Source organism: Hypanus sabinus, chromosome 21 (assembly GCF_030144855.1).
Source record: "Hypanus sabinus isolate sHypSab1 chromosome 21, sHypSab1.hap1, whole genome shotgun sequence".
Classification (NCBI taxonomy): Eukaryota; Metazoa; Chordata; class Chondrichthyes; order Myliobatiformes; family Dasyatidae; genus Hypanus; species Hypanus sabinus.
In genome coordinates, this window is record NC_082726.1 from 68,698,791 (window position 1) to 68,770,879 (window position 72,089).

At 48.3% G+C, this 72,089-nt stretch overlaps 2 protein-coding genes across 2 annotated transcripts; one reads left to right on the forward strand and one right to left on the reverse strand.

Annotated features, from left to right (window-relative positions):
- Positions 1-32,878: 32,878 nt before the first annotated feature.
- LOC132378868 (alpha-internexin-like) lies at positions 32,879-49,565 on the forward strand. The gene is made up of 3 exons (XM_059946117.1): positions 32,879-33,895; positions 34,171-34,295; positions 42,416-49,565. Exons 1-3 carry the CDS (start codon positions 32,879-32,881, stop codon positions 43,716-43,718), a joined length of 2,445 nt encoding a protein of 814 aa, XP_059802100.1. The 3' UTR covers positions 43,719-49,565.
- A 2,995-nt stretch (positions 49,566-52,560) lies between these two features.
- LOC132379174 (voltage-dependent anion-selective channel protein 2) lies at positions 52,561-68,321 on the reverse strand. Its single transcript, XM_059946833.1, has 8 exons — positions 68,250-68,321; positions 63,708-63,757; positions 59,398-59,550; positions 58,535-58,587; positions 58,220-58,447; positions 57,660-57,810; positions 57,513-57,570; positions 52,561-53,120 (listed from the first exon to the last, which is right to left on the reverse strand). Exons 1-8 carry the CDS (start codon positions 68,314-68,316, stop codon positions 53,029-53,031), a joined length of 852 nt encoding a protein of 283 aa, XP_059802816.1. The 5' UTR covers positions 68,317-68,321; the 3' UTR covers positions 52,561-53,028.
- Positions 68,322-72,089: the final 3,768 nt, after the last annotated feature.

Sequence of the window (72,089 nt, forward strand, 5' to 3'; positions counted from 1 at the left end):
TCTCTGTACTGTGTGACCAACCCCACAGACACTGCCCAGATCCCTGTACTCTGTGACTAACCCCACAGACACAGCCCAGCTCCCTGTACTCTGTGACTAAACCGACAGACACTGCCCAGCTCCCTGTACTCTGTGACCAACCCGACAGACACTGACCAGCTCCTTGTACGCTGTGACCAACTCCGCAGACACTGCCCAGCTCTCTGTACTCTGTGACCAAACCTGCAGACACAGCCCAGCTCCCTGTACACTCTGAGTAACCACACAGACACTGCCCAGCTCCCTGTACTCTGTGACCAACCCCACAGACACTGCCCAGCTCCCTGTACACTGTGACCAACCCCACAGACACTGCCCAGCTCCCTGTACTCTGTGACCAAACCCGACAGACAATGCCCAGCTCCCTGTACTCTGTGACCAACCCAACAGACACTGCCCAGCTCCCTGTACTCTGTGACCAAACCCGCATACACTGCCCAGCTCCCTGTACTCTGTGACCAACCCCACAGGCACTGACCAGCTCCCTGCAATCTGTGACCAACCACACAGACACTGCCCAGCTCTCTGTACTCTGTGACCAACCCCACAGACACTGCCAGGCTCTCTATACTGTGTGACCAACCCCACAGACACTGCCCAGCTCCCTGTACTGTGTGACCATCCCCACAGACACTGCCCAGCTCTCTGTACTGTGTGACCAACCCCACAGACACTGCCCAGATCCCTGTTCTCTGTGACCAACCCCAGACACAGCCCAGCTCCCTGTACTCTGTGACCAATCCGACAGACACTGCCCAGCTCCCTGTACCCTGTGACCAACCCCACAGACACTGCCCAGCTCCCTGTAATCTGTGACAAACCCGACAGACACTGACGAGCTCCCTGTAATCTGTGACCAACCCCACAGACACTGCCCAGCTCCCGGTACTCTGTAACCAACCCGGAACTGCCCAGCTCCCTCTAATCTGTGACCAACCCCACAGACACTGCCCAGCTCCCTGTACTCTGTGACCAACTCCGCAGACACTGCCCAGCTCTCTGTACTCTGTGACCAACCCCGCAGACACTGCCCAGCTCCCTGTACACTGTGACTAACCACACAGACACTGCCCAGCTCCCTGTACCCTGAGACCAACCCCACAGACACTGCCCAGCTCCCTGTACTCTGTGACCAACCCCACAGACACTGCCTAGTTCCCTGTACTCTGTGACCAACCCCACAGACACTGCCCAGCTCCCTGTTCTCTGTGACCAACCCCACAGACACTGCCCAGCTCTCTGTACTGTGTGACCAACCCCACAGACACTGCCCAGATCCCTGTACTCTGTGACCAACCCCACAGACACAGCCCAGCTCCCTGTACTCTGTGACCAACCCGACAGACACTGCCCAGCTCCCTGTAATCTGTGACCAACTCCGCAGACACTGCCCAGCTCTCTGTACTCTGTGACCAACCCCGCAGACACAGCCCAGCTCCCTGTACACTGTGAGTAACCACACAGACACTGCCCAGCACCCTGTACTCTGTGACCAAACCCGACATACACTGCCCAGCTCCCTGTACACTGTGACCAACCCCACAGACACTGCCCAGCTCTCTGTACTCTGTGACCAACCCAACAGACACTGCCCAGCTCCCTGTACTCTGTGACCAAACCCGCATACACTGCCCAGCTCCCTGTACTCTGTGACCAACCCCACAGACACTGACCAGCTCCCTGCAATCTGTGACCAACCACACAGACACTGCCCAGCTCTCTGTACTCTGTGATCAACCCCACAGACACTGCCAGGCTCTCTGTACTGTGTGACCAACCCCACAGGCACTGCCCAGCTCCCTGTACTCTGTAACCATCCACACAGACACTGCCCAGCTCTCTGTACTCTGTGATCAACCCCACAGACACTGCCAGGCTCTCTGTACTGTGTGACCAACCCCACAGACACTGCCCAGATCCCTGTACTCTGTGACCAACCCCAGACACAGTCCAGCTCCCTGTACTCTGTGACCAACCCGACAGACACTGCCCAGCTCCCTGTACTCTGTGACCAACCCGACAGACACTGACCAGCTCCCTGTACTCTGTAACCAACCCGGAACTGCCCAGCTCCCTCTAATCTGTGACCAACCCCACAGACACTGCCCTGCTCCCTGTACTCTGTGACCAACTCCGCAGACACTGCCCAGCTCTCTGTACTCTGTGACCAACCCCGCAGACACTGCCCAGCTCCCTGTACACTGTGACTAACCACACAGACACTGCCCAGCTCCCTGTACCCTGAGACCAACCCCACAGACACTGCCCAGCTCCCTGTACTCTGTGACCAACCCCACAGACACTGCCCAGCTCCCTGTACTCTGTGACCAACCCCACAGACACTGCCCAGCTCCCTGTTCTCTGTGACCAACCCCACAGACACTGCCCAGCTCTCTGTACTGTGTGACCAACCCCACAGACACTGCCCAGATCCCTGTACTCTGTGACCAACCCCACAGACACAGCCCAGCTCCCTGTACTCTGTGACCAACCCGACAGACACTGCCCAGCTCCCTGTACTCTGTGACCAACTCCGCAGACACTGCCCAGCTCTCTGTACTCTGTGACCAACCCCGCAGACACAGCCCAGCTCCCTGTACACTGTGAGTAACCACACAGACACTGCCCAGCACCCTGTACTCTGTGACCAAACCCGACAGACACTGCCCAGCTCCCTGTACACTGTGACCAACCCCACAGACACTGCCCAGCTCTCTGTACTCTGTGACCAACCCAACAGACACTGCCCAGCTCCCTGTACTCTGTGACCAAACCCGCATACACTGCCCAGCTCCCTGTACTCTGTGACCAACCCCACAGACACTGACTAGCTCCCTGCAATCTGTGACCAACCACACAGACACTGCCCAGCTCTCTGTACTCTGTGACCAACCCCACAGACACTGCCAGGCTCTCTGTACTGTGTGACCAACCCCACAGGCACTGCCCAGCTCCCTGTACTCTGTAACCATCCACACAGACACTGCCCAGCTCTCTGTACTGTGTGACCAACCCCACAGACACTGCCCAGATCCCTGTACTCTGTGACCAACCCCAGACACAGCCCAGCTCCCTGTACTCTGTGACCAACCCGACAGACACTGCCCAGCTCCCTGTACTCTGTGACCAACCCGACAGACACTGACCAGCTCCCTGTACTCTGTGACCAACTCCGCAGACACTGCCCAGCTCTCTGTACTCTGTGACCTACCCCGCAGACACTGCCCAGCTCCCTGTACACTGTGACTAACCACACAGACACTGCCCAGCTCCCTGTACACTGTGACCAACCGCACAGACACTGCCCAGCTCCCTGTACTCTGTGACCAACCCCACAGACACTGCCCAGCTCCCTGTACTCTGTGACCAACCCCACAGACACTGCCCAGCTCCCTGTACTGTGTGACCAACCCCACAGACACTGCACAGCTCTCTGTACTGTGTGACCAACCCCACAGACACTGCCCAGCTCCCTGTACTCTGTGACCAACCCCACAGACACTGCCCAGCTCTGTACTCTGTGACCAACCCCACAGACAATGTCCAGCTCCCTGTACTCTGTGACAAACCCGACAGACAATGCCCAACTCCCAGTAATCTGTGACCAACCCGACAGACACTGACCAGCTCACTGTACTCTGTGACCAACCTCACAGACACTGCCCAGCTCCCTGTACTCTGTAACCAACCCGGAACTGCTCAGCTCCCTCTAATCTGTGACCAACCCCACAGACACTTCCAGGCTCCCTGTACTCTGTGACCAACCCCACAGACACTGCCCAGCTCCCTGTACTCTGTAACCAACCCGGAACTGCCCAGCTCCCTCTAATCTGTGACCAACCCCACAGACACTGCCCAGCTCCCTATACTCTGTGACCAACCCCACAGACACTGCCCAGATCCCTGTACACTTTGATCAACCCCACAGACACTGCCCAGCTCTCTGTACTCTGTGACCAACTCCGCAGACACTGCCCAGCTCCCTGTACACTGTGACTAACCACACAGACACTGCCCAGCTCCCTGTACCCTGTGACCAACCCCACAGACACTGCCCAGCTCCCTGTACTCTGTCACCAACCCCACAGTCACTGCCCAGCTCTCTGTACTGTGTGACCAACCCCACAGACACTGCCCAGCACCCTGTACTGTGTGACCAACCCCACAGACACTGCACAGCTCTCTGTACTCTGTGACCAACCCCACAGACACTGCCCAGCTCTCTGTACTGTGTGACCAACCCCACAGACACTGCCCAGCTCCCTCTAATCTGTGACCAACCCCACAGACCCTTCCCAGCTCCCTGTACTCTGTGACCAACCCCACAGACACTGCCCAGCTCCCTGTACTCTGTAACCAACCCGGAACTGCCCAGCTCCCTCTAATCTGTGACCAACCCCACAGACACTGCCCAGCTCCCTATACTCTGTGACCAACCCCACAGACACTGCCCAGATCCCTGTACACTTTGATCAACCCCACAGACACTGCCCAGCTCTCTGTACTCTGTGACCAACTCCGCAGACACTGCCCAGCTCCCTGAACACTGTGACTAACCACACAGACACTGCCCAGCTCCCTGTACCCTGTGACCAACCACACAGACACTGCCCAGCTCCCTGTACTCTGTCACCAACCCCACAGACACTGCCCAGCTCTCTGTACTGTGTGACCAACCCCACAGACACTGCCCAGCACCCTGTACTGTGTGACCAACCCCACAGACACTGCACAGCTCTCTGTACTCTGTGACCAACCCCACAGACACTGCCCAGCTCTCTGTACTGTGTGACCAACCCCACAGACACTGCCCAGCTCCCTGTACTCTGTGACCAACCCCACAGACACTGCCCAGCTCCCTGTACTGTGTGACCAACCCCACAGACACTGCCTAGCTCTCTGTACTGTGTGACCAACCCCACAGACACTGCCCAGCTCCCTGTACTCTGTGACCAACCAAACAGACACTGCCCTGCTCTCTGTACTCTGTGACCAACCCCACAGACACTGCCCAGCTCTCTGTGCTGTGTGACCAACCCCACAGACACTGCCCAGCTCCATGTACTCTGTGACCAACCCCACAGACACTGCCCAGCTCTCTGTACTCTGTGACCAACCCCACAGAAACTGCCCAGATCCCTGTACTCTGTGACCAACCCCACAGACACAGCCTAGCTCCCTGTACTCTGTGACCAAACCCACAAACACTGCCCAGCTCCCTGTAATCTGTGACCAACCCGACAGACACTGACAAGCTCCCTGTAATCTGTGACCAACCCCACAGACACTGGCCAGCTCCCTGTACTCTGTAACCAACCCGGAACTGCCCAGCTCCCTCTAATCTGTGACCAACCCCACAGACACTGCCCAGCTCCCTGTACTCTGTGACCAACCCCACAGACACTGCCCAGATCCCTGTACACTTTGATCAACCCCACAGACACTGCCCAGCTCTCTGTACTCTGTGACCAACTCCGCAGACACTGCCCAGCTCTCTGAACTCTGTGACCAACCCCGCAGACACTGCCCAGCTCCCTGTACACTGTGACTAACCACACAGACACTGCCCAGCTCCCTGTACCCTGTGACCAACCCCACAGACACTGCCCAGCTCCCTGTACTCTGTCACCAACCCCACAGACACTGCCCAGCTCTCTGTACTCTGTGACCAACCCCACAGACACTGCCCAGCTCCCTGTACTCTGTGACCAACCCCACAGACACTGCCCAGCTCCCTGTACTGTGTCACCAACCCCACAGACACTGCCTAGCTCTCTGTACTGTGTGACCAACCCCACAGACACTGCCCAGCTCCCTGTACTCTGTGACCAACCCCACAGACACTGCCCAGCTCCCTGTACACTGTGACCAACCCCACAGACACTGCCCAGCTCCCTGAACTCTGTGACCAACCCCACAGACACAGCCCAGCTCCCTGTACTCTGTGACCAACCCGACAGACACTGCCCAGCTCCCTGTACTCTGTGACCAACCCGACAGACACTGACCAGCTCCCTGTACTCTGTGACCAACTCCGCAGACACTGCCCAGCTCTCTGTACTCTGAGACCAACCCCACAGACACTGGCCAGCTCCCTGTACTCTGTAACCAACCCGGAACTGCCCAGCTCCCTCTAATCTGTGACCAACCCCACAGACACTGCCCAGCTCCCTGTACTCTGTGACCAACCCCACAGACACTGCCCAGATCCCTGTACACTTTGATCAACCCCACAGACACTGCCCAGCTCTCTGTACTCTGTGACCAACTCCGCAGACACTGCCCAGCTCTCTGAACTCTGTGACCAACCCCGCAGACACTGCCCAGCTCCCTGTACACTGTGACTAACCACACAGACACTGCCCAGCTCCCTGTACCCTGTGACCAACCCCACAGACACTGCCCAGCTCCCTGTACTCTGTCACCAACCCCACAGACACTGCCCAGCTCTCTGTACTCTGTGACCAACCCCACAGACACTGCCCAGCTCCCTGTACTCTGTGACCAACCCCACAGACACTGCCCAGCTCCCTGTACTGTGTCACCAACCCCACAGACACTGCCTAGCTCTCTGTACTGTGTGACCAACCCCACAGACACTGCCCAGCTCCCTGTACTCTGTGACCAACCCCACAGACACTGCCCAGCTCCCTGTACACTGTGACCAACCCCACAGACACTGCCCAGCTCCCTGAACTCTGTGACCAACCCCACAGACACAGCCCAGCTCCCTGTACTCTGTGACCAACCCGACAGACACTGCCCAGCTCCCTGTACTCTGTGACCAACCCGACAGACACTGACCAGCTCCCTGTACTCTGTGACCAACTCCGCAGACACTGCCCAGCTCTCTGTACTCTGTGACCAACCCTGCAGACACAGCCCAGCTCCCTGTACACTGTGAGTAACCACACAGACACTGCCCAGCTCCCTGTAATCTGTGACCAACCCCACAGACACTGCCCAGCTCCCTGTACACTGTGACCAACCCCACAGACACTGCCCAGCTCCCTGTACTCTGTGACCAAACCCGACAGACACTGCCCAGCTCCCTGTACTCTGTGACCAAACCCGACAGACACTGCCCAGCTCCCTGTACTCTGTGACCAACCTCACACACACTGCCCAGCTTCCTGTACTCTGTGACAAACCCCACAGACACTGCCCAGCTCTCTGTACTCTGTGACCAACCTCACAGACACTGCCCAGCTCCATGTACTCTGTGACCAACCCCGCAGACACAGCCCAGCTCCCTGTACACTGTGACCAACCCCACAGACACTGCCCAGCTCCCTGTACTCTGTGACCAAACCCGACAGCCACTGCCCAGCTCCCTGTACTCTGTGACCAACCTCACAGACACTGCCCAGCTCCGTGTACTCTGTGACAAACCCCACAGACACAGCCCAGCTCTCTGTACTCTGTGACCAACCCCACAGACACTGCCCAGCTCCCTGTACTCTGTGACCATCCCCACAGACACTGCCCAGCTCTCTGTACTGTGTGACCAACCCCACAGACACTGCCCAGATCCCTGTACTCTGTGACCAACCGCAGACACAGACCAGCTCCCTGTACTCTGTGACCAACCCGACAGACACTGCCCAGCTCCCTGTACTCTGTAACCAACCCGGAACTGCCCAGCTCCCTCTAATCTGTGACCAACCCCACAGACACTGCCCAGCTCCCTATACTCTGTGACCAACCCCACAGACACTGCCCAGATCCCTGTACACTTTGATCAACCCCACAGACACTGCCCAGCTCTCTGTACTCTTTGACCAACTCCGCAGACACTGCCCAGCTCCCTGAACACTGTGACTAACCACACAGACACTGCCCAGCTCCCTGTACCCTGTGACCAACCACACAGACACTGCCCAGCTCCCTGTACTCTGTCACCAACCCCACAGACACTGCCCAGCTCTCTGTACTGTGTGACCAACCCCACAGACACTGCCCAGCACCCTGTACTGTGTGACCAACCCCACAGACACTGCACAGCTCTCTGTACTCTGTGACCAACCCCACAGACACTGCCCAGCTCTCTGTACTGTGTGACCAACCCCACAGACACTGCCCAGCTCCCTGTACTCTGTGACCAACCCCACAGACACTGCCCAGCTCCCTGTACTGTGTGACCAACCCCACAGACACTGCCTAGCTCTCTGTACTGTGTGACCAACCCCACAGACACTGCCCAGCTCCCTGTACTCTGTGACCAACCAAACAGACACTGCCCAGCTCTCTGTACTCTGTGACCAACCCCACAGACACTGCCCAGCTCTCTGTGCTGTGTGACCAACCCCACAGACACTGCCCAGCTCCATGTACTCTGTGACCAACCCCACAGACACTGCCCAGCTCTCTGTACTCTGTGACCAACCCCACAGACACTGCCCAGATCCCTGTACTCTGTGACCAACCCCACAGACACAGCCTAGCTCCCTGTACTCTGTGACCAAACCCACAAACACTGCCCAGCTCCCTGTAATCTGTGACCAACCCGACAGACACTGACAAGCTCCCTGTAATCTGTGACCAACCCCAGAGACACTGGCCAGCTCCCTGTACTCTGTAACCAACCCGGAACTGCCCAGCTCCCTCTAATCTGTGACCAACCCCACAGACACTGCCCAGCTCCCTGTACTCTGTGACCAACCCCACAGACACTGCCCAGATCCCTGTACACTTTGATCAACCCCACAGACACTGCCCAGCTCTCTGTACTCTGTGACCAACTCCGCAGACACTGCCCAGCTCTCTGAACTCTGTGACCAACCCCGCAGACACTGCCCAGCTCCCTGTACACTGTGACTAACCACACAGACACTGCCCAGCTCCCTGTACCCTGTGACCAACCCCACAGACACTGCCCAGCTCCCTGTACTCTGTCACCAACCCCACAGACACTGCCCAGCTCTCTGTACTCTGTGACCAACCCCACAGACACTGCCCAGCTCCCTGTACTCTGTGACCAACCCCACAGACACTGCCCAGCTCCCTGTACTGTGTCACCAACCCCACAGACACTGCCTAGCTCTCTGTACTGTGTGACCAACCCCACAGACACTGCCCAGCTCCCTGTACTCTGTGACCAACCCCACAGACACTGCCCAGCTCCCTGTACACTGTGACCAACCCCACAGACACTGCCCAGCTCCCTGAACTCTGTGACCAACCCCACAGACACAGCCCAGCTCCCTGTACTCTGTGACCAACCCGACAGACACTGCCCAGCTCCCTGTACTCTGTGACCAACCCGACAGACACTGACCAGCTCCCTGTACTCTGTGACCAACTCCGCAGACACTGCCCAGCTCTCTGTACTCTGTGACCAACCCTGCAGACACAGCCCAGCTCCCTGTACACTGTGAGTAACCACACAGACACTGCCCAGCTCCCTGTAATCTGTGACCAACCCCACAGACACTGCCCAGCTCCCTGTACACTGTGACCAACCCCACAGACACTGCCCAGCTCCCTGTACTCTGTGACCAAACCCGACAGACACTGCCCAGCTCCCTGTACTCTGTGACCAAACCCGACAGACACTGCCCAGCTCCCTGTACTCTGTGACCAACCTCACACACACTGCCCAGCTTCCTGTACTCTGTGACAAACCCCACAGACACTGCCCAGCTCTCTGTACTCTGTGACCAACCTCACAGACACTGCCCAGCTCCCTGTACTCTGTGACCAACCCCGCAGACACTGCCCAGCTCCCTGTACACTGTGACCAACCCCACAGACACTGCCCAGCTCCCTGTACTCTGTGACCAAACCCGACAGCCACTGCCCAGCTCCCTGTACTCTGTGACCAACCTCACAGACACTGCCCAGCTCCGTGTACTCTGTGACAAACCCCACAGACACAGCCCAGCTCTCTGTACTCTGTGACCAACCCCACAGACACTGCCCAGCTCCCTGTACTCTGTGACCATCCCCACAGACACTGCCCAGCTCTCTGTACTGTGTGACCAACCCCACAGACACTGCCCAGATCCCTGTACTCTGTGACCAACCGCAGACACAGACCAGCTCCCTGTACTCTGTGACCAACCCGACAGACACTGCCCAGCTCCCTGTACTCTGTGACCAACCCGACAGACACTGACCAGCTCCCTGTACTCTGTGACCAACTCCGCAGACACTGCCCAGCTCTCTGTACTCTGTGACCTACCCCGCAGACACTGCCCAGCTCCCTGTACACTGTGACTAACCACACAGACACTGCCCAGCTCCCTGTACCCTGTGACCAACCCCACAGACACTGCCCAGCTCCCTGTACTCTGTGACCAACCCCACAGACACTGCCCAGCTCCCTGTACTGTGTGACCAACCCCACAGACACTGCACAGCTCTCTGTACTCTGTGACCAACCCCACAGACACTGCCCAGCTCTCTGTACTGTGTGACCAACCCCACAGACACTGCCCAGCTCCCTGTACTCTGTGACCAACCCCACAGACACTGCCCAGCTCTGTACTCTGTGACCAACCCCACAGACAATGTCCAGCTCCCTGTACTCTGTGACCAACCCGACAGACAATTCCCAACTCCCAGTAATCGGTGACCAACCCGACAGACACTGACCAGCTCACTGTACTCTGTGACCAACCTCACAGACACTGCCCAGCTCCCTGTACTCTGTGACCAACCCCGCAGACACTGCCCAGCTCCCTGTACACTGTGACCAACCCGACAGACACTGCCCAGCTCCCTGTACCCTGTGACCAAACCCGACAGCCACTGCCCAGCTCCCTGTACTCTGTGACCAACCTCACAGGCACTGCCCAGCTCCCTGTACTCTGTGACAAACCCCACAGACACAGTCCAGCTCTCTGTACTCTGTGACCAACCCCACAGACACTGCCCAGCTCCCTGTAGTCTATGACCAACCCAACAGACACTGCCCAGCTCCCTGTACTCTGTGACCAAACCCGCATACACTGCCCAGCTCCCTGTACTCTGTGACCAACCCCACAGACACTGCCCAGCTCCCTGTACTCTGTGACCAACCCCACAGACACTGCCCAGCTCACTGTGACCAACCCCGCAAACACTGCCCATCTCCCTGTACTCTGTGACCAACCCCACAGACACTGCCCAGCTCCCTGTACTCTGTGACCAACCCCACAGACACTGCCCAGCTCCCTGTACTCTGAGACCAACCCCACAGATACTGCCTAGCTCCCTGTACTCTGTGACCAACCCCACAGACACTGCCCAGCTCCCTGTACTCTGTGACCAACCCGACAGACACTGCCCAGCTCCCTGTACTCTGTGACCAACCCCACAGACACTGCCCAGCTCCCTGTACTCTGTGACCAAACCGACAGACACTGCCCAGCTCTCTGTATTGTGTGACCAACCCCACAGACACTGCCCAGCTCTCTGTACTCTGTGACCAACTCCGCAAACACTGCCCAGCTCTCTGTACTCTGTGACCAACCCCGCAGACACTGCCCAGCTCCCTGTACACTGTGACCAACCCCACAGACACTGCCCAGCTCCCTGTACTCTGTGACCAAACCCGACAGACACTGCACAGCTCCCTGTACTCTGTGACCAACCCCACAGACACTGCCCAGCTCCCAGTACTCTGTGACAAACCCCACAGACACTGCCCAGCTCCCTGTACTCTGTGACCAACCCCGCAGACACTGCCCAGCTCCTTGTACTCTGTGACCAACCACACAGACACTGCCCAGCTCTCTGTACTCTGTGACTAACCTCACAGACACTGCCAGGCTCTCTGTACTGTGTGACCAACCCCACAGACACTGCCCAGCTCCCTGTACTCTGTGAGCAACCCCACAGACACTGACCAGCTCTCTGTACTGTGTGACCAACCCCACAGACACTGCCCAGCTCTCTGTACTCTGTGACCAACCTCACAGACACTGCCCAGCTCCCTGTACTCTGTGACCAACCCCGCAGACACTGCCCAGCTCCCTGTACACTGTGACCAACCCCACAGACACTGCCCAGCTCCCTGTACTCTGTGACCAAACCCGACAGCCACTGCCCAGCTCCCTGTACTCTGTGACCAACCTCACAGACACTGCCCAGCTCCGTGTACTCTGTGACAAACCCCACAGACACAGCCCAGCTCTCTGTACTCTGTGACCAACCCCACAGACACTGCCCAGCTCCCTGTACTCTGTGACCATCCCCACAGACACTGCCCAGCTCTCTGTACTGTGTGACCAACCCCACAGACACTGCCCAGATCCCTGTACTCTGTGACCAACCGCAGACACAGACCAGCTCCCTGTACTCTGTGACCAACCCGACAGACACTGCCCAGCTCCCTGTACTCTGTGACCAACCCGACAGACACTGACCAGCTCCCTGTACTCTGTGACCAACTCCGCAGACACTGCCCAGCTCTCTGTACTCTGTGACCTACCCCGCAGACACTGCCCAGCTCCCTATACACTGTGACTAACCACACAGACACTGCCCAGCTCCCTGTACCCTGTGACCAACCCCACAGACACTGCCCAGCTCCCTGTACTCTGTGACCAACCCCACAGACACTGCCCAGCTCCCTGTACTGTGTGACCAACCCCACAGACACTGCACAGCTCTCTGTACTCTGTGACCAAACCCACAGACACTACCCAGCTCTCTGTACTGTGTGACCAACCCCACAGACACTGCCCAGCTCCCTGTACTCTGTGACCAACCCCACAGACACTGCCCAGCTCTGTACTCTGTGACCAACCCCACAGACAATGTCCAGCTCCCTGTACTCTGTGACCAACCCGACAGACAATTCCCAACTCCCAGTAATCTGTGACCAACCCGACAGACACTGACCAGCTCACTGTACTCTGTGACCAACCTCACAGACACTGCCCAGCTCCCTGTACTCTGTGACCAACCCCGCAGACACTGCCCAGCTCCCTGTACACTGTGACCAACCCGACAGACACTGCCCAGCTCCCTGTACCCTGTGACCAAACCCGACAGCCACTGCCCAGCTCCCTGTACTCTGTGACCAACCTCACAGGCACTGCCCAGCTCCCTGTACTCTGTGACAAACCCCACAGACACAGTCCAGCTCTCTGTACTCTGTGACCAACCCCACAGACACTGCCCAGCTCCCTGTAGTCTATGACCAACCCAACAGACACTGCCCAGCTCCCTGTACTCTGTGACCAAACCCGCATACACTGCCCAGCTCCCTGTACTCTGTGACCAACCCCACAGACACTGCCCAGCTCCCTGTACTCTGTGACCAACCCCACAGACACTGCCCAGCTCACTGTGACCAACCCCGCAAACACTGCCCATCTCCCTGTACTCTGTGACCAACCCCACAGACACTGCCCAGCTCCCTGTACTCTGTGACCAACCCCACAGACACTGCCCAGCTCCCTGTACTCTGAGACCAACCCCACAGACACTGCCTAGCTCCCTGTACTCTGTGACCAACCCCACAGACACTGCCCAGCTCCCTGTACTCTGTGACCAACCCGACAGACACTGCCCAGCTCCCTGTACTCTGTGACCAACCCCACAGACACTGCCCAGCTCCCTGTACTCTGTGACCAACCCGACAGACACTGCCCAGCTCTCTGTATTGTGTGACCAACCCCACAGACACTGCCCAGCTCTCTGTACTCTGTGACCAACTCCGCAAACACTGCCCAGCTCTCTGTACTCTGTGACCAACCCCGCAGACACTGCCCAGCTCCCTGTACACTGTGACCAACCCCACAGACACTGCCCAGCTCCCTGTACTCTGTGACCAAACCCGACAGACACTGCACAGCTCCCTGTACTCTGTGACCAACCCCACAGACACTGCCCAGCTCCCAGTACTCTGTGACAAACCCCACAGACACTGCCCAGCTCCCTGTACTCTGTGACCAACCCCGCAGACACTGCCCAGCTCCTTGTACTCTGTGACCAACCACACAGACACTGCCCAGCTCTCTGTACTCTGTGACTAACCTCACAGGCACTGCCAGGCTCTCTGTACTGTGTGACCAACCCCACAGACACTGCCCAGCTCCCTGTACTCTGTGAGCAACCCCACAGACACTGACCAGCTCTCTGTACTGTGTGACCAACCCCACAGACACTGCCCAGCTCCCTGTACTCTGTGACCAACCCGACAGACACTGACCAGCTCCCTGTACTCTGTGACCAACCCCACAGACACAGCCCAGCTCCCTGTACTGTGTGACCAACCCCACAGACACTGCCCAGCTCCCTGTACTGTGTGACCAACCCCACAGACACTGCCCAGCTCCCTGTACTGTGTGACCAACCCCACAGACACTGCCCAGCTCTCTGTACTGTGTGACCAACCCCACAGACACTGCCCAGCTCCCTGTACTCTGTGACCAACCCCACAGACACTGCCCAGCTCCCTGTACTGTGTGACCAACCTCACAGACACTGCCTAGCTCTCTGTACTGTGTGACCAACCCCACAGACACTGCCCAGCTCCCTGTACTCTGTGACCAACCAAACAGACACTGCCCAGCTCTCTGTACTCTGTGACCAACCCCACAGACACTGACCAGCTCTCTGTACTGTGTGACCAACCCCACAGACACTGCCCAGCTCCCTGTACTCTGTGACTAACCCCACAGACACTGCCCAGCTCTCTGTACTGTGTGACCAACCCCACAGACACTGCCCAGATCCCTGTACTCTGTGACCAACCCCGCAGACACTGCCTAGCTCCCTGTACTCTGTGACCAAACCCACAGACACTGCCCAGCTCCCTGTAATCTGTGACCAACCCGACAGACACTGACAAGCTCCCTGTAATCTGTGACCAACCCCACAGACACTGCCCAGCTCCCTGTACTCTGTAACCAACCCGGAACTGCCCAGCTCCCTCTAATCTGTGACCAACCCCACAGACACTGCCCAGCTCCCTGTACCCTGTGATCAACCCCACAGACACTGCACAGCTCTCTGTACTCTGTGACCAACCCCACAGACACTGCCCAGCTCTCTGTACTGTGTGACCAACCCCACAGACACTGCCCAGCTCCCTGTACTGTGTGACCAACCCCACAGACACTGCGCAGCTCCCTGTACTCTGTGACCAACCCCACAGACACTGCCCAGCTCCCTGTACACTGTGACCAACCCCGCAGACACTGCCCAGCTCCCTGTACACTGTGACCAACCCCACAGACACTGCCCAGCTCCCTGTACTCTGTGACCAACCCCACAGACACTGCCCAGCTCCCTCAACTCTGTGACCAACCCCACAGACACAGCCCAGCTCCCTGTAATCTGTGACCAACCCGACAGACACTGCCCAGCTCCCTGTACTCTGTGACCAACCCGACAGACACTGACCAGCTCCCTGTACTCTGTGACCAACTCCGCAGACACTGCCCAGCTCTCTGTACTCTGTGACCAAACCCGACAGACACTGCCCAGCTCCCTGTACCCTGTGACCAACCTCACAGACACTGCCCAGCTTCCTGTACTCTGTGACAAACCCCACAGACACAGCCCAGCTCTCTGTACTCTGTGACCAACCCCACAGACACTGCCCAGCTCCCTGTACTCTGTGACCAACCCAACAGACACTGCCCAGCTCCCTGTACTCTGTGACCAAACCCGCATACACTGCGCAGCTCCCTGTACTCTGTGACCAACCCCACAGACACTGACCAGCTCCCTGCAATCTGTGACCAACCACACAGACACTGCCCAGCTCTCTGTACTCTGTGAGCAACCCCACAGACACTGCCCAGCTCCCTGTACTCTGTGACCAACCCCACAGACACTGCCCAGCTCCCTGTACTCTGTGACCATCCCCACAGACACTGCCCAGATCACTGTACTCTGTGACCAACCGCAGACACAGCCCAGATCCCTGTACTCTGTGACCAACCCGACAGACACAGCCCAGATCCCTGTACTCTGTGACCAACCCCAGACACAGCCCAGCTCCCTGTACTCTGTGACCAACCCCACAGACACTGCCCAGATCCCTGTACTCTGTGACCAACCCCAGCCACAGCCCAGCTCCCTGTACTCTGTGACCAACCTGACAGACACTGACCAGCTCCCTGTACTCTGTGACTAACCACACAGACACTGCCCAGCTCCCTGTACCCTGTGACCAACCCCACAGACACTGCCCAGCTCTGTACTCTGTGACCAACCCCACAGACAATGTCCAGCTCCCTGTACTCTGTGACCAACCCGACAGACAATGCCCAACTCCCAGTAATCTGTGACCAACCCGACAGACACTGACCAGCTCACTGTACTCTGTGACCAACCTCACAGACACTGCCCAGCTCCCTGTACTCTGTGACCAACCCCGCAGACACTGCCCAGCTCCCTGTACACTGTGACCAACCACACAGACACTGCCCAGCTCCCTGTACTCTGTGACCAAACCCGACAGCCACTGCCCAGCTCCCTGTACTCTGTGACCAACCTCACAGACACTGCCCAGCTCCCTATACTCTGTGACAAACCCCACAGACACAGCCCAGCTCTCTGTACTCTGTGACCAACCCCACAGACACTGCCCAGCTCCCTGTACTCTGTGACCATCCCCACAGACACTGCCCAGCTCTCTGTACTGTGTGACCAACCCCACAGACACTGCCCAGATCCCTGTACTCTGTGACCAACCCCAGAGACAGCCCAGCTCCCTGTACTCTGTGACCAACCCGAGAGACACTGCCCAGCTCCCTGTACTCTGTGACCAACCCGACAGACACTGACCAGCTCCCTGTACTCTGTGACCAACTCCGCAGACACTGCCCAGCTCTCTGTACTCTGTGACCTACCCCGCAGACACTGCCCAGCTCACTGTACACTGTGACTAACCACACAGACACTGCCCAGCTCTCTGTACTGTGTGACCAACCCCACAGACACTGCCCAGCTCCCTGTACTCTGTGACCAACCCCACAGACACTGCCCAGCTCTGTACTCTGTGACCAACCCCACAGACAATGTCCAGCTCCCTGTACTCTGTGACCAACCCGACAGACAATGCCCAACTCCCAGTAATCTGTGACCAACCCGACAGACACTGACCAGCTCACTGTACTCTGTGACCAACCTCACAGACACTGCCCAGCTCCCTGTACTCTGTGACCAACCCCGCAGACACTGCCCAGCTCCCTGTACACTGTGACCAACCCCACAGACACTGCCCAGCTCCCTGTACTCTGTGACCAAACCCGACAGCCACTGCCCAGCTCCCTGTACTCTGTGACCAACCTCACAGACACTGCCCAGCTCCCTGTACTCTGTGACAAACCCCACAGACACAGCCCAGCTCTCTGTACTCTGTGACCAACCCCACAGACACTGCCCAGCTCCCTGTAGTCTATGACCAACCCAACAGACACTGCCCAGCTCCCTGTACTCTGTGACCAAACCCGCATACACTGCCCAGCTCCCTGTACTCTGTGACCAACCCCACAAACACTGACCAGCTCCCTGCAATCTGTGACCAACCCGACAAACACTGCCCAGCTGACTGTACTCTGTGACCAACCCCACAGACACTGCCCAGCTCCCTGTACTCTGTGACCAACCCCACAGACACTGCCCAGCTCACTGTGACCAATTCCGCAAACACTGCCCAGCTCCCTGTACTCTGTGACCAACCCCACAGACACTGCCCAGCTCCCTGTACTCTGAGACCAACCCCACAGACACTGCCTAGCTCCCTGTACTCTGTGACCAACCCCACAGACACTGCCCAGCTCCCTTTACTCTGTGACCAACCCGACAGACACTGCCCAGATCCCTGTACTCTGTGACCAACCCCACAGACACTGCCCAGCTCCCTGTAATCTGTGACCAACCCGACAGACACTGCCCAGCTCTCTGTACTGTGTGACCAACCCCACAGACACTGCCCAGCTCTCTGTACTCTGTGACCAACTCCGCAAACACTGCCCAGCTCTCTGTACTCTGTGACCAACCCCGCAGACACAGCCCAGCTCCCTGTACACTGTGACCAACCACACAGACACTGCCCAGCTCCCTGTACTCTGTGACCAACCCCGCAGACACTGCCCAGCTCCCTGTACACTGTGACCAACACCACAGACACTGCCCAGCTCCCTGTACTCTGTGACCAAACCCGACAGACACTGCCCAGCTCCCTGTACTCTGTGACCAACCCCACAGACACTGCCCAGCTCCCAGTACTCTGTGACAAACCCCACAGACACAGCCCAGCTCTCTGTACTCTGTGACCAACCCCACAGACTCTGACCAGCTCCCTGCAATCTGTGACCAACCCGACAGACACAGCCCAGATCCCTGTACTCTGTGACCAACCCCAGACACAGCCCAGCTCCCTGTACTCTGTGACCAACCCGACAGACACTGACCAGCTCCCTGTACTCTGTGACCAACCCCACAGACACTGCCCAGATCCCTGTACTCTGTGACCAACCCCAGCCACAGCCCAGCTCCCTGTACTCTGTGACCAACCTGACAGACACTGACCAGCTCCCTGTACTCTGTGACTAACCACACAGACACTGCCCAGCTCCCTGTACCCTGTGACCAACCCCACAGACACTGCCCAGCTCTGTACTCTGTGACCAACCCCACAGACAATGTCCAGCTCCCTGTACTCTGTGACCAACCCGACAGACAATGCCCAACTCCCAGTAATCTGTGACCAACCCGACAGACACTGACCAGCTCACTGTACTCTGTGACCAACCTCACAGACACTGCCCAGCTCCCTGTACTCTGTGACCAACCCCGCAGACACTGCCCAGCTCCCTGTACACTGTGACCAACCACACAGACACTGCCCAGCTCCCTGTACTCTGTGACCAAACCCGACAGCCACTGCCCAGCTCCCTGTACTCTGTGACCAACCTCACAGACACTGCCCAGCTCCCTATACTCTGTGACAAACCCCACAGACACAGCCCAGCTCTCTGTACTCTGTGACCAACCCCACAGACACTGCCCAGCTCCCTGTACTCTGTGACCATCCCCACAGACACTGCCCAGCTCTCTGTACTGTGTGACCAACCCCACAGACACTGCCCAGATCCCTGTACTCTGTGACCAACCCCAGAGACAGCCCAGCTCCCTGTACTCTGTGACCAACCCGAGAGACACTGCCCAGCTCCCTGTACTCTGTGACCAACCCGACAGACACTGACCAGCTCCCTGTACTCTGTGACCAACTCCGCAGACACTGCCCAGCTCTCTGTACTCTGTGACCTACCCCGCAGACACTGCCCAGCTCACTGTACACTGTGACTAACCACACAGACACTGCCCAGCTCTCTGTACTGTGTGACCAACCCCACAGACACTGCCCAGCTCCCTGTACTCTGTGACCAACCCCACAGACACTGCCCAGCTCTGTACTCTGTGACCAACCCCACAGACAATGTCCAGCTCCCTGTACTCTGTGACCAACCCGACAGACAATGCCCAACTCCCAGTAATCTGTGACCAACCCGACAGACACTGACCAGCTCACTGTACTCTGTGACCAACCTCACAGACACTGCCCAGCTCCCTGTACTCTGTGACCAACCCCGCAGACACTGCCCAGCTCCCTGTACACTGTGACCAACCCCACAGACACTGCCCAGCTCCCTGTACTCTGTGACCAAACCCGACAGCCACTGCCCAGCTCCCTGTACTCTGTGACCAACCTCACAGACACTGCCCAGCTCCCTGTACTCTGTGACAAACCCCACAGACACAGCCCAGCTCTCTGTACTCTGTGACCAACCCCACAGACACTGCCCAGCTCCCTGTAGTCTATGACCAACCCAACAGACACTGCCCAGCTCCCTGTACTCTGTGACCAAACCCGCATACACTGCCCAGCTCCCTGTACTCTGTGACCAACCCCACAAACACTGACCAGCTCCCTGCAATCTGTGACCAACCCGACAAACACTGCCCAGCTGACTGTACTCTGTGACCAACCCCACAGACACTGCCCAGCTCCCTGTACTCTGTGACCAACCCCACAGACACTGCCCAGCTCACTGTGACCAATTCCGCAAACACTGCCCAGCTCCCTGTACTCTGTGACCAACCCCACAGACACTGCCCAGCTCCCTGTACTCTGAGACCAACCCCACAGACACTGCCTAGCTCCCTGTACTCTGTGACCAACCCCACAGACACTGCCCAGCTCCCTTTACTCTGTGACCAACCCGACAGACACTGCCCAGATCCCTGTACTCTGTGACCAACCCCACAGACACTGCCCAGCTCCCTGTAATCTGTGACCAACCCGACAGACACTGCCCAGCTCTCTGTACTGTGTGACCAACCCCACAGACACTGCCCAGCTCTCTGTACTCTGTGACCAACTCCGCAAACACTGCCCAGCTCTCTGTACTCTGTGACCAACCCCGCAGACACAGCCCAGCTCCCTGTACACTGTGACCAACCACACAGACACTGCCCAGCTCCCTGTACTCTGTGACCAACCCCGCAGACACTGCCCAGCTCCCTGTACACTGTGACCAACACCACAGACACTGCCCAGCTCCCTGTACTCTGTGACCAAACCCGACAGACACTGCCCAGCTCCCTGTACTCTGTGACCAACCCCACAGACACTGCCCAGCTCCCAGTACTCTGTGACAAACCCCACAGACACAGCCCAGCTCTCTGTACTCTGTGACCAACCCCACAGACTCTGACCAGCTCCCTGCAATCTGTGACCAACCCGACAGACACAGCCCAGATCCCTGTACTCTGTGACCAACCCCAGACACAGCCCAGCTCCCTGTACTCTGTGACCAACCCGACAGACACTGACCAGCTCCCTGTACTCTGTGACCAACCCCACAGACAATGTCCAGCTCCCTGTACTCTGTGACCAACCCGACAGACAATGCCCAACTCCCAGTAATCTGTGACCAACCCGACAGACACTGACCAGCTCACTGTACTCTGTGACCAACCTCACAGACACTGCCCAGCTCCCTGTACTCTGTGACCAACCCCGCAGACACTGCCCAGCTCCCTGTACACTGTGACCAACCACACAGACACTGCCCAGCTCCCTGTACTCTGTGACCAAACCCGACAGCCACTGCCCAGCTCCCTGTACTCTGTGACCAACCTCACAGACACTGCCCAGCTCCCTATACTCTGTGACAAACCCCACAGACACAGCCCAGCTCTCTGTACTCTGTGACCAACCCCACAGACACTGCCCAGCTCCCTGTACTCTGTGACGATCCCCACAGACACTGCCCAGCTCTCTGTACTGTGTGACCAACCCCACAGACACTGCCCAGCTCCCTGTACTCTGTGACCAACCCGACAGACAATGCCCAACTCCCAGTAATCTGTGACCAACCCGACAGACACTGACCAGCTCACTGTACTCTGTGACCAACCTCACAGACACTGCCCAGCTCCCTGTACTCTGTGACAAACCCCACAGACACAGCCCAGCTCTCTGTACTCTGTGACCAACCCCACAGACACTGCCCAGCTCCCTGTAGTCTATGACCAACCCAACAGACACTGCCCAGCTCCCTGTACTCTGTGACCAACCCCACAAACACTGACCAGCTCCCTGCAATCTGTGACCAACCCGACAAACACTGCCCAGCTCACTGTACTCTGTGACCAACCCCACAGACACTGCCCAGCTCCCTGTACTCTGTGACCAACCCCACAGACACTGCCCAGCTCACTGTGACCAATTCCGCAAACACTGCCCAGCTCCCTGTACTCTGTGACCAACCCGACAGACACTGCCCAGCTCTCTGTACTGTGTGACCAACCCCACAGACACTGCCCAGCTCTCTGTACTCTGTGACCAACTCCGCAAACACTGCCCAGCTCTCTGTACTCTGTGACCAACCCCGCAGACACAGCCCAGCTCCCTGTACACTGTGAGTAACCACACAGACACTGCCCAGCTCCCTGTACTCTGTGACCAACCCCGCAGACACTGCCCAGCTCCCTGTACACTGTGACCAACCCCACAGACACTGCCCAGCTCCCTGTACTCTGTGACCAAACCCCACAGACACTGCCCAGCTCCCTGTACTCTGTGACCAACCCCACAGACACTGTCCAGCTCCCAGTACTCTGTGACAAACCCCACAGACACAGCCCAGTTCTCTGTACTCTGTGACCAACCCCACAGACTCTGACCAGCTCCCTGCAATCTGTGACCAACCACACAGACACTGCCCAGCTCTCTGTACTCTGTGACCAACCCCACAGACACTGCCAGGCTCTCTGTACTGTGTGACCAACCCCACAGACACTGCCCAGCTCCCTGTACTCTGTGAGCAACCCCACAGACACTGACCAGCTCTCTGTACTGTGTGACCAACCCCACAGACACTGCCCATCTCCCTGTACTCTGTGACCAACCCGACAGACACTGACCAGCTCCCTGTACTCTGTGACCAACTCCGCAGACACTGCCCAGCTCTCTGTACTCTGTGACCTACCCCGCAGACACTGCCCAGCTCCCTGTACTCTGTGACCAACCCCACAGACACTGCCCAGCTCCCTGTACTCTGTGACCAACCCCACAGACACTGCCCAGCTCCCTGTACTCTGTGACCAACCCGACAGACACTGCCCAGCTCTCTGTACTGTGTGACCAACCCCACAGACACTGCCCAGCTCTCTGTACTCTGTGACCAACTCCGCAAACACTGCCCAGCTCTCTGTACTCTGTGACCAACCCCGCAGACACAGCCCAGCTCCCTGTACACTGTGAGTAACCACACAGACACTGCCCAGCTCCCTGTACTCTGTGACCAACCCCGCAGACACTGCCCAGCTCCCTGTACACTGTGACCAACCCCACAGACACTGCCCAGCTCCCTGTACTCTGTGACCAAACCCGACAGACACTGCCCAGCTCCCTGTACTCTGTGACCAACCCCACAGACACTGCCCAGCTCCCAGTACTCTGTGACAAACCCTCAGACACAGCCCAGCTCTCTGTACTCTATGACCAACCCCACAGACACTGCCAGGCTCTCTGTACTGTGTGACCAACCCCACAGACACTGCCCAGCTCCCTGTACTCTGTGAGCAACCCCACAGACACTGACCAGCTCCCTGTACTCTGTGACCAACTCCGCCGACACTGCCCAGCTCTCTGTACTCTGTGACCTACCCCGCAGACACTGCCCAGCTCCCTGTACACTGTGACTAACCACACAGACACTGCCCAGCTCCCTGTACTCTGTGACCAACCCAACAGACACTGCCCAGCTCCCTGTACTCTGTGACCAACCCAACAGACACTGCCCAGCTCCCTGTACTCTGTGACCAAACCCGCATACACTGCCCAGCTCCCTGTACTCTGTGACCAACTCCACAAGCACTGACCAGCTCCCTGCAATCTGTGACCAACCCGACAGACACTGCCCAGCTCACTGTACTCTGTGACCAACCCCGCAGACACTGCCCAGCTCCCTGTACTCTGTGACCAACCCCACAGACACTGCCCAGCTCACTGTGACCAACCCCGCAAACACTGCCCAGCTCACTGTACTCTGTGACCAACCCGACAGACACTGCCCAGCTCCCTGTACTCTGGAACCAACCCCACAGACACTGCCCAGCTCCCTGTACTCTGTGACCAACCCCACAGACACTGCCTAGCTCCCTGTACTCTGTGACCAACCCCACAGACACTGCCCAGCTCCCTGTACTCTGTGACCAACCTGACAGACTCTGCCCAGCTCCCTGTACACTGTGACCAACCCCACAGACACTACCCAGCTCCCTGTACTCTGTGACCAACCCCACAGACACTGCCCAGCTCTCTGTACTGTGTGACCAACCCCACAGACACTGCCCAGCTCTCTGTACTCTGTGACCAACCCCACAGACACTGCCCAGCTCCCTGTACTCTGTGACCAAACCCACAGACACTGCCCAGCTCCCTGTACTCTGTGACCAACCCGACAGACACTGCCCAGCTCCCTGTAATCTGTGACCAACCCGACAGACACTGACCAGCTCCCTGTAATCTGTGACCAACCCCACAGACACTGCCCAGCTCCCTGTACTCTGTGACCAACCCGGAACTGCCCAGCTCCCTCTAATCTGTGACCAACCCCACAGACACTGCCCAGCTCCCTGTACTCTGTGACCATCCCGACAGACACTGCCCAGCTCCCTGTACTCTGTGACCAACCCCACAGACACTGCCCAGCTCCCTGTACTCTCTCACCAACCCCGCAGACACTGCCCAGCTCCCTGTACTCTCTCACCAACCCCGCAGACACTGCCCAGCTCCCGGTACTCTCTCACTAACCCCACAGACACTGACCAGCTCCCTGTACTCTCTCACCAACCCCGCAGACACTGCCCAGCTCCCGGTTCTCTGTCACCAACCCCACAGACACTGCCCAGCTCCCTGTACTCTGTGAGCAACCCCACAGACACTGACCAGCTCCCTGTACTCTGTGACCAACTCCGCCGACACTGCCCAGCTCTCTGTACTCTGTGACCTACCCCGCAGACACTGCCCAGCTCCCTGTACACTGTGACTAACCACACAGACACTGCCCAGCTCCCTGTACTCTGTGACCAACCCAACAGACACTGCCCAGCTCCCTGTACTCTGTGACCAACCCAACAGACACTGTCCAGCTCCCTGTACTCTGTGACCAAACCCGCATACACTGCCCAGCTCCCTGTACTCTTTGACCAACTCCACAAGCACTGACCAGCTCCCTGCAATCTGTGACCAACCCGACAGACACTGCCCAGCTCACTGTACTCTGTGACCAACCCCGCAGACACTGCCCAGCTCCCTGTACTCTGTGACCAACCCCACAGACACTGCCCAGCTCACTGTGACCAACCCCGCAAACACTGCCCAGCTCACTGTACTCTGTGACCAACCCGACAGACACTGCCCAGCTCCCTGTACTCTGGAACCAACCCCACAGACACTGCCCAGCTCCCTGTACTCTGTGACCAACCCCACAGACACTGCCTAGCTCCCTGTACTCTGTGACCAACCCCACAGACACTGCCCAGCTCCCTGTACTCTGTGACCAACCTGACAGACACTGCCCAGCTCCCTGTACACTGTGACCAACCCCACAGACACTACCCAGCTCCCTGTACTCTGTGACCAACCCCACAGACACTGCCCAGCTCTCTGTACTGTGTGACCAACCCCACAGACACTGCCCAGCTCTCTGTACTCTGTGACCAACCCCACAGACACTGCCCAGCTCCCTGTACTCTGTGACCAAACCCACAGACACTGCCCAGCTCCCTGTACTCTGTGACCAACCCGACAGACACTGCCCAGCTCCCTGTAATCTGTGACCAACCCGACAGACACTGACCAGCTCCCTGTAATCTGTGACCAACCCCACAGACACTGCCCAGCTCCCTGTACTCTGTGACCAACCCGGAACTGCCCAGCTCCCTCTAATCTGTGACCAACCCCACAGACACTGCCCAGCTCCCTGTACTCTGTGACCATCCCGACAGACACTGCCCAGCTCCCTGTACTCTGTGACCAACCCCACAGACACTGCCCAGCTCCCTGTACTCTCTCACCAACCCCGCAGACACTGCCCAGCTCCCTGTACTCTCTCACCAACCCCGCAGACACTGCCCAGCTCCCGGTACTCTCTCACTAACCCCACAGACACTGACCAGCTCCCTGTACTCTCTCACCAACCCCGCAGACACTGCCCAGCTCCCGGTACTCTGTCACCAACCCCACAGACACTGCCCAGCTCCCTGTACTCTGTGACCAACCCCACAGACATTGCCCAGCTCCCTGTACTCTGGAGAATGAGTGATTTTTTTTCCACATTGAGATACTCTTCATAATTTCCATTTTCATCTGTCTTTCTAATCTGGAAACTGAGAAGGTCAAGATATAATGCAAGGGGATGGTGAGAGTCGAGAGATTTACTAGGAATCAAGGGGCAACTTTTTCATCCAGAGGGTGTTGAGCATATGGAGCAAGCAGTCAAAGGAAGTGTTTGAGGCGTACATTAACAACATTTAAAAGGTACTTATACAGGTACATGGACAGGAAAGGATTAGAGGGCTATGGGCCAAACGGGGGCAAATGCAGGGACTTAGCTGAGCATCTGGGCAGTGATGGACTGGTTGGGCTGAAAGGTCTGTGTCCCTGCTTTATGTCCAGCTGTTTACCAAGAAATGTTGAGGGTTGAGCTCAGGTTCTAAAGTACTTTGGTTGCACCCACTGTTCCGGAGTAGGGTGTGGGTGTGTGTGTGTGTATACAGACTCTGGCTCGGGTTGGGGTCTCCCTTCCCACCGTCTGGCAGGTCGTGCCCCCCCCCCTCCCAGAGTCCCTGGTCATCCCAAGGTATCCAGCCACAGGATGGGAGTTCTACTGCCAGACAGTCAGTAATGCCCCAGACTCATAGAGTCATAGAAAACAGGCCCTTTGGTCCATCTAGTCCATGCTGAGTCATTTAAACTGCCTTTTCCCAGCATCCTGCACCAGTACCAAAGCCTTCCATCCATGTTACTATCCAAACTTTTCTTCAACATTTAGATTAAGCTCACACACACACCACTTGTGCTGGCAGCCTCTGTCACATTCTCACTGCCCTCTGAGTGAAAGGTCCCCTTCATGTTCCCTTTAAACTTTTCACCATTAACCCATGACCTCTGGTTGTAGTCACAACCAACCTTAGTGGAAAAGGCCTGCTTGCATTTACCCTATCTATACCCCCTCATAATTTTGTATACCTCTATCAAATCTCCTCTCAATCTTCTACGTTCTAAGGAATATAGTCCTAACCTATTCAATCTTTCCTTATAACTCAGGTCCTCCAGGCCAGGCAACATCCTTATAAATTATCTCTGCAGTCTTTCAGTCTTATTTACATCTTACCAGTAGGTAGGTGATCAAAACTGCACACAATATTCCAAATTAGGCCTCACCAATGTCTTATACAACTTCAACATAATATCCCATTTCCTGTATTCATTACATTGTTTTATGAAGGCCAATATGACAGAAGCTTTCTTTATGACCCTATCAACCTGTAACATCACTTTCAACGAATTATGTACCTGCATTCCCAGATCTCTTTGATCTACCACTCACCTCACTGCCCTACCGTTCACTGTGTAGGACCTACCTTGGTTGGTCCACCAAAGTGCAACACCTCATGATTTTCTGCATTAAATTGCATCTGCCATTTTTCCAACTGGTCTGCAAGCCATGGTAGCCTTTCTGACTGTCTACTGCATCCCCAATTTTGTTGTCAACAGCAAATATTCTGATTCAGTTAACCACATTATAGATGACGAACAACAACGGACCGAAGCCCTCTAGTAACAGTCCTCCAGTCAGAAAGCCAACCATCTACTACCACTCTCTGGCTTCTCCCACAAAGCCGATGTCTAGTCGAAATTACTATCTCAGCTTGAATGCCAAGCAACTGAACCTTCATGACCAGCCTCCCATGTGCCACCTTGTCAAATGCCTTGCTAGAGTCCATATGGACAACATCAACTGACAAGCCTTCATCAGCTTCCTCGGTAACTTCCTCAAAAAACGCTATAAGATCGTTTAGACAGATGAAGCCGTGCTGAGTATTCTTAATCAGTCTACATCTATCCAAATATATATATATATATATATCCAGTCACTTAGAAAACCTCCCATAACTTTCCCACTATTGATGTCAGAGTCACCAGCCTATAATTTCCTGGTTTATTTCTTAAACAACAGAACAATATTGGCTATCCTCCAATCCTCCAGGACCTCACTTGTCATTAAGGATGATCTAAATATCTCTGCTCGGCCCCAGCAAATTCTGTCCTTGCCTTCTGTCTGAGGGAACACCCTGGGGATAAATCCTAATGTGCTTCAAACACTTCCTCCTCTGTAATCTGTAGAGTCCAAGAAGTTGATGCCACTTTGCTTCACTTCTCTCAACTCCTGAGTAAATACAGATGTTAAATATGCATTTAAGATCTTCCCTCTTCTCTTTTGGCTCCACACATGGATTACCAATCTGATCTTCCAGAGATCCTTTGCAATCTTTTTGCTCTGAACATATCTGTAGAATTGCTTATGATTCTCCTTCACCTTGTCGGCTAAATCAACTTCATGCCTTCTTTTAGCCCTCCTGATTTCTTTCTTAAGTGTTCTCTTGCATTTCTTATACTCCATAAGCAGCTCTTTTGTTCCTACCTGCCTGTACCTGCAATGCAACATCTTTTGTCTTCTTATCCATGGCTTCAATATCTTTTGAAAACCAAGGTTCTCTACACCTGTTTGCTTTACCTTTTATTCTGACAGGTACATACAAGCTTTGTACTCTCCTAATTTCACTTCTGAAAGCTTCCCACTTACCAAGTACACCTTTGTCAGAAAACAGCCTGTTCCAATCCACACTCACCAGATCCTTTCTGATATAATCAAAATTGGCATTTCTCCAATTTATAAACTCATCTAGCCGACCTGACCTAACTTTTGGCATATTTATTTTTAAATTAATGCCATTGTGGATGTAAAGTGTTCCTCTAAACAAACTTCAAATTCCCTAATAGCAGATCAAGTATTGCACACTCTCTCCTTGGAACTTATATGTACTGATTGAGAACTCTTTTTTGAACACATTTACCAAACTCTACCTTATTTAATCATTTTACAATATGAGAGCCCCAGTAATCATGTGGAAAGTTGAAATCACCTACTTTAACAACAGTGTTTCTTGCAAAAGTCAGCGATCTCTCGACAAATTTATTCCTCTAAATCCCTCGGTGGTTGGGTGGTCGGTAATATAGCCCCATTAACGTGATCACACCTTTCTTATTATTCCGTTCTACCCATAACGCCTCACTAGACGAATTCTCCAGTCTGTCCAGACTGAGCAATACCGTGATATTTTCCCGAACTAGTAACGCCACCCCTTAATCCCTCCCGCTCTGTGATGTCTAAAGCAACGGATACTGAGATACCAGTCCTGCTCCTCTTGCAACCAAGTCTCACTAATAGCTGCATTATAATAATTACAGTTGTCGACCCATGCCCTGAGTTCTTCCGCCTTCTTGCATTGACATACACAGCTGAGGCTAGTCGCGCCATGCTCAACATTTTGGTTCCTCACGTTCTCTGAGGTCTTACCAACATCTTTTATTCACAGTCTCTCCGGTAACTGTTCTGGCACTCTGGTTCCCATCCCACTGGAACTCTACTTGCCTTCCTCCACACCCTTGCCCTTGCCTTGCTCGGGTCTCTGTCCCGGCACCTATTCCACCTCCCGCTGGGATGGGAGGTCCCGGCTAAAATCCGCAGGACAAGCCCACTGTCAGTCGATGCGGGACGGGTGCAGTTTGACTGCGGGTGCCGGCCGCGGGACACCGGCTCCTGCAGCGGCCACGGCCGGAGCCAACATATGACTCAGCAAGGCGGAGACATGCGGCAGAGGAGTGGCCCCACCGCCTCTTAAACGGGCAACGCTCCGTGCTTCCTTCTCGTTAAACCATGAACCTCAGGGCAGAATGCATCCGGCAGCTGAAACGGGATGTGGTGGATTTCTTTGGGGCGTTTTTCTGTCTATTTTAGGAACGTCTAACTCCCCTCTGTCCATCTGCCGTTATAGAAGCTTGGGCACTTTTCACAAGATGGGCCAAATGGCCAGCACTGCCTTGAGAAGCCCACCTACTATCACCATCAACCACAACTCCACTGTCAGGCAAGGTTAGATAGAGTAGTAGAACCCAGAACTTGGCCCTTCAGGCCAACGATTCACTGCTGTCCATCAAACACCCATTTACACCGATCTTACATTAATCGCAATTCATACCCTCCTCCCCTTCCCACCCTTTGGGACAGTTGGACCTCTGCTTTTACCTTGGAGCCCAACACATAAACTGTCTTCCACTGAGAATGATGTCCAGGCAACGGCGTAAAAGAACAGTTAAACAACTACAACCAACTCCCATCTCCACTGCCACCTTCAAGAAGTGTTTGTGATTTTAAAGTTAAGATTGACAGAATTTTTTCAGAATTTATTCCTTCAATAAATGAGTTTATAGCTATAGTCCCGGGCTGAAATGTTTCACTCGTCCCTCGCTGTCTCCCGAAGAGGCCAAGTAACTATGAAAATGAACAAGGGAGAGCCAGTGGATGTAGTGTACCTGGACTTCCAAAAAGCTTTTGATAAAGTCCCACATAGGAGATTAGTGGGAAAAATTAGGGCACATGGTATTGGGGGCAGAGTACTGACATGGATTTAAAATTGGCTGGCTGACAGGAAACAAAGAGTAGCGATTAACGGGTCCCTTTCGGAATGGCAGGCTGTGACCAGTGGGGTACCGCAAGGTTCGGTGCTGGGACCGCAGCTGTTTACAATATACATTAATGATTTAAATGAAGGGATTAAAAGTAACATTGGCAAATTTGCCGATGACACAAAGCTGGGTGGCAGTGTGAAATGTCAGGAGGATGTTATGAGAATGCAGGGTGACTTGGGTGAGTTGGCAAATGTATGGAAGATGCAGTTTTGGTAGCAAGAACAGGAAGGCAGATTACTATCTGAATGGAGTCAAGTTAGGAAAAGGGGAAATACAACGTGATCTAAGTGTTCTTGTACATCAGTCAATGAAAGCAAGCATGCAGGTACAGCAGGCAGTGAAGAAAGCTAAAGGCATGCTGGCCTTTATAACAAGAGGGGTTGAGTACAGGAGCAAAGAGGTCCTTCTGCAGCTGTACAGGGCCCTGGTGAGACCCCACCTGGAGTATTGTGTGCAGTTTTGGTCTCCAAATTTGAGGAAGGACATACTTACTATTGAGGGAGTGCAGCGAGGTTAATTCCCGGATGGCAGGACTGTCATATGTTGAAAGATTGGAGCGACTGGGCTTGTATACACTGGAATTTAGAAGGATGAGAGGGGATCTGATTGAAACATATAAAATTATTAAGGGATGGACATACTGAAGGCAGGAAGCATGTTTCCGCTGATGGGTGAGTTCAGAACTAGAGGCCACAGTTTAAGAATAAGGGGTAGGCCATTTAGAACAGAGATGCGGAAAAACTTTTTCACCCAGAGAGTGGTGGATATGTGGAATGCTTTGCCCCAGAAGGCAGTGGAGGCCAAGTCTCTGGATGCATTCAAGAGAGAGTTAGATAGAGCTCTTATAGATAGCGGGGACAAGGGATATGGGGAGAGGGCAGGAATGGGGTACTGATTGTGTATGATCAGCCATAATCACAGTGAATGGTGGTGCTGGCTAGAAGGGCCGAATGGCCTGCTCCTGAACCTACTGTCTATTGTCTATTGTCCCTCATTACCACACTCCCCCCTCCACTCGCGGGAGGACATCCTCAATTCTGGGAGGTCATACTCAGTTACTTCACTGGACCATTTGAACCCTTTTCTTCATTTATTTGTTTTTATTTGTTCTAAGGATCATGTCATGACTGGTAAAGCTAACGTTTATTGCTAAACCTTGAGAAGGTGATGGTGATCTGCCTTCTTGGACCACTGCAGTCGTTCTGGTGAAGTTTAGCACCATGGTGTGGGAAGGGATTTTGAGAGCTTGGACCCAGTGATAAAACACTGGTGATATATTTCCACGTATTGGTGACTTGACAGAAATCTGCCAGTGGTGGTTACCCCCTGCACTAAAGAATATAAGACAGAGGAGCAGAATTAGGCCATTCGGCCCAATGAGTCAAGGGTAATTTATGCCTACCTGTGTCCCTTTACGTGATGCAGTCCAGGGTTCAGAAGATGCAGTTGAAGTGACAGGGTAATGTCACTGATCACTTGTGGGTGGAAACTGCACAAAGCTGAAGGGGATCAATGTCAGGACTGGTTGATTGAATCTTAGTAGTAGAGTCATAGATTAGTATAGCATGCAACTCTGCCCTTTGGCCCAACCAGACTATGCTGACCACGTTGCCCACCTGTCTCATCCCAATTCCTAGGTTCAGACCACATTCCTCTAAGCCCCGTCCCTCTGTGCACGTACCCAAGTGCTTTGAACATAGAACAGTGCAGGCTCTTCAGCCCACAATTTCTTCTTAAGTGACGTGGGCTGCTTTGTCCGGGATGGCATTAGCAAGTAGGGAGCTATCCATCACTCCTGACATATGCTTCGTACATAGATGGTGGAAGGCCTCGAGATGTCAACAGAAGAGTCAATCATAGCTTTTGTAGTCAGAATATTCATTTGGCAGATCAAGTTGAGTTTCTGGTTAACAAATGGCCACAATGTTAATTGGGGGAGTGGTGAAGGCTGGGACATAATAATGCCCCTGGTAGATAGCCACACTCTCTCTGTTGGATGATGAGTAAATGTTCCTTGTCACTTCTCAGCCCATGCTTGAATACTGTCCATATCATGATGTCTGCTGGTGAAGATGGGGTTAGTGGGGAGTTCCAGGGTTTAGACCCAGTGACAATATATTTCTAATGAAACTGGGTGGCCAGGGGGAAACCTATCGGCAGTGTCATGTCTATGGGCTCTGCTGCTCTTGCTGAGACACGGGTGGAAGATACGGCCAGAGTAACCAGGGCAAACTGCTTCCTATCAATGCCTGATTCACATACAAACTATCCATCAGCCCATTTGTTCAGAAGTGGTGGAAGAAAAATCCTTTTGGTACAATAATCTGTTTTTGTTTGCTGAATTGAGTCTTTGGACTTTTAAACATTAGAGGAAGCAGTTGTGCAGGTTGGCCACTCGAAGACGCATTGCCAGTTTAAATGCAAAACAGAGAGACCGCAAGCCTCACAAATTTCCTTCAAGTGGTCGGACAAACAAATGAGCAGCGTCAGCATCAGGTTTCTCAATAAAAGGTTCGGTGCACGAGAGGACCGCATTGTCCTGGACAGCCCTGCAGCAGAATGACGAGCTACGGCTGGGATTTATTGGATGCCCTTCCGACAAGGAGGCTGCACTCGGACTCCTCCAGGATCATGCATCGAGACGTGGGTTTTCGCACTCAGACCTGGTCCAGAGGAACCGCTTCATCCCTCAAGCACAGTCCGCTATCTGCCACCCTGCTTCAGAGGCCCTCGGACAGCATGCAGCTCTATCAGTCAGGAGCCTTCTCTGAGGACCACATCGCGGTTAGCCTGAATGAGAAGCTCCTGCTGCAGGGGCTGAACGACCGCTTCGCCGGATTCATTGACAAGGTCCGGCAGCTGGAACAGCAGAACCAGGGGCTGGAGTCGGAGATCGCTGCTCTGAGAGAGAGCCAGAGCAACCGATCTGGCCTCGCCAGCGTCTACGAACCTGAAATGTTAGAGTTACGAAATCTCCTCCTGGAAACTGAAAACCAGAAGACACAGTTTCTCCTGGAGAGCGACCACCTGAAGGAGAAGGTCCAGCGGCTAAAGGAGAAGTTCGAGGCCGAGGTACAAGCTCGTCTGGACACCGAGGCGAGCTTGCAAGCCTGTAAGAAAGACCAGGGCAACAGTAACCTGGTTAGGCTGGAGCTAGAAAGGAAGGTGCAGTCTCTGACGGACGAAATCCTCTTCCTCAAGCAGAACCACGAGGAAGAAGTGTCTGACCTGTTCTCTCAGGTCCAAGCTTCGCAGGTCAGTGTGGAAATGAAGGATTTTACCAAGCCCGATTTGGCCGGAGCCCTGAAAGCGATTCGATCGCAGATGGAAGGGTGCACCAGCGTAAACATGCAACAGGCGGAGGAGTGGTTCACCTCCAGGGTAGCCAAACTCAACGATGCAGCAGCCCTCAACAAGGAGGCTCTACAGAGTACCAGGCAGGAGATCAGCGAGTACAGTCGACAGCTCCAGTGCAAGAACATCGAATTAGAAACATTGAGAGGCAGGAAGGAGTGTCTGGAGAAGCAGCTGAATGATGCTGAGGCCAGGCACGACGGAGAATTGATCCAGTATCAGGTGAGAAACCCTTCAACTGTACACCTCCTCACCAGAGTAGCACACGCAAATGCTGGAGGAACTCAGCAGGTCAGGCAGCATCTATGGAGAGGATTAAACAGTCGACGTTTCGGGCCGGGACCCTTCATCAGGACTTCATTGAGCCCCCGCCTGACCTGCTGATTTTGTGTGGGTTACTCTGGATTTCCAGCATTTACATAATCTCTTGTGTTTAGGATTTGCGTACATTCTCACTCCTACTTGCTTAATCTATTCCAATTTGCTTGGTTTTACAGGATGCCATCCAACAACTAGAAAATGAGCTTAAAAGTACAAAGCAGGAAATGAGTCGCCACCTGAGGGAATATCAAGACCTGCTGAACGTCAAAATGGCCTTGGACGTGGAGATCGCCTCCTACAGGTAGGGTTTGTAACAGTTCTGTGTACGGAATCGTTTGCAGTGAAAGAAATTCTCGGAATGTAAATTAAAGTAATTATAGTGAAAGGGGGAGACACTAAAACAGAGAGACAGTAAGAAGAGTAGTGAAATGTTGCCCCTGCAGTTATATGATGCTTTTGATACCATCACCAAGTCACTGTCCCCTGAGCCTTTCCTCTGAATTGGTGTGATGTTTAAAAGGGTTTGTTACAAACAAAACAATTCTTCCTGCGAGACAAAAAAAAACGGCAGATACTGGGACCTGGATCAACAAACAATCTGCTAGAGGAACTGAGCGGAGCGAGCAGCGTCTGTGGGTGGCGGGGGTAATGCAGAAAACTCTTCGTGGCATTTTCCTACTTTGAAGGATATACCTACCTCACGCCTCTGAAATTTGCAACTGCATTCACTTTGGAGCAGGGTAGGTTGACACCAGAATTCCTCTGTCCAAGGTAGTCGTCATCAGAGTTGGTGGGGGCTGGTGGGTTTCAGAGTTTGTGTGGACCACATCACCATTCTGTCAGATAATGTGACACAGCATGCTCGCCACCTCCCGCTAAATGTCTTTACCCTCTTGGTAAAAGTACCAGTTGGTCAGAAAAAGAAACTCTAGGAGGAGACAGCAGCTTTCTGCTGGAAAGTAATACCGGACCCTTGTCACCAAGTCCTCGATGAGTGAAGGCACAGGAATCATGGAGTCCAGTCTCTGCTTTGCACATTGTGTGGAAAGATGATGGCTTTCCAATTAGAATGTAGTCCTTCCGTCAAAACTGCAGCTGACACTCTACCCCTCTCTCTTCCCGCTACATCCCGACATAATCTGGGAGGAATTAACCCTGACGAGGAGCACGAGGAAGGAAAGGGTTAAAACTGCGGCTTTCCCATTCACTATCTTACTCTGGATTTGGACCACACACACCGATAACCATGAAGTGAAATCAATACATTAACTGCAGATGCTAGAACCTCTGGAAGAACAATTTATTTACTCAGGAAAAGGCAGCCAGATTAAAACGTCAGTGAAACGGGTTTATTTCACAGATGAGATTCTAGGCTGAGCATCGTACCACAAAGCTGACGACGAGCATTTCGGATACACCCCTTAAACCACAACCACTACTTAACCCAAGGTAACAGAATCACAGGTCACAGCACTGGTTGAGGTGACAGCTGCCCAATCTAAGGCAGTTTTCTGTGCGAGGAATCCAGCCAGACCACCCTCACTCCCACCCACCCACCCACCCCCATCGCATTTCCACTCTCTCTCCAAAGCTGCACTTTCAACGTGATTCCAACCCTGACTGTTCACTGCGTCAAGAACCTTCACTTTTTTCACGCCAACCTTTTCCTCTGTTCTCGACTTTCCAATGGTTACTTTCGTCTGGACCATCGGCGGCTTTAACTTCCTCTATTAAATCTTCCCACAATTTCCTCTGTTCCAAGGGAAGCAACTTCAGTTTCCCCGTTCTCTCCTCCTAACCAAAGGCCCTCATTCCGGGGAGGTACTACCCCCTCATCCTCTCTAAAGCCTTCACAGTTTTCCTGCAGCTGGCGCCACCAAAGAATGCAAAGTAGTGACGGACAATGATCAGGACTAATGGCTCAAATTGGAAGATTTCTTACTCATATTTAAATTTTTTTAAATTTCAAACCTGTAAGTTTGCAAACAAAGCAATGTGAGACGATTATTTTGTTGCACTGAGAGGGAAGAGGGAAGCTAAAATTGGATGTATTGGGATTATAGTTGAGTAAAGGTGACTACAAGGTCATGAGAGAGGAGCTGGCCAATGATTGGAAGGGGACACTAAGCAGGGATGACTACAGAGCAGCAATGGCTGGAGTTTCTGGCAGAAATTCAGAAAACGCAGCATGGGTTCATCTTAAAAAGACTTGCTGACAAGGAAAGTCAACCACAGCGTATAAGTAGAAGAGGGGATATATACAGTATTATTGCAAAAATTAGTAGGAAGCTAGAGGATTGGGAAACTTTTCACTTCTGGTTGGTCGCCTATGACTTAGTCATGTTCTGCAGGGGTTGGCATTAAGTCTGCTACTTTTCATATTATATGTTAATAATCTGAATGATGGAATTGATGGTTTGTTGCCAATTTTGCAGATAAGTGGAGGGTCAGACAGAGGAAGCAGGGAATCTGCAGGACTTAAATTAGGAGAATGGGGAAGGAAGTGGCAGATGGAATATAGTGTAGAGAAGTATATCATCATGCACTTTGGTAGAAGGAATAAAAGCATAAACTATTTTCTAAACAGGGAGTAAATTAAAAACTCAGAGATGCTAAAGGATTTTGGAGTCTTTGTGCAGGATTTCCTAAAGGTTAACAATAGTGCCAACACCTCTGAAGTTTGGCCATGTCTCAGGGCAGTGAAATCCCTACATGAATAAGGATGATCTTTCTTCTTTTACATAGACATTGCTATCCCATCCTATCTGAATTGCAGGGTTTCAACCCAAAATGTCAATGGTCCCTTTCTCCCTCCACAGATGCTGTGTGGACCCACTGAACTAATCCTGTAGATAGCTCTAACATTAGGATGTTGTCTGGAATAGAGAGTCCAGGATAAATTGAACTGTTTTCTCTGAAAAATCAGAGGCTGAGAGGCAAAAAGTATGTAAAATTCTGGGAAATTCTATAGAGTAGATGAACAGAATTTGTCTTTCCAGTGTAGGAGGCATTTTTAAAATTTAGTTGTAGATGCCCGGAACATGGTATCAGAGGAGGTGGTGGAGGCAGATACAATATAAGTGTTTGGGTGATGTGGACAGATACATGAGATGGGGACCACATGCAGGCAGATGGGATTGGGATTGTAGTCGGCACAAACATTATAGGCCAAAGGGCCTGTTCTACATTCCATCAGTTCATCTCCCCAGATGATGCTGTGGTCACATCCTCCCAGGGACTCCGTTCCTTTGCGCTACAGTAGACCTCACCATCTGCCTCAAGATTTCTTTCTCAGCAACTTTCCATACTACCTTCTTTGTTGCTGGTTTCTCAAATGCAACCAGTCTCCTGTGTACACCAATCTTCATAACACCTCATGCCTTTTCTATCAATTCGATTCAGTTCTTAGCTTTCTATCTCTTACTATCTTTCCTTTCAGTTAGTCCTGACGAAGGGTCTCAGCCTGAAACGTCGACAGTGCTTCTCCCTATAGATGCTGCCTGGCCTGCTGTGTTCCACCAGCATTTTATGTGTGTTGCTTGAATTTCCAGCATCTGCAGAGTTCCTCGTGTTTGCAGTTCTTAGCTTCCTTAATTGGTAATGTTGTCACAGGTGCCAAGATACAGTGAAGAACTTGACTTGTAGAACATAGAAATTTTACAGCACTTTACAGGCCCTACAGCTCACGATGTTGTGCCAACCATGTAACCTACTCTAGAAACTGCCAAGAATTTCCCTACCTCATAGCCCTCTATTATTCTAAGCTCCATGTACCTATCTAAGGGCTCTTAAAAGACCCATTGTATCCACCTCTACCACCTTCACTGGCACCTTCTGTGTGGAAAACTTACCTCTGACATGCCCTTATACCTACATCCAAGCACCTTAAAACTATGCTACCTCATGTTAACCATTTCAGCTCTGGAGAAAACGCTCTGGCTATCTGATAACACAATCAATGTCTCTCACCATTTTATGCACCTCCATCAGGTCACCTCTCATCCTCTAATGCTCCAAGAAGAAAAGGCCAAGTTCACTCAACCTATGCCCTCCAATCCAGGCAACATCCTTGTAAATCTCCTCTGCACTCTCTGTATAGTATCCACATTCTTCCTGTAATGAGGTGACTAAAACTGAATACAGTACTCCTAGTGGAGTCTAACCAAGATCTTATTTAGCTGCAGCTGCAGAAACATTTCCTCATGGCTCTTGAACTCAACCCCACGGCTGATGAAGGCCAACACACCATGTGCCTTGTTAACAACACTGTCAACATACACAGCAGCTTTGAGTGTCCTATAGACGTGGACCTCAAGATCTCACTCACACTTACCTGCGTTGAACTCCATTTGCCACTTCTCAGTCCAGTTCTGCATGCTATCAATGTTCTGCTGTAACCTCTGGCAACCCTCCAGACTATCCACAACAACCCCAACTTTTCTATCATCAGCAAACTTACTAGCCCATCCTTCTACTTTCTCATCCAGGTCATTTATAAAAATCACAAAGAGAACAGATCCCTGCAGAACACCACTGGTCACCGTCCTCGATGCAGAATATGAACTATTTACAACCACCCTTTACCTTCTGTGGGAAAGCCAATTCTGGATCCACAAAGCAAGGTCTCCTTGGACCCCATGACTCATTACTTTCTGAATGAGCCTTGCATGGGGAACCTTATCAAATGCCTTACTGAAATCCATATACACTACATCCACTGTTCTACCTTCATCAACGTGGTTTGTTACATTCTCAAAGAATCCAATCAGATTCGTAAAGCATGACCTATCTTTGACAAAGCCATTCTGACTGTCCCTAATCAGATTATGTCTCTCCAAATGCTTATAAATCTTGCCTCTCAGGATCTTCTCCATAATTTCTTAGGTTATCTCTATTCTTGAAGGGAATGACGTTTGTAACCTTCCAATCCTGTGGTACTTCACCCATCCCTATTTATGATATAAAGATCATTGCCAGAGTCTCAACAATCTTTGCTTCCCACAGTAACCTGGGGTATATCACATCTGGTCCCGTTGACTTATCTAACTTAATACCTTTCAAAAGCTCCAGCACAACCTCTTTCTTAATGTTCATACACTCAAGCGTTTCAGTCCACTGTAAGTCATCCCGACAATTGCCGAGGTCCATTTCACTGGTGAATACTGAAGCCAAGTATTCATTAAGTACCACTACTACCTCCACTGACTCCATGAACATTTCCACTCTCACATGGCTCATCCTCTTGCTCTTCTCATACTCGTTTCAAGAAAGCCTTGGGGTTTCCTTGATCCTGCTCGCTAAGGATCATGGCCTCTTCTAGCTCTAATTTCATTCTTGTTTTCCTTCCTGGCACACTTGTAAATTTCTACAGTTTCTAACAGTACCTAGTTTCTTGAATCTTTCATAAGCTTATTTTTCTTCTTAACTAGATTTTCTACCTTCTTTGTACACCATAGTTCTTTTACTCTACCATCCTTTTCCTGCCTCAATGAAACATACCTATGCAGAACACCATCTTGTATACGGATTATGCAGGACAGGTCACTACAGTGTATTGATGCAGAATAAGGTAAAACAATAACAATACAGAATAAAGTGTAGAAGCTACCAAAAAAGCCACCTATGCTCAGTCTGCCAGAGAAAGCAGGATCTCCCAGTGGCCACACATTTTAATTCCACGTCCCATTCCCATTCTGATATGTCTATCCATGGCCTCCTCTACTGTCAAAATGAAGCCACACTCAGGTTGGAGGAACAACACCTTATATACCGGCTGGGTAGCCTCCAACCTGATGGCATGAACATTGACTTCTCTAACTTCCGTTAATGCCCCTCCTCCCCTTCTTACCCCATCCCTGACATACTTAGTTGTTTGTTTTTTTTCTCTCTCCTTGCCCATCACTCTGCCTGTTGTCCATCTCCCTCTGGTGCTCCCCCCTCCCCCTGTCTTTCTCCCGAGGCCTCCCGTCCCATGAACCCTTCCCTTCTCCAGCTCTGTATCACTTTCGCCAATCACCTTTACAGCTCTTAGCTTCATCCCACCCCCTCCGGTCTTCTCCTATCATTTTGCACTTCCCCCTCCCCCCACTACTTTCAAATCTCTTACTATCTTTCTCTTCAGTTAGTCCTGACGAAGGGTCTTGGCCCAAAACATCAACAGCGTTTCTCCTTATAGATGTTGCCTGACCTGGTGTGTTCCACCAGCATTTTGTATGTGTTATTCAAAAAAGTGCAGTGCAGGTAAGCAATCATAATGAAGCAGATTGTAAAGACAAGAGTCCATCTTATTTTACAAGAGGTTCGCTCAATAGTCTGATAACAGTGGTATAGAAGCTGTCCTTGAGCCTAATGACAGCTACTTTCAGGCTTTATTATCTTTTTCCCAATGGGCAATGGGAGAAGAGAATGTCTGGGTTTGGAGGGTTCTTTGATTATGCAGCCTGCTTTATTGAGACAATGAGAAGTGTAAATGGAGTCCATGGAAGGGAGGCTGATTTCCATGACGTGCCCACAACTCTTTGCAGTTTCTTGCAGTCACAAACACAGCAACTGTCCTACCAAGCTGTGATGTGTTGCAACTAGTGCACTAATTGACAGAGACACACCAAATTTCTTTAGTCTCCCAAGAATGTAGAAGTGTTGGTGAGCTTCTTCGGCCATGACATCAATGTAGCTGAACCAGAACAGGCTATTGATGATGTTCAGACCTAGGAATGCATAATCCTTTTATTTAGGATTGTGAAAAAAAAAACTTCTTTAAATGTTCTTATACAATCTGCAGCCTACTTCTTAAAATTTAAGATAATAGATTTAGTCTATAGTTTAATTGTTAAGCTGAATATGAAATTCCAACCTCCTCCTCCCACCCCAACAAGAGGATCCTTTGGAAATCATCAATAGGTCCTCTTTTATTACACATGACTGGGCCCAATGTAAACAACTGTCCCAAATATATTTTATTTTTTATAGTTTTTAAAGGATCCTCATGCTTATCAATCCAATCTACATGGAGATTCAAGTTACCCTGATTATTACAGCATGTTTTACAGGATCCCATCAGCGTCCCTCAGTGTAGAAAACTGAACATGACAAATACAGGCCCTTTGGCCCACAATGTCTGTGCTGAATGTGATCCCAAATTTAACTAATTCTCTTCTGCTTGTACATGATTCAGAATCAGGTTTATTAACACTGATATATGTCATGAAATTTGATTTTCTGCAGCAGCAATACAGCACAATACATAAATTTTACAATAAGTTACAAAAGTGAAATTGTGCAAAATAGAAATAAAGTAGTTTTTATGGAGAGATCCATATTCCTTCATTCTCATGAGGCTATCAGGCCTCTTAATGCCACTATTGTATCTTCTTCCACACTTTACCTACATTTCAATCTAAGATCATTTCTCAGGCTGTACAAATGTTTCTTTACTAAAGAGTATCCTTTTCCTTTAAGCCACTTATCTGAAGGTTGCTCTTTTGTTATGTGAATTTTCTGCAGAATTGGAGATGTGGGCCCAGAATGCAGACTAGCATTTCCATAGCATCTTTCACAACTTGGGACACCATAAAGCAGTGCAGTCAACTCGTTAGTTGATTGATGAAGGCAATTTCTCCAAAGTCACACAAAAAAAAAAATCCCCCTCTGAATGGGAACTGAGGGACACTTATTCTGTGTCTGGTCTTGTGTGGTCAGTGCCAGCACTGCAGCACATGCTCCATTCTCCAACATTCAATCTTTACCTCAGTGAACCCAAAATATCATCATCTAAATATAATCCTTCAGATCACTATCTAAAAAATAAATTCCAGTTAACGGGATCACTGGAGCAATTTCTGCCCAAACTTATTACAAACAGAAGACTAAACCCATCTGTGGGGCATGTGGAACATTCCCTCAGAGATGACGCAGCACACCCTGAACCCTGTCAACATCACACCACACTGATTTGGAATCCACTTTTTAAAGGATAGGAGCAGAATTAGACCATTCAGCCCATTAAGCCAAACTCTGCCATTCCATTATGGCTGATTTATTATTCCTCTCAACCCCATTCTCCTGCCTACCCGCCCATAACCTTTGACATATTTACAAATTAAGAACCTATCAACCTCTGCTTTAAATGTACCAAGTGACTTGGCCTCCACAGCCATCTGCAGCAATGAATTCCACTCACTACCCTCTGACTAAAGAAATTCCTTCACATCTCTGTTCTAAATGGACGTATGTCCTAGTATTCTGAGGCCCTGCCCTTTTGGGCTAGACTTCCCCACTGTAGGAAACATCTTCTCTGGTATAAATCACTTCACCTTCTTCATTACAAAACTAACTGTGCTTATCATAATGCCAGGCTTCATTAACATATAAGAATTTAATATTTTGCTGATGATCTAACATTATTTGTTTTTTATTTTAAAGAAAACTCCTTGAAGGGGAAGAGACAAGATTTGGTGACTTCACTCCCTCAACATATACATATAAGCTACAGCCTATAGCACACACAGCTTACGTGACAACCAAGACAAAAACCACCTCCACAAAGGTTATGCCTCAGTATAGGTTTGTAGAGGAAATCATTAGTGCAACAACAAAGGAAATTAATATGGCAGAATTGGAAGCTGTTGACTACAAGCCAGTGGATGATCAGGAAGTTAAACCAGAAGGTGAAGCAGCAGAGAAAGAGGAAGATGTGGAGGAGGAAGATGGCAAACCTATAGCATCAACTGAAGAGGAGGAGGAGGAAAAGGAAGCCGATGAGGCAGAAGATAAAGGTGAGGGTGAACAGGAACCAGCAAAGGAGGCTACTGATGAAGAAAAAGCTGATGAAGATAAGGGTGAAGAGAAGGTTGAAAAGGCTGAAAAGGACAAGGATGAAGAGATTGAAAAGGCTGAAGAAGATAAGGATGAAGAAAAGGTTGAAAAGGCTGAAGAGGATAAGGATGAAGAGAAGGTTGAAAAGGCTGAAGAGGATAAGGATGAAGAGGTTGAAAAGGCTGCAGAGGATAAGGATGAAGAGAAGGTTGAAAAAGCTGATGAGAGGGTTGAAAAGACTGAAGAAGATAAGGCTGAAGAGAAGGTTGAGAAGACTGAAGAGGATAAGGCTAAAGAGCTGGTTGAAAAGACAGAAGAGGATAAGGGTGAAGAGAAGATTGAAAAGGCTGAAGAGAAGGTTGAAAAAGAAGAGGAGGAAAAGGTTGAAAGAAAGGATGAAGAGAAGGCAGTTGAGGAAAAAGCCAAAGTAAAGAACGGAGAGAAGGTTGAAAAGACAGAAGAGAAGGCTAAAGAAGAAAAAGCTGAAGATAGGAAGGCAGCAGAAGTAGCAAAGGTTGAAGAGGCTGTAGAGCAGGTTAAAGAAAAGGACAGAGAGAAGGAAGATGGCGAGAAGGCAGAAAAAGCAAAGGATGAAGAAAGAATTTCTAAAGAAAAATCTGAAGAGAAAGAGGTTTCTAAAATGAAAGCAGCTGAAGGGATGAGTGGAGACTCACAGACAGGTGTCGAGCCCGTTGAGGGTAAACCAAAAGAAAAGGCTGAAGAGACAAAAGATTCAGAAAACAAAGCAGTGATGGAGCAAGGAGCCAGAGAAACAACAGAGATCACAGCTGAGGGAGACAAGACCCAGGTGGCTGAGGATACAGAAACCAGGCCCATGGAACATGCAGAGACAAAGTTAACGGAAAGTGGAGCTAAGGATGGAGCAGCCACCACAGGAAAAGGCCAGTAAACAGGATAAAGGGCATATAGCTCCAGAAATTAATGGCAAGCTGAACACGGAACTGAACGAGAAATGCATGTTGATGGAGACACGTTTAAAGACATGAAAAATCTGAACAAAGTGTATACTGAAATAAATATGAGATAATCTCAGGGCAATAAGCAGCTAAACTAACATTGCATGAACATTTGCACTGTTAAACACTGGAGGCATCACAGGCACTAGCAATGGGGATATGTGGGGTAAATCTGTACAAACGTGAGTGAATAAAGATTTCAATCCAAATTCCCAGTTCTTCAGAATGACATTAATATGTTCAGGGGAAAAAATAACTTTGTCAAAGGTTATATTTACAAAGTGTAGGACAGTCTTAAACTGCCTCATAAATGCCAAGTCTAGGAGAAATTACAGGAGGAGGTGGATCCTAAACAGGGTCTGGAAGCAGACTTGGTGAGATGGGCAAACTTAAGGAGTAGAGATCCAGGTGAAGCAGATGTAATGCCAGCCTTCCCATATCTCCATTGTTGTTTATCATCAATATTAACAATTTAGATGATAATGTAAAATATATGAGCAAATTTGCAGGTTACGCCAAGATTGCAGTAGTAGACAGTGAAGAAGCTTACTGAAGCTTCAGCAGGATCTCAACCAGTTGGGAAACTGGGCTGAAAAATAGCAGATAAATTTTATGCAGACAAGTGTGACCTGTTTGAGAGGAGAAACCAGGAAAGCACTTAAACAGAGACCTGGGTATAGAGGTATATAATTCCTTGGAAGTAGCTTCACAGATAGATAGGGTTGTCAAGAGAACTTTTGGCACATTGGCCTTCATAAATCAGAAGACTGAGTACAGGAGTTTGGATGTTATGTTGAAATTGTAGAGGTTAGTGGGGCTTAATTTGGAGTATTGTATGTAGTTCCAGTCACTGAAGTAATTGAAAGATGAGGAGAAAATTAAGTGAATGGAAAAGAACAAATAAATTGTTCAGTGGGATGTTGGCTCCAGAAATGAATTAATCATTAAGTACATCAAAATTAATGTTGGGCAATGAGCCAGTAATGGGAGGCAGCATAATATCCAGAGGTATCAAAGGCACACACAAGGCAGACTGAAACCCAATGCCAAGACTGATCAAGGAAATAACAAAAAAAAAAACACAAATTCCTCATGGAAGCAGCGGGCTGGATAGGTGGTGGGGGGGGGGGGGGGAATGAAGAGATATGAATGCAGCAAATAAGTCACCGGAGGATACATGTTGTCTAACATTTCAGTCAGTGCACAGAAATGGGACAGCCAGTCCACCATGTCCATGGTCATCACTTGCACTAATCGCATGTACCAGAGTACCACGTCTTTGGTGATGCATCTCAACTGATATGATTCAAGCAGCATGTTCCAAATCCCAACCCACCTCTAGTTGAAAAAATTCCCCAGATCCCTTATAAAATCTTCTTCTCACTTCCTACGTCCTCTATAATTTTATACACTCTACCAAAGAGATACTTCCCATTATATACACCTGTTATATCTTTGTACCCATTACCCAGGATTACAGTGTCACAGCCAGTAAGAACAGATGCTTGAGTCTGGGGGTCAGAAGTATATTCAGAAGATTCAACAGATGCAATTCTGCCAATGTGGACATGGATATCTTCAAGTCTCATTAGACAGAAATGTATGGCAAGGCAAAGAGAATCAGTTACACAAATATACCATCTCTGCTGTGCAAATTTCTTTATTGGTCACTGTCAAGCTAAAGGCACATGACATGGACGAAGATAATAATACAAGGTTAATGATATATTCTAATCATTCATTTTATTTTAATTCCCACAAACCCCTTGTTATTTGTACTAGAATAATGCTCCAACCTAATCATAAGATGCAGTCCTAAACCAGATCTTCATTGGCATCAATATCGCAGCACAGAAATCCCACGCCAAGTTACTTAAGCACAAGCCTAAAACAATAACCTTTATTGTTTACACACATCTTCCCTTAAATTATAAGTCAGATTCAGGCAAACCTGGATTTCCACAGATCCTTTCCAAGAAGACCCAAGCAAATTATTCGGAGTGTGTGGTTCAGAACGTTTCACATCATGTTATTCCTCATTCAGACACACACAACAGTAACACCGAGTATTGAAAATAAAATTTAACTTCAGACCCTGCAGTATCCTCAATCCCAGAATGAGCAGCAACTAGTAGCAGTGTACGATTACACAATACAGTATGTTAACTTAGATGAATGTAAATAATCGACAGTGAAACTGCCACAACAGAAAGTGGAATGCATTTACCAATTTACATTTGCTCTGCTGTGCTGTTGCTCACTGCAGCTGATTATCAGAGCTGTTAAAATAGTTGCTTACGAGGACCACAGAACTCCTCCCATACCTCGCAAAGATCAGCCCTCTGCTGCCACTGAAATTCTCAGGGCAATGAAAGCTGCAACACAACTCTAATCAAATGCACATCTCTTCAGTAATGAAAAGAATGGTGAGTTTCCTTTCTATTCTGTAATTCCTCAACCCATTCAGTTCTCATGTACTGACAGGTTTCAAGATTTTATTTTTATTGAAATACAGCACAGACCCTCAGGGGTCTTTGAACAGTGCCAACCAGCAACCCCCAATTGAACCCTAGCCTAATCACTGGACAATTTACAATGACCAAATTAACCTACCAACTGGTACATCTTTGGACTGTGGGAGGAAACTGGGGTGCCTGGAGGAAATCCTCATGGTCACAGGGAGATGTAAAACTCCTTACAGACAGCATCAGGGGTTGAACTCAGATCGCTGGTACTGTAAAGCATTGTGCTAATCACTACACTACTGTGCCATGCAATGCAATATGTCCAAAACACAACTTTAAAATATTGAATTTTAGCTTCCAGGACTTTATTATTGGTATTCAATTTACAAAATAGTTACAAGTAGATCAATTATGATGTTAGACTCATCCCCAGATTTAAATTTTGCTTGTGGGTCATTTCTGCTGCCACTGCAAACAGCCACGGGAAAAATATCAAAGTTTCACGGCAATAGACCCCGACCTGGCATCAGAAGGCAGTCATCCTTCTTGCACTATTCTCAAAGCCAATAAAAACGTAGGGAATGAATCTTCAGTAAATGTTAAATGGGGATGTGCCTGCTTTAGCTGCTGTACAGTGCTTTCTTCTTTTCACAACCACAAACCACCCTGAAAGGTGGACAAGAAGGAAGTAGGGTACAGACATTAAAACTGGGGGAAATTGTCTGAAAATAGTGCCCTCCACTATGAAGCTGGCCTCACTTGAGCTGTGCTACAGACTTATTCCTGACAATCTCCTCCACAATGATGGGTTTTATGTTATTCTCTGTAGTGATCTGACATTTTGGTGACAAACTCGTCAAGGATGTGTAATAAGAGCTACCTTTTAATAAAGAAGGCAATCAAGATTTTAAAAGCAGAGTTTCACAACAGCTTCTCAGCAGTTGAGGTGCGACCAATCAGCAAGAGGCAGTGTGTAAAAAGAGTTACCTTTCAGTTCAAGATTTAAAAAGCCAAATTTTGCGGCAGCATTCTCACAGTTGGGTAACCAACATTAGGGCACACAAAAGGAGCTACCTTTTAATTACAATAGCTATTGAGATTTTAAAAGCAGTTTCTTTGAAGTTTTTCCAAATTGTAGAGTGTCGAACTTAGGGAGTAAGAGAGATTCATTAGAAAGGACCAATGAAAATAACAACTGCAAGCAGAGCAGCAATTCTTTTTGACTGTGCCAGCCTTTCGAATAGTTTAGGCTCATCAGGCTTGTAAATTACTGTCTTCTCATTTGTTCATTCTTCATCAGTTAGGGCATAGTAATTTGGTCACCCCTAGATAGCAAGAGACAGGTAACTGACTGACATTTTAATCAAATTAGCAGAGGTGACATAAGAGTCGTAAGGTGTTTAAATATTGTAAATAGAACTAAGGAACTGCAAGGGTAAAAAGACCTTGATGAGAGTTATATACAGGCCCCCAAACAGCAGTAAGGATGTGGTCAACAGATGACAACCGGAGATGGAGAATGGATGCCAAAAGGGCAAAATTACAATAGTCATGGGGGATTTCAATATGCAGGTAGACTGGGAAAGTCAGGTTGGTACAGAATCCCAGAAATTTCTAGAATGCCTAGGCTTGTTAGAGTAGCTTGTGGTTGAGCCCACTAGGGAATCAACTAGACTGGATTGTGTGTTGAGCATCGAACCAGAATCGATTTCAGAGCTCAAGGGAAAATAATTCAGGACCAAGAAATAATAATATAACCAAATTCACTCTGAAATTTGAGAAGAAGCTAAAGCCAGATGTATCAATATTACAATGGAGTAAAAGGAATTACAGAGGCAGGAGAGAGGAGTTGGCCAGAATTGATTGGAAAAGAACACTGGCAGGGATAACAGCAAAGAAGAAATGGCTGTAATTTCTGGAAGCAATTTGGAAAGCACAGGATATATACATCCCAAAGAGGAAGAAGCATTCTAAAGGCAAGTTAACACAACTGTGGCTAACTAAAAAAGTCTTAAGTTAAAGGTGGAACACGTAAACTAGCCAATAATATTAAAGAGAATACCAAACATTTCTTCAGAAATGAAGTGTGAAAGAGAGGCAAGAATGGTCATCAGACTGCTGGAAAATGATGCTGGAGAGGTAATGGGGTACAAGGAAACAATGGGCAAACTGAATAAGTATTTTGCATCAGTCTTCCATGTGTAAGACACTAGAAGTATGGTGGAAGTTCCAGGTGTCAGGGTCATTAAGTGTGTGCAGTTAACATTACTACGGAGGAGGTTTGTAGAAAACAGGAAAGTTCCATGTACCTATCCAAGTCTCTTAAAAGACCCTATTGTATTCACATCCACCACAATCACTGGAGTTGACTGATAAGGATGAGCTCTCAGGGTACTTGCAGGCACATGATAAAATAGGTTGTAGTCAGCATGATTTCCTTAAGGGAAAGCCTTGCCTGACAAATCTGTAATTCCATAAGCAGGATAGACAATCTGTTGATGTAGTGTACTTGGATTTTCGAAAGGCCTTAACAAGGTGTCACACGAGGCTGATCAACAAGCTACGAGCCCATGGTATTACAGGAAAAACTCTAGCATGGATAAAGCAGTGGCTGATTGTCAGGAGGCAAAGAGTGAAAATAAAGGGAGCCTTTTCTGGTCAGCTGCCGGACACTCGTGGTGTTGTGGCCTGTACTGGGACCGATGCTTTTTACATCTTATATCAATGATTTGGATGATGGAATTGATGGGTTTGTTGCAAAGTTTGCAAGCGATACAAAGATAGGTGGAGGGGCAGGTGGTTTGTGGAAGTAGAGAAGCAATAGATTAGGAGAATGGGCAAAGAAATGGCAGATGGAATACCGTGTCAAGAAATGTCATGCAAACACAAGGAAATCTGAAGATGCTGGAAATTCAAACAACACACACAAAATGCTGGTAGAACACAACAGGCTAGGCAGCATCTATAGGGAGAAGCGATGTCGACGTTTCGGGCTGAGACCCTTCGTCAGGACTGACCGAAAGGAAAGATAGTAAGAGATTTGAAAGTAGAGGGGGGGAGTGGGAAATGCGAAATGATAGGAGTAGACCGGAGGGGGTGGGATGAAGCTAAGAGCTGGAAAAGTGATTGGCGAAAGTGATACAGAGCTGGAGAAGGGGAAGGATCCTGGGACGGGAGGCTTCAGGAGAAGGGGGGGGGGGGCAAGAAGCACCAGAGGGAGATGGAGAACAGGCAAACAACTAAATATGTCAGGGATGGGGGTAAGAAGGGGAGGAGGGGCATTAACGAAAGTTAGAGAAGTCAATGTTCATGCCATCAGATTGGAGGCTACCCAACCGGTATATAAGGTGTTGTTCCTCCAACCTGAGTTTGGATTCATTTTGACAATAGAGGAGGCCATGGATAGACATATCAGAATGGGAATGGGACGTGGAATTAAAATGTGTGGCCACTGGGAGATCCTGCTTTTTCTGGCGGCCTGAGCGTAGGTTTCCACGAAACGGTCTCCCAGTCTGCGTCGGGTCTCGCCAATATATAAAAGGCCACACCGGGAGCACCAGACGCAGTATACCAAACCAGCCAACTCACAGGTGAAGTGTCGCCTCACCTGGAAGGACTGTCTGGGGCCCTGAATGGTGGTGAGGGAGGAAGTGTAAGGGTAGGTGTAGCACTTGTTCCGTTTACAAGGATAAGTGCCAGGAGGGAGATCGGTGGGAAGAGATGGGGGGGACGAGTGGACAAGGGAGTCGCGTAGGGAGCGATCCCTGCAAATAGCGGGGAGGGGGGAGGGAAAAATGTGTTTGGTAGTGGGATCCTGTTGGAGGTGGCGGAAGTTACAGAGAATTATATGTTGGACCTGGAGGCTGGTGGGGTGGTAGGTAAGGACAAGGGGAACCCTATCTCGAGTGGGGTGGCAGGTGGATGGGGTGAGGGCAGATGTGCAGGAAATGGGAGAGATGTGTTTGAGAGCAGAGTAGATGGTGGACAAAGGGAAGGCCCTTTGCTTAAAAAAGGAAGACATCTCCTTCGTCCTGGAAAGAAAAGCCTCATCCTGAGAGCAGATGCGGCAGAGACGCATGCACTCTGGTAGAAGAAATGAAAGAGTTGATTATTTTCTAAACGGAGAGAAAATACAGAAATCTGAAGTGCAACAGACTTGGGAGTCCTTGTGTAGGATTCCCTAAAGGCTAATTTGCAGGTTGAGTCTGTGAACTAGGCAAATGCGATGTTAGCATTCATTGCAAAAGAAATAGAATACAAAAGCAAGGAGAGAATGTTAAGACTTTATACAGCACTGGTTAAGGCCTCACTTTGGGTATTGCAGAAGTTTTAGAAAGGATGTGCTGAAACTGGAGAAGGTTCAAAGGAGGCTCACAAAAATGATTCCAGGATTGAACAGCTTGTCATGAGGTCAGTTTGAAGGTTCTGGGCCTGTATTCACTGGAATTCAGAAGAAAAAGGGATGACCTCTCATTGAAATCTATCAAATAGTGTAAGGCCTTGATAGAGTGGATGTGCAAAGGATGTTTCCTATGGTAAGAGAGTCCAAGACACAGCCTCAGAATAGAGGGGCCTTTAAGAACTGAGATAAGGAGGCATTGTTTTAGCCAGAGTAGTGAATCTGCAGAATATGTTGCCACAGGCAACTATGGAGGCCAAGTCTGTGTGTGTATTTGAGGCAGAGGTTGATAAATTCTTGATTGGTCAGGGCATGAAGGAATAAAGGGGGAAGGCAGGAGATTAAGGCCGAGAGGAAAAATACCACGATGAGATGGCAGAGTACACTCAATGGGCTAAATGGCTTTATTCTGCTCCTATATCTTGTGTTCTTATGATCTTATTAATACAGCAACATATTCACCATTCACCACCTTACCTGCATATTATCCACATTAACCAATCACAGCTTGATGATTTATTAAAAGGTCTTTTAATGGACTGAAAGGGCAAAGGCAGATCTTTGAAAAAGGAATAGACAACGATTCCACAAAGCTGAAGCTTCACTACTATAAAAAACAGAAAATGCAGGATAGAAAAAGCAGTCCCAGCTGACCTGCAGGAAAGAAAAGGTGTTTCTGGCTGACCTGCTCAGAAAATGCAGGATAAAAGGCAGTCCTGTCTGACCTGCTCAGTACTTCCAGCACCTCTCGCTTTTATTTAGAATTTCCAGCACCGGCAGGATGGATTTCATGAAGCGTTAGCACTACCCCAAAACAGCAGCACTCCTGTAACATATGCCTGCTACGTCTGGCTTCTGATGAAGCTAGAACAACTTCAAACCAGGCAAAAGCAAGTGAGAGGGCCCAACTTCTATCAATAGCTGACATGAAATAACAAAATCTTTGTGTAATTCCAGAAAAAGATCAATGGCAAAGTAATAATGAAAATCTTAGTAAAATGTTAGTTGACATTGTAAGCACTCATATACCACCCAGCAACCTCCCTCAGTGATGCAGTGCCTGGGTGAGCCTGCACCCATTTTCACAACAAAGCTCAAACATTCACCAACCTCTGGAATTAAATGAAGTAACAAACTACTTGGCACCTTCATTAATTTGTGGTTACAAGCATCCTGGCTATATTTTATTTGAAATATAATTTCTAGTATTTTACCAATTAATGCAAACCCTTCACATTAAATGATGATGTTGCATGTAAACTTTGACTCTGCAGTGAGTAACATTTTAAACAGAATAGTGGAAAGTAAAATGTAAACCTTACTTTAAAGGCAATTTTAGAGCTTGGGTACCATTCTGCTGTTCCCCAAATGCCAGCACAAGCCTGGGCTCACAGTCACACAATGTTGCTGCAGCTAGCATCAATTTATGAGTTTGTTCCATGGTTTTATTTTTACAAACATTTCCCTTGGGACAAGGATTTGCAAAATTTTGCAGTTTCTTCATCCACATAGACGAGCAAAAGCTGAAGACGTGACAACACACACAAAATGCTGGTGGAACACAGCAGGCCAGGCAGCATCTATAAGGAGAAGCACTGTCAACGTTTCGGGCCAAGACCCTTCATCAGGACAGTCCTGACGAAGGGTCTTGGCCCAAAACATCGACAGTGCTTCTCCTTCTAGATGCTGCCTGGCCTGCTGTGTTCCACCAGCATTTTGTGTGTGTTGTTTGAATTTCCAGCATCTGCAGATTTCCTCGTGTTTGCTGAAGACATGAGCTCAGTTCAGAAAGAGCCCGACATCTTTCAGAGCCACAAAAATGTGCAGCAGGTGACCAACTGTGCCCTCCAAAGAATAAGGTAGCAGATTCAAACAGTATATACAAAAGAGTAAGAGGGAGAAACAACTCACTGGATTTGATTTTTTTAATTATCATTCAGCATCAACTGTATGGATTTGGGATACCGAAAATAGTTTGAATTTTGCTATACACAGAATCCATAAAATGTTTTAAGAACAATTTGGATAATTTCATTTTATCCAGTCACAGCTGAACTGACATAGCACAACGTCTCAAAGTGGACATTAATCAGGAAACATGCACTCACGACTTCCTTTATATAGGCTTTTTCATTATTTAGATTGGTGTATTAACAGTTAAATACATCTTAAATTACGAGTGATCTATGACTTCTTTATCACCTTCTAGAGAACCAATTTCACACTAAAGAACAAATGACATAGTAAAGTACTAAAAATACAGGTATGTGGCTGATTTGAACCTTTCTTTCCGGAAAAGCCTGTTGCTCAAGTTGGAATTACATTTCACGGCCAAACGTGGTGTTCTTCTGATATCCCTTTCCATTGGTGGTTCTCCTCTTAAGCTTCCAATTCAAGACCCAGGCCAAGTTTGTGACCACCAGCATTGAAGCCCTTCCCATCAATCAGGCTGCACAGGTTGAGTTTTATCCCTGAAATCAACAAGTCAACAATTAAAAATATCAGTGCTGTGTTAACATCCCTGTGTTGAAATCTACTGACAAAAGTTCCGGCAGGACAAGACGTAGCCACCTGCATAAAATAAGCAGACCAGTAAAACCCAGTGCACAGGTTTCCTCCGTGCCCTCTGGTTTCCTCCCACACCCCAAAGGCATACCTGGTCATTGTAAATTGCCCCATGTTTAGGCTAGGGTTAAATAGGTATGTTACTGGGCTGGAAGAGCCTATTTATCTGTACAATCAGCTACAACCCGAAGCCTCCCTTCAGCATTCCTTCCACTTTAATAGACGGGAATAAGGCAATTGGGAACAGCCCACATTGATATTCAAAACCAATCATCCTCAGAGTGCAACTAGGTAACCACCAGCAAGGTAGAAGTCAGCACAGAATAGTGCCCATCCCTTCAGGTGGAGGTCACTGGACAAACAAGATTGTCAGCACAGATATTCATTGACAGTGAATACCCATGGGTACTGTAATTTAGAACCTCCATTCCCACAGACCACCGTTGTCTTTTTATTTAACCTTATTTAGCTTAAAGAATTAAAACAACTAAAAAGCATCGAGAAGCATTCAATCAATACATTTTCTGCTGATAAGATGATAAGATATAGGAGCAGAATTAGGCCATTTGGCCCATCAAGTCTACTCTGCTATTCAATCATAGCTGAATCCTTTCACCCCACCCCTCCAGACCACCCTGAGGCCTTCTCCCCGTAACTTTTAAAGCCATGTCCAATCAAGAATCTACCAATCTCTGCCTTAAATACACCCAATGACCTGGTCACAGCATACCTGTAGTAATAACTTCACCACCCACTGGCTAAAGAAATTACTCCGCATCTCTTTCAAATGGACACCCTTTTATCCTGAGGCTGTGACTTCTTAAACCTAGACTCCCCTATCATAGTAAACGCCCCTTCTAACATCTACTCTGTCTCGGCTGTTCAACATTCAAAAGGTTTCAGTGAGATCCTCACCCCGCCCCCCATCCTTCTAAAGTGCACTGAGTACAGACCCAGCGCTAAACGTTCCTCGTATGATAACGCTTTCATTTCTGGAAACATCCTCGTGAACCTCCTCCAATGCCAGCACATCTTTTCTCAGACAAGGACCCCAAAACTGTTCACAATACTCAAGGTAAGGCCTCATAAAGCCTCAGCAGAACATCCCTGCTCTTGTATTCAAGACCTCTTGAAATGAACAATAACATTGTATCTGCCTTCCATACCACCGGCTCAACCAAAAAGTTAACCTTTAGGGTGTTCTGTACAAGCCAGATTTCTGGATTTTCTCTCTGTTTAGAAAATAGTCTTCACATCTACTTCTACTACCAAAGTGCATGACCATGCATTTTCCAACAGTGAATTCATCTGCCACTCTCTTGTCTATTCTCCTAATCCAAGCCTCTGCAGCTTTCCTGTTTCCTCTACACTACCTGCCCTTCCAATCTTTGTATCATCTACCAACTTGGCAACAAAGTCATCTATTCTATCAACTAAATCATTTATATACAGCATAAAAACAAGTAGTCCCAACACTGACCCTTGCAGAACACCACTAGTCACTTGCAGCCAGCCAGAAAAGGATAATTTTTATTCCCAGTCACTGTCTCCTACCAATCAGTCAATGCCCTAACCATACCAATAACTTTCTTGTAATACCATGGGCTGTTAACTTGGTAAACAGCCTCATAGTGGCACCTTGTCAAAGGCCTTCTGAAAGTCTAAATATACAGTATCCACTTTTTAAATCTCCTCAAAGAATTCCAACAGGTTAGTCAGGCAGGATCTTCCCTAAAGGAAACCATGCTGATTTTGTCCTACCTTCTCCTGTGTTAATAAGTACTCCATATCCTCATCTTTAACAATTGACTCCAGCATCTTCACAGCCACTGAGGTCAGTATAACTAGTCTATATTTTCTGCTGCCTTCCTCATTCTTAAAGAGTGAAATGACATTTGCCAGAGTCCAATGATTTTTGAAAGATTACTACTAATGCCCCCACAATCTCTCCTGCTACCTAGTTCAGAACCCTAGGGTGCAGTTCACCTGGTCTGGGTTACTTATGTACCCTTGGGTCTTTCAGCTTCTTGTGTACCTTCTCCCTTGTAATTGTAACCTCTTTCAGAACCCTAGGGTGCAGTTCCCTTAGGTCTTTCAGCTTTTGAGCACTTACTTGTAATAGTAACTGCACTCACTTTTCTTGCCTCACACCCTTCAACATCTGGCACATTGAGAGTCATCCACAGTGAAGACTGATGAAAAATACTTAATTAGGTCATCTGCCTTCTCCTTGCCCCTGTTATTATTTCTCCAGCCTCATTTCGTAGTAGCTCTGTATCTGCTCTCATCTCATTTTTTTTTTTTAAAAAACATACTTGAAGAAACTCTTACAATCCACTGTGATGTTTCCTAGCTTGCTTTCATATTTCATCTTTTCCCTCCTAATGATTATTTTAGTTGCTCTCTGTAGGTTTTTAAAAGCTTCCCAATCCTCTATCTTCCTGCGAATTTTTGCTTTTACATTAGTTTTGACTTCCCTGGTCAGCCATAGCTCTACTATTTTGCCATTTGTGTATTTCTTTGTTTTTGGAATACATCTATCCTGCACCTTCCTCATTTTTCCCAGAAACTCAAGCAATTGCTGCTCTGCTGTCATCCCTGCCAGCATCTCCTTCCGATTTACTTTGGACAGCTCCTCTTTCATATCACTGTAATTTCCTTTAATCCACTGAAATACTGCTATTAAGATTTTACTTTTTCTTCAAATTTCAAGTCAAATTCAATCATATTGTGATCCCTGCCTCCTAGGGGTTCTTTTACCTTAAGCTCCCAAATCACCTCTGCTTCATTGCATAACACCTAATCCAGTGTAGCTGATGGCCTCAAAGGCTCAACAACAAACTGCTCTAAAAAGCCATCGCGTGGGCATTCAACAAACTCACTCTTGAGATCCATTACCAACCTGATTTTCCCAATTGATCTTCATGTTAAAATCTCCCATGACTACCATATCATTTCCCTTTCCACATGCCTTTTCCATTTCCTGTTGTAATCTATGGTTCACATCCCAGCTACTGTTGGGAGGCCTGTATATTACTGCCATTAGGGTCCTTTTACACTTGCAGTTTCTTAGCTCAACCCACAAGGATTCAGCATTTTCCAATCCTACGTCACATTTTTCTATTGATTTGATGCCATTCTTTACTTGAAAGGTCTAGAGTGGATGTTTCATGTTTCCTATAGTGGGTGACTCTCAGACCAGAGGGCACAGCCTCAGCCTTGAGGGACATCAATTTCCTTTGGAAACAATAAAGTATGTATGTTTAGAACAGAGATGGAGGAATTTCTTTAGGCAGACGGTAGTGAATCTGTGCAGTGAAATTCATTGCCACGGGTGGGTGGCAGAGTCATTGAGTATACTTAAAGTGGAGGTTAACATGTTCCTGTTTAGTCAGGATGTCAAAGGTTACAGGAAGAAAGCAGGAGAATGGGGTTGAAAGGGATAAATCAGCCATGATGGAATGGCAGAGCATTCGATAAGCTGAATCGCCTAATACTGCTCCAGTATTTTATGGTTATGGGTCTCGTGAGCTGCCACTCATTTCTTGGTTTGGCTTTTATCATATATTGACAAGAAAGGGGAGTGGAGTGAGCTGAATATTTCTACAACCAGCAATTTTAGTCGGAAATCAGTTGAAAGGTGGGGAAATTTCACTGAACCCCATGGGAATCCCATTCCAATCATTTTACACACAAAATGCTGGAGGAACTTAGCAGTTCAGGCAGCATTTATGCTTCAGGCCAAGACCCTTCATCAGGACTGGAAAGGAATGGGGAAGAAGACAGAATAAGGAGGAGACGATGAAATAAAAAGCTGGGAGGTGGTAGGTGGAAGTAGTAAAAGGCTGCAGGAAGAATCTGATAGAAAAGGAGTGGACCATGGATGAAGGGGCACCAGAAGGTGCTGAATGGCAGATAAGAGAAGAGGAAAGGGGTAGCCATAATGGTAAATGGAAGAGGGGAGGGGGGGGGATGAGAAATTACTGAAAGTGAAGAAATATTTACTCATGCTGCCAGGTTCGAGGCTATCCAGACAGAATGAGGTTTTGATCCTGCATCCTGACAGTGGTCTCATCATGGCAGTAGTGGAAGCCATGGACCAACAAGCTGGAATGGAAATGGGTAGTGGAATTAAATTGGTTGGACACTGGGAAATTTGCTTGTTGTAGACAGTGAAGGTGCTCTGGCTACAACAGACTGGATTTCCCATGTAAACCATTATACAGATTGACAACTTAGACCTCATTTAACTACTTATCACAGCAGCCTGAAAATAACTCAAGGAAATGGAGACTTACCTGGCCTAAGAACCTGGCTGTACCCAATTCCAATTAGGCTGGAATTGTCCACCTTTGCCTAAAACAAAAATCAGTCAACATTAGAAAGGCAAAAAATTTTAATTACACTAAAAATTCAAGGTAAGAGAACAAGAAAAGCATATTCACAGAAACAGAAGCCGTGGGGTCAAGCTGGTATTTAGCAGCAATGCCAAAGCGAGTACTGTTGTTGCCTGCCGTCCAGGCGAGGTTCACTGCCGTTTCCAGATTATCACTCACTTTCTGGTAGATGGAGCCTCCAAATTCAGCACCATCATTCCTGCAGGTTCAAGTAACCAGCTTCATTAACTATTTCATGCAAAACTCAAAAGAAGAAACTTTACAAAACAAGATCATTCAGCAATATAAATACTTAATTAAAATAGAAATAATTACCTACACAAGTTTAAAAAACTCCAAATGTCTTAAGGTAATCATTATATCATTAACACAACTTAAAACATTAACACACACACAAAGTGCTAGAGGAACTCAACATCTATGGAAATGAATAACCAGGCAATTTTGGGCCAAATAATTTCTTCAGATCCTGAAGAAGGGTCTAGGTGCAAAACATTGAAACTTTCTTCATTTCCATAGATTCTACCTAACATGCTGAGTTCCTCCAGAATTTTGTGTGTGTTGCTCTGGATTTCCAGAAACAGCAGAATCTTGTGTTTACAACTTACACATTGGTGTGTAACTGGAAGTCGCCTGTTTTGTAACCTACTGCAAAGTTGTTTTTGGTCAGTTTTGATTTAGCCGTGTCAAAAGACATTTGGTAACCAGCAAGCCAACCCTCGTAACCAGCTACTGCCGAGGCGTGGATGGCGGGGCCTGCAAAGTCAAAGTCTACATCACAGCCCAGGTTGATATACTCTCGCTTGTAGGCAGTCTTCACCCTGCCACTCTTTTTGCTGAAGAGGCAAAAGGGGAAAGTTTAGCACCCTTTCCATACCAAAGGACAATAAAAATACTGCAATATCGTTCAGTGCTGGCATTACCCAGTGTTAGGCGAGAAGGTGGTGTCAAATGTCAACTTCAGACCTTTGGCAAGCTGGCAAAGTAAAAACAGGTTTCAGTGCACAACCCAACATTGAAGTCACTACTCCGGTATAAATGGAGCCAAAATATGTTATGTAATATCACAAGGATAATTACGAAAACAAAGAAACCAAATCTTGTGGTCTGAGCTGCACAGGTCGACTCTGTAGTTAAGAAAGCTGCATTGGCCTTCATCAATCGTGGGACTGTTTAGGAGCCAAGAGGTAATGTACAGCTATATAGGACCCTGGTCAGACCCCACTTGGAATACTGTGCTCAGTTCTGGTTGCCTCACTACAGGAAGGATGTGGAAACCACAGAAAGGGTGCAGAGGAGATTTACAAGGATGTTGCCTGGATTGGGGAACATGCCTTATGAGAATAGGCTGAGTGAACTTGGCCTTTTCTCCTTGGAGTGATGAAGGATGAGAGGTGACCTGATAGAGGTGTATAAGATGAGAAACATTGATCATGTGGATAGTCAGAGGCTTTTTCCCCAGGGCTGAAATGGCTAGCAAGAGAGGGCACAGTTTCAAAGTGCTCGGAAGTCGGTACAGGGATGTCAAGGGGTAAGTTTTTTTTTAAAAAACGCAGAGTGGTGAGCGCATGGAATGGGCTGCCAACAACAGTGGTGGAGGCAGATATGATAGGGTCTTTTAAGAGACTCTTGGATAGGTACATGGAGCTTACAAAAATAGAGGGCTATGAGTAACCCTAGGTAATTTCTAAGGTTAGGATATACTCGGCACAGCTTAGTGGGCCAAAGGGCCTGTATTGTGCTGTATGTTTTCTATGTTTCTATGTTAAACTAAAACAACTATTACCTGGTCTTCAATTGCAATTTCTGTGCCCAGAGTGTTGTCAGTGTTCCATTTCTCTGTGAACGTCAGACCATATTCAGACCATTTATACTTGGTTTCCAAGCTTCCAGAGACTTTGCCGCTTTCAGTGTTTGATGATCCAGAAGTTGTGAATTCCTGTTTTGTTTTGTTGAGGACAGAAATAATAACAATTAGCACTCGATGATGCTGGTAAATACACATAAAGTTAACTAGTGGATTCTGAAGAACCAATCCAGGTTTGGCTATCCAGTTCAGTAGGACTGCTACAATGACAGGATGACAGCCCATGGTATTTATGAAATGTGTATTACAATTCTGTAGAGGAACAGAGCACCTCCAACAGTAATATGCCGTTAAAGCTTTTAAAACTGGCATTATCCTAGGGATAGATTTATATTTCAGTGCTTATTATAATTTAAGGATCAAATCAGATGATTCAAAAAATTAAATGCTTGGTACAAAATTCATACAAAAAAAGTCACAGAACCCAGTTCAAAACTGAAAAAATAAATAAAAAATCCTGGTTTCAGATTCGCTCCTGCTACAACCCTTCAGTAATTTAAATAACATTTAATCAATTAGCAAGTTTAGCACAACCATTGATGCACAGAAGTTATAGTTGAATTTCAGGATTTTGTCAAACTCTGCTAAACATATTTCCAACCTGAAAACAGTTCAGCATCAGGAAAGATAAGAGCATGACTGCATTAAGCTTCCTGGGAATGAATAAATGTTACTCTGGGCTCGATTAACAGAGGCTAATCAGGCAACAATCTGGAAAGACAAGTCAGTTAATTACAAGTTTCTACACAGCCACAAAAGGCAATCTTGTACCTGCATTATGTCAGATCCCAAGGTACCCTTATGCCTGAGGGTATGACAGCCACATCTGCACTTTGTTAATTGATAACTGATTGGCGAATAAGCTCTCTTCCTGTTGCTGCCGTCAGGAAGAAGGGATAGTAGCCTCAGGACTCACATCACCTGACTCAGGAACAGTTATTACCCCTCAACCATCAGGGATAACTACACTACCCCAACGCTGAGTTAAGTTACCAAAATGTATGGACTCACTTTCAAGGAATATTCATCAGTTTGTTGTCTTGTGCACATTGGCTGCCTGTCCGTACTGTTGGGTGCAGTCTTTCATTAATTCCATAGTGTTTCTTTTATTTACTGAGAATGCCCGCAAGAGAATGAAATTAGGGTGATGTATGGAGACATAGAAACACTTTAATAAATTTACTTTGAACTAGAACTTTAATTAACAGCAGCCAATAAAAAAAGAAGTTGGGGTGAAGCATAAGCAGCCAGTGTGACAATGGGCCAGTGTAAGATAGGAGATTCGAGGCTTCAGCTCCGGAGGCAGAATAATTGGCCCTGGTATGAGAAGTGAGAGCAGCTCTTTGAAGGTTTCAGTGAGAAAGCACAGGTAAGGTTTTGATTTATTGTTTACCTTTGGTCCTTGATTTATTGTTGGCAGGATTAGATGTGGGAAGTCGGGGAACCCCGCAGTCTCCTAGATGGCTATGTCCGCGGGACCAGCTCCTTACAAACTAGGTCAAGGAGCTGGATCTGGAAGGTCCCAAGAGCATATGAAAAGGGCTTCATAAATGACTTTTAGTGGGGTGGTCAAAGTTCAAAGTAAATTATCAAAGTACACATATGTCACCATGTACAACTCCCAAGATTAATTTTCTTGCGAGCATTCACAGCAAATACAAAGAAACACGTTAGACCACACCCAACAAGACAGTGAGCAAAAGGAAACCAACTGTACAAATGCAAAGAGAGAAAATAATAATAAATAAGCAATAAATATCAAGAACATGAGATGAAACATCCTTGAAAGTGAGTCCACAGGTTGTGGGAACAGTTTGGTGATGGGGCAAGTGAAGTTGAATGAAGTTATCCCCTTTGGTTCAAGAGCCTAATGGTTAAAGGGTAACTGTTCCTGAACCTGGTGGTGTAGGTCCTGAGGCTTCTGTACTTCCCTCCTGATGGCAGCAGAGAGAAGCGAGCATGTCCTGGGTGGTGGTGGTGGTGGGGGGGGGGGGTCCTTGATCATGGATGCTGTTTTTCTGCAACAGCACTCCATATAGATGTGCTCAATGATAGTGAAGGTGTTACATGCCTAAGGTTAAGGTACAGGCCTCAGATAGACTGGTGACTACTAAGAAACTTAAGGTATAGGAATCCAGTACATATTTCTGTGGTCATTCCCCTCACTAACTGGGTTACCTCTTTGGATACTGTTCAGGGGGATGTTCTTTCAGGGGGTAGTAAGTGGCAGTAATCAGGTTTCTGGCACTGAGACTCTGAGAGAAAGGGTGCAGAGTAAGTGATTAAGACTTGATAGTTGAAGAGATACTGTGGCCGCAGTTGACACCCCAGGATGGTAAGATGCCTTCCAGATATAAAGGACATCTCTGAGCAGCAACTGAATATTCAAGAGAGAAGGTGAACAGTCAGAGATCATTGCAGTGACATAAATGATACAGGTAGGACAAGAGATGAGATCCTGCAGAATGAGTATAGGGAGTTAGGCAAAATGCAGGACCCAGTAGTGATCTCCAGATTACCGCTGGTGGCACATGCTAATGAGTCTAGGAACCGAAAGACTAGCCAGATCAACGTGTCACTGTGGAGCTGTTCCTCGGGCAGGGATTCAGATTCTTGGATAATCTGGATCTCTCCTGGGGTGAAGGCAACCTGGGGTCGCACTGTAAACAAATTGGATCCAATATCCTACCTGAGAAATCTATTTTACCACCAAGGAAGTTTTGAACTAGATTTGAGGGGCCGAATGGTCTACTTCTGCACCTATTGTCTATTAAGCTGGGTGGGCAGTGGAACACAGCCATTGAGGATACAGGAGTACATGTAGCAACTGGCGTCTCAACTGCAGCCAGTTTTCTCCTTCACTATCAAGTCTCAAGCACTCACAGTGCATAGTGTAGGCCTTGCAATCTGGATAGGAAAGTTTACAGTAAAAGAGCAGACAGGTCCACTGCTTAAAACTGATTCTATTTCACTGCACAGAGCTTAATGGGCAAAGCAGATGAAGAAGATATGGATTTACGCTAGGGACTGAGATATTGAGGCTATAACAGAATCATTGCTGAGAGAGAGGAGAACTGGCATCTTAATGTACCAATGGTGGAGGGGTGTTGCATTTTTGATAAGGGAGGATCTTACAATAGTGCTTGCGGATATTCCTGAGGTGCCATTTGGGTAAAATTTAGAAATATGGATTTGGTTACCTTGGTAAGGCTATCATAGACTTCCCAGAGGTGAACAGTAGTGAACCAGTGGAAGTAGTAGAGATGGGTACAGTTGCAACATTTAAAAGGCATCTGGATAGGTACATTGTGAGGAAAGGCTTGGAGGGTCATGTTCAAAACATGGGTAATGAGGAGCAATGGGTAAGCAAGGAGGATGCAGTGGCCAGCATGGATCAGTTGGGCTGAAAGGCCTATCCACCCTGCTATATTATTCCTACTGTATAAAATCTCAGTCTGGTGGGCGTCCTAAATAAATGTTTTTCACGTAGCATGTACTTCCCATTACAATGATGTTACACAAGGTAAAAGAAAGCAGGAAGATATTCTGAACATCTACTATGGATTTACCAGTTTGTACTGCGAGCTTTAAATATTCATACTTGGGCATCATGATTAAGCAGTAAATTGTGCATAAATACTATTTATGTTATAGACAGACCACATTTTGCAATGTACTCAACTCAAAATATTATACAACTTTAGTAAAGGTGTCTACAAGATTCAGGAATGACCCACGCTCCCAGTTGTAATAAGGACCAATAGTGGCAAGGAAACTCCCTGTCAGAGGAGGTGAAAGAAGGTGGGAGAAGTTTCTGCTGACACATTGTATTGGAATAGGCCAGTCACTTTTGAACAATCAAATTCGCATCTCACCATTGCTCCTCACAAAGGCTACAGTTGAGGGACAAGAGACAATAAACAGGTTAAACCCCCAATTAATTTTTCCATGGACAACCAATTACCTTAAACATTTCTTGAAAGATACCCACCAGCCAACACCGGGAACTAAACTTTATGAGCATATAACGTTTCCCATACACCTTATTTCAACATTACCACCAGTGTTCTAAACCTGCCAGCAATGTGAATAAAAGCTGTCACATTCTGCCAAACAGCAACTCTGAAATTGATTCAGGCGCACTGTTACACCAGGAAACATAATGTATATTGTTGCCTATAAACACAAACATTATGAGGACGTGAGTAAACTGGAACAAGTGAGCTCACCACTCCACTCTGTGACTTGGTTTTCACTTCGAGTTTTACCAAACCGAAACCTAGGATACAGGAACAGACAATCAGACAGGCCTTCACATTCATGAAGAATAAAGAATCAATTTGAATTTGTGATTAAAATCCATCCTTGTTAATGGCATCTAAATGTGAAAATACTTAACAGGGAAATAGCGTCTGAGATATGAAGTGACTTTAGTGAGAGCAACATACACTGTCAAAAAACAAATGTTTTAATGAATATGAGAAATAACAAATGTTATATTCATCAGAAAAGGCTGAAAGGAAAACAAGTCTTAAGATTTGATGGGGAGCCTCCTGTGACTCCATTTTAGGTCTATAAAATCAAGAGCCATTAACTGATTCACCAGAACATTCTCGAGACGGCGGTCATGACTAGAATTAACTCCTGCCTGACCAAAGACCTCGACCTGCTGCCCCTTGAAAGGCCCAGAAGGTATGGATGTGGAAAGGATGTTTCCTATAGTTTGGAAGTCTAGGACCAGAGGGCACACAATAAGAATATGACTTCTCTTTAGAATAGTGATGAGGACGTATTTCTTTAGCCAGAGTGTGATGAATCTGTGGAATTCATTGCCACAAGAAGCTGTGGAGCCCAAGTCATTAGGTATATTTAAAGCAAAGGTTGACAGGTTCTTAATTAGTAAAGGTATCAAAGGTTATGGGAGAAGGCCAGAGAATGGGGTTGAGAGGGATAATAAATCAGCCATAATGTAATGGTGGAGCAGACTTATTGGGCTGAATGGTCCAATTCTACTCCTATGTCTTATTATGGTCTAATTTTCCTGCCACAACAGGTCTACAACAGACACAATTTCACTGGCTCTGTACTTGATCTTTGACCACCTGGACAACAGCAATACCCATGTCATGCTACTGTTCATCAATTACAGCTCAACTTTCAAAGCTTTCATCCACTCAGTACTAATCACCAAGCTTCATATCCTGGGCCTCTGTACCTCCCTTTGCAAATGGATCAACTTCATTAAATAACATCTCCTCCTTGCTGACAATCAACAAAGGTGCTCCAAAAGGATGCAAGCTTAGCCCACTGCTCTGTCTCTACACTCATTACTGTGTGACCAGAGACAGCTCAAATTCCATCTAAAAATTCATTGTCATCACAATTGGCAGAACCTCAGATCACAATGAGGACATGTGCAGGAGTGAGATTGATTGGGTGGTTGAATGGCAACACAACAACCTTGTGCTCAATGTCAGCAAGAGCAAGGAAATGTCTGCAGACTTCAGGAAAGGGAAGTCAGGAGAATAAACCAGTCTTCATCACAAAGTCAGTGATGGAAAGGGTGAGCAACTTCAAGCACCTGGGCATCAACATAGAGACAGCAGCTTCTATTGTAGCCCTAAGTAATTGCTGCCTTCTTGACTGTGTCATGCCAGCAGCTCTACTTCATTGCATGAGGATACTTGGTATGTCACAAATGAGACTCTTGGGTGAGGTGGAGTGCATTCTGACCAGTTGCATCACAACCTGGTATGGAGGCTCCAAATTTGCATCGTTGGCACAACCCTTTACACCATCCAGTACATTTTCAAGAGGTGGCATCCATCCAGTTCATGCCCTCTCTTGGGAAGGAAGTACACAAGTCTGAAGACCTACACTCAATGTTTTAGGAACTGCTTCTTCCCCATCAGATTCTTGAATGGTCCATAAACACTACCTCATTATTCCTCTTTTGCATGCTTTTTGTAACTTTGAAATTTTTGTCGTACTGGAAAACATTGCAAAACAAATTCACAACATGTTTGCGATAATAAACCTGATTTTGATTTGACATAACATTCAAAGGCTGATTTAGCAAGAGTGTTATTCTGTGTGCACTAGACATCATGTACAGTTGGTACTTAGTCTGCATGGAAGTAGCCAACAGTTGCTCTATTATAACTGAAGAATCACTGTTGCATAAGCAGGCTACACATAGTACAAACATCACAACATACTGCCTTTCTGGTGAACCTAAATATCCCAACAGCCAGCTGGTGAACTGTCCATTCCAAGGGTAATCCTGCCATTTGGAATTGGGATAGCCAAGTGTTTCAAAGTGAAAATAAGATTAGTGGCAAATGCAGTAATCTCAAACGCGAACCCAGTAAAGATGAAGAGATGCTACAAACCCTAAGTCAAAACCTACAACTGCAAACCTGACCAACCCAAACAAAAGTACTTAAATCTGTTGGATATCTAATCACAGTACAGGCACAGAGCTGGACTCTAGGTAAAATGAAATCACTTCATTTCCAAACTCCCATCACAAGCTGTTTATCATTTCTACACAACAGAAAATAATAATACAAAAATATTCATTGTGCATAGGGCATGTCTATCAGTCTTACTTTTCTCAAATGCAACAACATCCTCACTTGTTTGTGACTGAGTAACAGTATAGCATTCATGCAAGTCAATGTTCCGTTTTTCCTTGGAAACCAAAACACACATTCCATAATTAAGGCTTGAGATTGGTCGTTTACAAGAGACTCCACAGGATCACAAAAACCTGCCCAAAGTTGTAAACTCATCCAGCTCCATCATAGATACAAGTCTCCCCAGCATACAGGACATCTTCAAAAGGTGGCACCCATCATGAAGGACCCCCTTCACGCAAGACATGCCCTCTTCTCAATGCAACATCAAAGAGGTGATACAGGAGTCTGAACATACACGTTTCAGGAGTAGCTTCTTCCCCTCCACCAACAGAATGGACAATGAACCCATGAACACCACCTCAGTAATTTTGTATTTTATCCCTTTTTTGCACTATTAATTTAATGTAATAAATAATTTATAGTTTTTGTTACTTTATATTGCAATGTACTACTGCCACAAAACAACAAATTTCAAGACATACAATACTGTGAAAAAGTCTTTTACTATATGTAACCCCATGGGTCGCCTCAGGCTCGCTCAGCTCGTTCTCGTCTAGGGGGAGCAGCCTTCGGCCCCCTAACTGGGTAATCAGCTGGTGTGGATGCTGTGTGATGTCCCCGCCTCGCCCAAAAACAGACAGTAGACCATATGCGATTAAATGAGTACAATTTATAAAGGTTACTATAACTAAGTGATTAATAACGATACAGTATATATGAAGAGAAAATTAAAGAAAAGGCGCCAAACTTATCAAAGTCCAAACCACTTCGTGCACAACCATTGGAGCTCAATTACTGAAGTCTTCTGGCCACCATTCGATCCCCTCCGAACTCCTCGACTCGCAGCTCAGGACCCTTCAAACTCCTCGGACTCTCCAAACAGCTCAGGACCCTCCGAGTGGTCAACCAAGCACATCTAGCTTCATCCCCCTCCCCTCCTCGGAGAATCTCCCGGTCTCGGACCCCCCTTTGGGGTCCGATCCTCGCCCAGCTTAGAGCATTGCGTCCTCTCTCTCGACCCCCTCGCGCTGATCTGCCCAAAAGCCGGTCAACAAAAGCTTACAGACTCAGAAGAAAGAACATTAATCCCCATTTGATTTACAAAGGAATACCATTCTCGTTATCAGTAAATTAGCATTCCTGCTAGTTAACAAAAAAGAAGAAACCCTCTTTACATATATTTATCAACACTGAGCAGAGAGTGAACTTGTAGATTTGGTGGGAACAAAGGATATTGGGAATGGCAAAGGTGGGAGTGCCATGGAAGGGGTGTGGGACAGGTGGTAAAGAAAGAGTGCTGGGTGGCACAGGTGGAGACCCACCCAGTCCTGAGACACCAGGCAAGGTCATTTGATTCCAAACAATTGGTTTACTGATTACAGAATGTCTTTCTGGTGTTTCCTGGTCCCTCCCCTCTCTCTTCCCCTTTCTCCAACCATAATTTCCCTCTCCTTGCCCCCTTTCCACTCTCAGCCCTTAACAGAGACACACGTCATGATATTTGTCCCAACAGTACAGTGCAATACATGAAATTACAACTGTACTGTGCAAATGTCTGAGGCACTCTAGCTATATAAATGTATGTTAGACTTCTGGACACTACTATATGACAGGTGATATTAAACCTGATTCTGATTCATCTGATTTCAGAGAAGCAAATAGTCATCTATTGAGAGTTGAGCTACTTTTGAAATAAAAAGTCACCTCAAGTCTGTCACACAGTGAAAGGGAAAGAGTCAACTGAAGATCGGCTCATGCTAAGCAAAGAGCTGAAGAAACACAAGCTTAGTTTTTAAATGAACAAGATCAATCCCAAAAATCACAAATGGCTTCAAGAATGTATGAAAAATATTTCATTGGTTATACAAATTGGCAGTTGAGAAACAGAAAGAAGAAGATGGGGGAAAATTCAAAATGAGTAATCGGAAAAAAATTCTAAATATACAAGGATTAAGCATTTGTAAAGGAGCAGAGAATAGATTACAGGTGATAACCAGAGATAAGGAGCTGGAGCAGTAGCAGTGTGCTACCTGAAAGGCATTCTTCGATAATCTAATTGACAATGATGAAACAAGCTCAAATAATGTGCAATCTATGTATTAAAAACAGAATGGGTGTAGAAATATTTACCATAGCCCTTGTTGAAAATATCTCTGGCTGATTTGCCAAGGTCTGCATATGATGGAGGTACAGCCATTGTATCTGTGGAAAATAACATTTAATGATAAACCAAAGGACTTAACCAGATCATACCAATCCCTAACATCCCACTTCAAACAGAAACTGCATAAAACCAACTCTAAAATGCTTAAAGGTAAGCATTCATCTGGTAGGTATTTACTGTAAATTCTACTGCAGGGATTTCCAATTATCAATGTAGATCAACAAATTCAAGAGTTTAATTGTAACCTGTTACAGTGAGGAAATATGCCAACTTCAAATAACCTATTGAAGGAGGTATAAAACCCAGACTGAAAGTACATTGATGAATCTGTCAAACATTTGCCCTTAAGTCTACATCAAAATGTACAAAAACATTAGCTATGGAATATAGTGTTTAGATTGTGAAGCACACAAGTTTACAGTTTAAGCTCTAATCCAACCATTTTTAAGTCATCTTCTGTTCAGCACAAGGATTGCATTATGTATGATTTTGTTGCAGCCAATATGACAGCAAAGCTTAGTTTCTTCAAAACACAACTACCACACGAGAAAGTCAAAGACATTTACTGTGAACACTAAAATAACTAGCCACAATGATTGAAACCCTGCACTGGTGAAAATAGTTCACAAAACCTTCAGATGCACCTGTAACATTTGACCATCTCCCATTTCACATCATTACTTTCTTAAGCACAGAGATATACAAGATGAAACCATAGTTTTCAATACAATATTCCATCTTCCATTAGGTCCCACACCAAATCAGATTTCACATGGCACCCAGCAACAATGAAGAACTGGTGTCATATTCTGCTTAGAACCTGTTGATTAGAGCCCTTCTGCAATCCAACTGAGATTAAGAGTTCCATGTGTGGTGAAGCAGCAGCGACCTGGCAAACTCTAATTCAGCCTTCCAGTACATCACATACAGGGGCCATCCAATTATGCACACATTTCTTTAAAGAGCCTTCAAATTTATTTTTGTGTTAGACTGCTTTTGAATTAGAACAGGGAACAGTACAACATAGAAACTGACCATTTGGCCTACAATGCTGTACTAAAACAACTAAATATTCAAACTTCTAACTAAATTAATCCCTTCTGTCTACATCCTTCCGTTTTTCTCACATTCATGTGTCCATCTAAACATCTCTGAAAAGTCCCTAATGTTTGTGCCTCCACAGGCAACGCATTCCAGGCACTCACTGCTATGTAATAAAACTTACCCCTCTCACTTTAAATGCAAACCACTGGCAGTAGACATTTCAACCCTGGGAAAATCCTGCATTTACAGAGGTTTTATAATTTGCCAAGTCCATTCAGAACAGGAAAAGACACAAGAGACTGCAAGTGTGATGAGACAGGGGCTAGACATAATTGGCCTGAAGAGGGGGTGAAGGATGAAGGGCAGATTGAGCCAGGCAGGGAAAGATGAGTTGGGAGTCAAATAACCAGGTAATTGATGGAGCCAGGCTGGGGAGGGAGTGGGAGTAGACAGAGCTTGGCAGGATCAAGAAGGCTACCAGCACTGGAAGGTGATAATAGGAACCATTAGGGGGAGAATGAGGTGAAGAGCAAATGAACCAGATTGGCAGGGGGGGGGGGGGGGGGAAGGGGGCAGAGAACCCATGAGCAAAAACGTGTGAACCAGTGGATGCAACTAGGACAGTAAAGTGGACAAAGTGGGTGTAAGTAGGGTACTGGACATAGGATAATGGGAAAGACAATAGACAATAGGTGCAGAAGTAGACCATTTGGCCCTTCGAGCCTGCACCACCATTTTGAGATCATGGCTGATCAATTACTATCAATACCCGGTTCCTGCCTTGTCCCCATATCCCTTGATTCCCCTATCCATAAGATACCTATCTAGCTCCTTCTTGAAAGCATCCAGAGAATTGGCCTCCACTACCTTCGGAGGCAGTGCATTCCAGACCCCCACAACTCTCTGGGAGAAGTTTTTCCTTAACTCTGTCCTAAATGACCTACCCCTTATTCTTAAACCATGCCCTCTGGTACTGGACACTCCCAGCATCTGGAACATATTTCCTGCCTCTATCTTGTCCAATCCCTTAATAATCTTATATGTTGCAATCAGATCCCCTCTCAATCTCCTTAATTTCAGCGTGTACAAGCCCAGTCTCTCTAACCTCTCTGCGTAAGACAGTCCAGACATCCCAGGAATTAACCTCATGAATCTACGCTGCACTTCCTCTACAGCCAGGATGTCCTTCTTTAACCCTGAAGACCAAAACTGTACACAATACTGCAGGTGTGGTCTCACCAGGGCTCTGTACAAATGCAAGAGGATTTCCTTGCTCTTGTACTCAATTCTCTTTGTAATAAAGGCCAACATTCCATTAGCCTTCTTCACTGCCTGCTGCACTTGCTCATTCACCTTCAGTGACTGATGAACAAGGACTCGCGAGATCTCTTTGTATTTCTCTCCCTTACCCAACTCTACACCATTCAGATAATAATCCGCCTTCCTGTTCTTACTCCCAAAGTGGATAACCTCACACTTATTCACATTAAATGCCATCTGCCAAGTATCTGCCCACTCACCCAGCCTATCCAAGTTACCCTGAATTCTCCTAACATCCTCATCACATGTCACACTGCCACCCTGCTTAGTATCATCAGCAAATTTGCTGATTTTATTTTCTATGCCTTCATCCAAATCGTTTACGTAAATGGTAAACGGCTGTGGTCCCAATACTGAGTCCTGTGGCACCCCACTAGTCACCACCTGCCATTCCGAGAAACACCCATTCACCGTTACCCTTTGCTTTCTATCTGCCAACCAGTTTTCTATCCATGTCAATGCCTTCCCCCCGATGCCCTGAGCTTTGATTTTACCCACCAATCTTCTATGTGGGACCTTATCAAATGCCTTCCGAAAATCGAGGTACACTACATCCACTGGATCTCCCCAGTCTAACTTCCTGGTTACATCCTCGAGAAAGGAGTCAAAGAGAAGGATGACAAGAGAAACACCCGGATGGGGGGGGGGACCTGAAATTAGAAAATTCAATGTCCATGCCACTAGCTTGTGGAAAATCCCGACAGAATGCGCAGGTCAGTGGTCGCTCTCCACAGGCCGGCAGCATTCAGAAGGCTGCAGATAAGCAGCACGGCAGCCATTCTTCACAGAAGGTCTGAATTTGATTCAGACAGGAGGATGCTTTCGAAATTCTAAGATTTATATGATTATTGGACTGCGGGCAATCTGTTAGTTTTTGAATGAGGGAGAAGGTGGGGAATTTGGGGTTTATTAGTTTTGTTACTTTTTTCTTCCATTGTGGAAGAGGGGTTGGTTTTTTCCTTCAATAAAACCAGCGTATCCACCTCCCCCCCCCCCCCCCCAATATTTCATGGCTATCCAGAGAAGATATCAAAGTTGCACACACAAAATGCTGGAGGAACTCAGGCCAGGCAACATCTATGGAAAAAGAGTACAGTTGACATTTCAGGCCTTTGGCAGGACCCAGAGTTACGTTATCCATGCATACTTTGACAATAAACTGAACCTTTGAGAATGTGACATCTTGTTCCTCCAGCTTGTGTTGGGCTTCATCAGGGCAGTGTCAATGCCCAAGGACAGAAATGACTGTGTGGAAAGGGTGAAGTCAGGTGCACATGAATCCCTTACTTGGAGAGCTGTTAGGGTCCCTGAACAATGGTGAGGAAGGAGGCACAAGAAAAAGCAACTCCTGTATCTGCAGGGGGAAATATCAAGGAACTTAGCAGATCTGGCAGCATCAATGGGAAGGAATAAACAGTCAACAATGAAGGGTCACAGCCTGA

Coding starts and splice junctions, on each gene's coding strand:
- LOC132379174 (XM_059946833.1), bottom strand. CDS start 68,316: ATGGCTGTACCTCCATCATATGCAGACCTTGGCAAATCAGCCAGAGAT. Junction 57,811..58,219: donor TTCCAGTTACACACCAATGT/GTAAGTTGTAAA, acceptor TTGAACCTGCAG/GAATGATGGTGCTGAATTTG. Junction 57,571..57,659: donor ACCCCACGGCTTCTGTTTCT/GTGAATATGCTT, acceptor TTTTTGTTTTAG/GCAAAGGTGGACAATTCCAG.
- LOC132378868 (XM_059946117.1), top strand. CDS start 32,879: ATGACGAGCTACGGCTGGGATTTATTGGATGCCCTTCCGACAAGGAGG. Junction 33,896..34,170: donor GAGAATTGATCCAGTATCAG/GTGAGAAACCCT, acceptor TTGGTTTTACAG/GATGCCATCCAACAACTAGA. Junction 34,296..42,415: donor GTGGAGATCGCCTCCTACAG/GTAGGGTTTGTA, acceptor TTTATTTTAAAG/AAAACTCCTTGAAGGGGAAG.